Source organism: Siphateles boraxobius, unplaced genomic scaffold (genome assembly GCF_051911475.1).
Source record: "Siphateles boraxobius isolate OS27281-9 unplaced genomic scaffold, OSU_SipBor_1 56, whole genome shotgun sequence".
Taxonomy (NCBI): Eukaryota; Metazoa; Chordata; class Actinopteri; order Cypriniformes; family Leuciscidae; genus Siphateles; species Siphateles boraxobius.
The window spans coordinates 1535759-1607847 of NW_027509182.1; the positions used below are offsets into that span (position 1 = coordinate 1535759).

A 72089-nucleotide genomic window follows, 5' to 3' on the forward strand; every position below is an offset into this window, starting at 1 on the left:
AGTACACTTAAACAAATACTTTTATGTACTAAAAGTGGGCCAATTTAGTCCCAAACAGTATTGAAAAAGTAAACTTAAAAGTTTACTACAAGTACACATTGATATTAGTATACTTAATACATTATACTTGATCATTACTTAAGTATACTTCATAAAATTTACTTGAAGTATACTTTCGGAAGGGCAGCCATTATAAAAACAGTTATCAAGATAGAGTATCTGTTTTAACACTAATTCTCAAATCTGTAGATATTGTCATCAAGATATTATTGGAGTTATTCAAACATTTAATCCAAATATTATTAAAACATTCCTATTTTTAATTAAAATTATTGTTTACAAAATGACATTGGATAGCCCAACCTTACCACCATTCCCGAAAAACATTTAATTTGCTTGGCAAGGCTGTTATTCATACTTAGGGCTAGGCATTTGAACAAACCTTGTCCAACACTATTTGTGGTAGAGACATGAATGATACCTGAAATCATGAGGCTTGTTGAGAAGAGGTGTGCTGTTGTGATATACTCACACTTTATCTCTGGTAAATGATAAAATAAAAATAAATAGTTTAAGGAAGAGCATGAGCCATATCTGAGGACAAGTAAGGTGGACTCTATTGACTTTTGTCAGTAAGCAATCTCACAGAACACCTACATGCTAGGTTAAGCTGTGTCTAGGTTAAACTAGCTAAGCGACACACATCTACTTAAAAATATCTTTTTTAGGATTATTATTGTTTTCTAAATGCTGACATCATTGTGTGCCTTGCTGGACTAAGGTACACTGGTTATAATTTTCACTTTGTGGCACATAACAAAAAGCTGATGATGAGTAAATAATCATTACTTTTTTATAATCATTACTTTAACAGCATGACTGAAGTGCTGATACTTGGCACACATAATTATTTTTTATTATTATTTATTTTTTTACTCTTCCTTTAACACTTGATGATGAATATGACACAGTCATATTTTTTGATTTTTGACTTTTGACTTTTTTAGAGACTTTAGCTTTAGCTTTTGAGATTTTTACTGAAGTCTCCTGCTATTTAATCTCCTGCTCCTCCACTGGCTCAAGAGGTGCACTAGCGAAAGACCTTTGAGGCTGTGGTCTTACCATCTTTGTTAGCATGCCCACCTCCCACGTGGGAGACCCCTGTTCGAATCCCGCTTGGAGCGGTCGGATAGGACCGGTTATATTTGGTGCCTTGACGTGGATGGGAGTGAAGCTTAGGGGGGTGAGTGTAATGTAGGCCAGTAAGAGCTGTGCGTGTAAACCTCACTCCTCTGGCCTCAAGAGGTGTGCTAACAAGGACGCTAAAGACCGCAGCCGCCAGCGTGCCTCTTGAGGCCAGGCCGCCTCCCATGCCAGAGACCCCAGTTTGAATGTAACCGGTCCTACTCGACTCGACTCGCTCCAAGCGGGGTCTCTTTGGCGTGGGAAGTAGGCATGCTAAAAAGGACACTAAAGACCGCAGCTTTAATGTCAGTCGCTAGCTCATCTCTTGAGGCCAGAGGAGTGACCGGTACCACATGTAACCGGTGGCTTGCAACGCCAAGATAGGCGCCAAAGTTTAGGGGAGTTCAGAGGAGTATTTTGAAAGATTGAGTTTGAGCACTAGTAATATGGCTTGTGCCTTCTTTTGAAAACAGCATGTTTTTTTAAACAGTTATCTGGTTTGATCTCTGCAAGACTGGTACACTGCAACATGTTTACCTAGCCAGAGAAAGCAAACATAGTTGACTATCATGTGTTCTGTGTTGTTCTAAGCAGGAGAAATGTGTTGATACAGTTGCTCTGTCTAGCAGCCTCCAGCCTTCAAAGGCCTTGCCTGTTCCTTGAACAGTTTGTTCCAAGTGGCCAAAAGTCAATCAAGAAGCAGAGCAGAGCAGTGGGAAAAAGGGGGTAAAGGAGGAAGAAAAACTTAATTACTACATTTTCAACCCTTGCCTGCTTCTTTTCCTCCTTTAAGTTTCCGTCTTGGCTCTGAAAGCCACAGCTCTTGCCAAATACAGCTAATGTGTATGAAGCATGAATGGTCACACACTGTGCAGAGAGTCTTACAGGACACTTAATATAGCAGTTCTGCCTAAAAGCAACTCATTTCCTCTGAAAAAACTCTAGTGTGCTTTGCCTTTCTGTTCCCTCTAAATGCATTCTGAACGCTGAGTGACTCGGTGATGTCATTGCTACTCCACCCAGTGCCCCTTTGCTTGCATTTCTGGCAGGAGAAACTGGTTTTTCTGCAATCTTATATAATTCTGTGGTCACATCATTCAAGAAAGCACAAAAAGGGCTGACCGGAGATATGAACTCTAATGTTGGCATAGCATTCAACAGCCTCTGAATACATCTTGCATTTAATAGCAAAGATTTAGTCTGAACTTTTAGTCTGAAGAATAAAAGCTGCTGCACATTTGAAAAAACATAACAAGATTTTTTTAACAAGGATTAGGTTCTCCATTCCTTGTATTATAATCTATAGAATACGTTTTAACTTTAAGATTGTGCCTCATGGTGGCCTCGCGTACTTGTTTGACACGTGGCTCTCTTGAGAGGGGTTTGAAACCATGTTTTGCACCATACTGCCATCTAGTGGTTGTGTTTTGAAAATTGTCACATAAGCCCATTTTGAGGAGACTGATTTTAAAATAAATAAATAAAATAATAATTTTAAATGTTCTTTTGATAATTTACAGACTACCACAAATCTGCCTGCTATTAGAAAAATCAAGGCCTATATGCAATATGCAATACTAGCATTAAGATATTGAAAGAAATGGAAAGAAAACAGACAGTTCTAATCACCCCTGATCCAACTGTAACAATGAATCATGTTATTCCACTGTATCTCAAATAAAAGTGCACTGTGGAACAATAATCTTAAGTCTTTTTCAGTGTATAAAGTGTATTTACATGCACTGCACCGCAAAGTTATTTAAGATATTAAGAAAATAGCACGTCTCTAAACTGTACCATGGCCTCAAGCCAAACTCTAAAAGGCTACTGCTCATGTCAAATAGAATCAGGTGACAATTGCAGACATTAAAGGTATACAGTCTATTTAATTTCTGCTGAGCACATTATGAAGATATATGAGCGGGACAGCAGCAATGAGAAAGGCTGCTGAGATATTGCACTTTACCCAATATCTTTCTGACGTCATGGCCTCCATCTGTGGCCTATTCTACATCAGTAACACACATAATTCACCTTGTAGCAATACAAATTAATGTGTTAAAGGTACACTATGTAACTTTTTTTTTTTGTTCAAAATGTACAAAATTTTATAAGGATATTGTCACGCACAGAAGAGAGACACAGAAGAATGACAGGTGAGAAGTTTTATTTAATAAGCAGATGGTGGAAGTTCACAAGCCTGAGGTAGATATTGATGATAATCAGGATCTTTCAGGAGTGACAGGGAGTCTAACATTCTCTGACGAGACCAGACAATAAATGAAGGGACGTGAGGGTATTTAAGTGTTGGAAGTGATGAGCGGGTGCAGGTGTAGTGAATTAGTATTCAGGAGATAATGAGCGAATGAGTGGATTTGGGTTATTAGAGTCTGATGGTGTGGCAGGTGTTACAGATGACTCTGTGACAGTACCCCCTCCTCCATGGGCGGCTCCTGACGCCCCAATGACTCGTCGACGGGGTCGGCCTCGACCCCTAGGGGCTGGGCGGTTGGGATGAGCCTCGTGGAACTGGGTGAGGAGGGATGGATCCAGAATGTCCTCCCTTGCGACCCATGTGCGTTCTTCAGGTCCGTATCCCTCCCAGTCCACGAGATACTCCAGGAGGCGACCTCGTCGACGGGAGTTTAGGATGTCTCGGACGCGGTAGATGGAATCTTCTTCCGCGACATCAGGAGGAGGAGGTATGTCCAGGACATCAGACCCTGGGGAAGAGGAAGTTAGAGGGTCAGTGAAAGGTTTTAGAAGGGAGACATGAAATGACGGTGCAATGCGGTAGCTTGGGGGACGGCGAAGCCGGTAGGTGACTTCGTTGATTTGTCTTTCAATGGGGAAGGGACCTATATGTCGAGGACTCAGCTTCTTGCTGGGTAAGCGAAGACGGATGTCTCTGGTGGATAGCCAGACCTTTTGACCTGGTTGATACACAGGGGTAGTACCTCTCCTAGAGTTAGCTTGATTCTGATGACGTCGTACCGCTCTCTGCAAGTGGACGTGCGCAGAGTTCCATACCCTTTCACTCGTCTCAAACCAGGTGTTGACTGTTGGGACCTCCGACGGCTCCCCCGACCATGGGAACAAAGGGGGTTGGTATCCGAGTATGCATTGAAATGGTGTGAGACCGGTGGTATACTGGCGTAGCGAGTTTTGAGCATACTCGGCCCATGGGAGGAAGCGACTCCAGCTGTTTTGATTCTGATTGCAGTAAGTTCGCAGATATCTCCCAATTTCCTGTATTTTCCGTTCCGTTTGGCCGTTGGATTGAGGGTGGTAGCCTGAGGATAGGCTGACTGAAACACCGAGCAACCTGAAGAAAGCGTGCCAGACGCGGGAGACGAATTGGGGACCTCTATCAGATACTATGTCTTCTGGAAGACCAAAATGGCGGAAAACGTTTTCAAACAGTTTGTTGGCGGTTTCGAAGGCCGTGGGGAGACCCTTCAAAGGGATCAGTTTACAGGCTTTGGAGAAGCGGTCTACTACAACTAGAATGCAGGTCTGTGAGTCGGAAGGAGGGAGGTCGGTCATGAAATCTATACCCAGATGGGACCATGGTCGACGAGGTATAGGTAGGGGTTTGAGCTTACCCTCCGGGAGCCGACGTGGGATATTGGTGGTGGCACAAATCGAGCATCCTCGAACATAGCGGGAGACATCCTGTGCGATGGTGGGCCACCAGAACCGGTTACTGAGGAGTGAGAGGGTTCGGTGGCAACCAGGGTGTCCAGAGCCTAGGGACGTGTGGACCGAGTCTAGGAGGGGTAGGCGTAGTGAAGATGGAACATATGTCCTGCCTTCAGGACCTCCTGGTGGAGCCGGTTCAGCACGGGTTGCCCTTTGGATCTGATTGTCTAGGGTCCATTCAATTGGACTGACGACTACGGTAGGAGGGAGAATGGGCTCCGGAGGTGACACTGTTGATTCTGGCGCCTGAAGGCGGGAAAGTGCGTCAGCCTTCTGATTCTTATCTCCGGGACGATAGGTCACACGAAAGTTGAAACGGGTGAAGAAGAGCGCCCATCGAGCTTGGCGAGTGTTCAGACGTTTGGCTTCACGAAGGAACTCGAGGTTTCGATGATCCGTTATGACCTCGACTTGATGGTGTGCTCCCTCCAACCAGTGTCTCCATTCTTCGAATGCCAGTTTGATGGCCAACAGTTCACGGTTTCCGATGTCATAATTTAGTTCAGCCGGGGACAGTTTCTTTGAATAGAAAGCACATGGATGGAGTACTGGCTGTTCTCCTTGGTACTGGGATAGAACGGCTCCCACCCCGGTTGATGAGGCGTCCACTTCCACCACGAAGGGAAGATCTGGATTGGGATGGATCAGGATGGGAGCAGAACAGAAGGCTTCTTTGAGTTGTTGGAAGGCTTGAACCGCCGCTTGGCTCCAAGACAAAGATTTGGGTCGGCCCTTGAGGAGAGAAGTCAGCAAGGAGCTGATGGAACTGTATTGGTGGATGAAACGGCGGTAAAAGTTTGCGAAACCCAGGAACCGTTGAAGTTCCTTTGTGGTGGTGGGCTGAGGCCAGTTCCTGATGGTATCCACCTTCCTCAGGTCCATTTGGACTCCCAGAGGACTGATTACATAGCCTAGGAAGTGGACGGTGGTACGGTGGAACTCACATTTTTCCAGTTTTAGGAAGAGTTGATGCTCTCTAAGTTTTTGTAGAACTTGGCGGACGTGATGATGGTGTTCGGTTAGATTCTTGGAGAAGATCAGGATGTCGTCAATGTACACTATTACAAACCGTTGTAAGAACTCTCGGAATACTTCATTCATGAAGGATTGGAAAACGGATGGAGAGTTGGACAATCCATAAGGCATAACGAGGTATTCGTAGTGCCCCGAAGGAGTGATGAACGCTGTTTTCCATTCGTCGCCACTTCTAATGCGTACGAGGTTGTAGGCACTTCTGAGATCCAGTTTGCTAAAGATTTGGGCACCACGTAACTGTTCCAGGGTAGCTGGGACAAGAGGAAGGGGGTAGCGGAACTTGACTGTTCGCTCGTTGAGCGCACGATAATCAATACACGGCCGTAAGCCTCCATCCTTCTTCCCCACGAAAAAGAAACTAGATGCTGCAGGAGAGGTGGATGGCCGAATGAAGCGTTGTTTCAGGGCTTCCTTTATGTACTCATCCAATGCTTTCTGCTCTGGTATGGACAGCGGATAAATTCGGCCCTTTGGAGGGATGGTACCGGGCAACAGGTCTATGGTGCAATCCCACGGCCGGGGAGGTGGCAATTGGGTGGCACGTTGTTTACTGAATACATCTTGGAACATCTGATACTCAGGAGGAATCTCTGGCTGGTAAGACGTTTCAGGACTTTCGATCGAAGTGGAGTTGATATGAAGTTTAGAAGGATCGTGAAGTTTATCAGGTGGAGGTTTCAGAAGACCGGTCTTGATGACTGGCTGTATGCATGATGAGAAACAGGAATGCCTCCACTGGATGACCTCACCCGTTGTCCAGTCCACTTGTGGAGCATGGACTGACATCCATGGACGACCCAGGATGATGTCCACTGTAGACCCATCCAGCACCAGAAAAGAAATTTCTTCCTGATGTAGAATTCCAATGCGGAGTGTAACAGTGGGAGATTGGTAACAAACTTGACCTCGGCCCAGTCGCTTACCTAGTATGGTTTGAATTTCTAACTTCTTTGGGGACCTTCGCCTCGGGAGGTGGAGTCTCTTGAGGAGCTGGACGGAAATGAAGTTGCCCGAGGAGCCAGTGTCAATGAGGGCGTACGCTGGAACAGAGCGAGAACCAGTTATGACCATCACTGGAGTGCGTGTTAGCGGATAAATCATGGGAGGAATACAAATGGAACTCACCGCAGCGCGTGGTGGTCTAGTTGGACATTGGCTGATGAGATGTTCACCCGAACCACAGTACAGACAGAGGGCGTGGTTAATGCGTCGCTGACGCTCTGAAGCGGTGAGATGGAAAGAATCCACTTCCATGGGTTCTGGTGCCGGAAGGGATAGAGATGATGTAATACGTCGGGAGGGTCCTGCAGACTGATCCAGAGAACAAGCTGATAAACGTTGGGAAATTCTAATGGTGCGTTGGATGATCGCTTCTAGACCCATGACATCATCATGGACAGCGATCTGCTGACGAATGCGGGGATTCAGTCCTTGACGGAAACAGGTGATAAGCGCAGTCTCATTCCACCCACTGTTGGCCGCTAGAGTGCGGAACTGAAGCGCGTACTCACTCACCGAGGCATTTCCCTGACGATGGTGGTAGAGCTGATCATGGATGGAGAGAGCGGAAGTGTTAAGGCCGAAAACCTCCTTAAAATGCGCGATGAATGCTTCCCATGAGCGAGTGAGAGCGCTGTTTGAGTCCCAGATGTTTTGGGCCCACTGGAGAGCGCGACCTGAGAGGAGGGAGATCAGGCAGACAATCTTGGTACGATCAGTGGGAAAAACCTGTGGTTGCGCCTCCATATAGAGCGAGCACTGAAGTAGGAAACCGTTGCAGCCCTCCGCTTCTCCGGAGTACGTAGTTGGACGGGCGATAGGACTGTAGATCGTCGGCGGTGCATGTGGGTCAGGAGCGGGAGGAACTGCCTGGTTGCCGGGAGGTGTTTGTTCACCGCGAGGGACCCGTGGCTGGCCTTCTCCAGTACCTGTGGCTCCTTGCATATTGATGGTCTGGTCTTCTGTCACGCACAGAAGAGAGACACAGAAGAATGACAGGTGAGAAGTTTTATTTAATAAGCAGATGGTGGAAGTTCACAAGCCTGAGGTAGATATTGATGATAATCAGGATCTTTCAGGAGTGACAGGGAGTCTAACATTCTCTGACGAGACCAGACAATAAATGAAGGGACGTGAGGGTATTTAAGTGTTGGAAGTGATGAGCGGGTGCAGGTGTAGTGAATTAGTATTCAGGAGATAATGAGCGAATGAGTGGATTTGGGTTATTAGAGTCTGATGGTGTGGCAGGTGTTACAGATGACTCTGTGACAGATATCATGAATCTTCCGAACCGTGTTTTTGTCTTATCCTGAATCACTACCGGATATTTAAACTATTTTAAAGTATTAACTATTTAAAATTCTAAAACTATTTTACTAGGAGCCCTAGTACCTGCGTGACTCCTCATGTAAACAGAGAGAAATAGCTACAATGTTCTTCCGCAAGACGCATGCAGTTCTGTTTATTGACCGCGTTACGTAGGCCGATCGGTGTCTGACATCAAAGTACCACGAGAGCAATTCAAAAGTATACAGAGCCGTCTGCTCTCTAATCGCTCTTGCGGTTCTTTAATGTCATACACTGATCGGTCTGCAGTAAAACCTCAAGTCGAACACATCTCATTATTTCAAGATGACAACATGTTATTCTACTTGGAGCTTTTCCAGCTCCACCTCTGTTGATGAGTGGAGTTTGACCTAAGCCCTATTCGCACGGGATAAGTATTACCTGGTGACCTCTAGTCATTTGTAATAATTGCGGAGTTTGTCTGAGATCTCAATCCTGTGCGAATCGGCCATTTCTGTAATTTGTAAAGTAAAAATTCCCCCGCAAATTCCCCACTATATTTCGCCGAACACCGAGGTCCTGTGATAATATTAGTCCCGTGCGAATCGGCATCTCTGTGATTTGGCCGGATCGTATATAATTTTTTCAAATTTGTGCGCATGTGCACAAACATGTGCGCCTTGTTATACATCTTTCGCGAAGAATGGAGGCTGTGTTGGAGTGTTTTGATAGTATTTTGAGTGCTGGGTCATATCGCTATACACAACTACACAATTTGCAGAATGTGAAAGCTGAAAATTATCAGAAGAGCAAAAACAAAAAGAATGATTAGATGGAGAAGAATGACATGTATAGCAGCATGCGGTAAGGAACTTTATTCTGTTTTTGTCATAATATATCATACAGCTAGTCCTATAACGAAAAGACATTTCCAAGCAATAGCCTATTGACGTCATATCTGGGAGATAAGTCAGTAAATTTGAGTAAAATCACAGGCTTCGGTTATCCCATGCGAATGCGCCACGTGAAATTCAGATATGGGGGGGTAATTTCTAAATCACACGAGGTCACCAGATAATACTAATCCCGTGCGAATAGGGCTCTAATCGGGTTTCAATCCAGCCAGTGGAGGGCCGTTGTCCTGTAGAGTTTAGCTCCAACCTCAATTATACACACCTGAACCAGCTAATCAAGGTTTTACTAGCCCTCTGGTCCTCTTCACGTGTCGGTCAAAAATCACAGAATTTTGTTTTTTCATTTCAATGAAATTAATGTAGGCCTACTATATTTTACTTCGATAATGTTTTTTATTTAATATTTTGTATTTTTAGGGGATTTTATGGTACTAAATTAAATTTCCGCTGTATTTATAATCCATTTATTAACTTTTTGAGTGAATTTCCAACTTTCCAAATTTCCAACTGTCGTAAATCTAGAGCACAAACTTAATTTTGATCTCTTTTCAAAGATGACACTTGGCAGATTATTGGCCATTTAACCTGTTCAAATCATGTCCATGATTTGTTTTTGTGTGTGTGTGTGTGTGTTCACACAGCAAGTGCCAAAACCTTTACCAAGTTTCATATCATTCCGATGAAGAAAGAAAATTCTAAAAAATACAAATTAAAATATTTTCGGTCAAAAGTGACAGAAGACCACCAGAGGCTAGGCATAGAAACTTCCAGGTAGGTTTGTTGTGGCGAGTTGGAGCTAAATTCTACTTGACAGTAGCCCTCCAAGGACCAAGTTTGGGCACACCTGTGTTATGGGTATAGGGTTAGGGTTTGGCTGAACCTTCAAGCTGCATTCAATAGATCCAGAAAGGGAGAGCTGGACATCCAGCTCCACCCACTGGCTCTACAAACAGCTAGAGAGCAACCCCTCGAATTATGCTTTTTTTTCGGCAACACTATCCGCAGCTGTCAGGTTGGAGCTCTCGGAAAATTCCCAGTTTACAAGTTGTAATTATGAGTTTTATGAGGATGAGAACTTTTACGAGACTTAAAAGTTGCAGTCTTCTAATAACAGCAATTATGACATGACCTGAATGTCCCTTCATATTGACGTTGATAGTGTTGCTATAGAAACACATAATTACGAGTCCGAGGACATGGACAGCTCAGAGTAGAATGTCACGTGTTACAGTCATTCCTGGTATCCGGTGCCTTTTGGCCATCATAAAATGTAGAAAATCAAACTCAGTTTTTAAAAGAATTTTTTTTTTGTAGTCATGATTGGGGAATGTAAAACATTTGAAAATTGATTTAGGTCAAGCTTGAGTTAATACATTTAACCATTTATTAAACAAAATAAATGAAATGGAAGATCAAAAAATGCATACCCTAGTGACATTCTAGGGTTATTCTAATAAATGGGTACTGTGTACATCATCTTTGTGAAACTCATGTACCTTTGTCCCTTTAAAAGCATTTCAGTTAATACATTTTCAGAAAATATGAATATTGTGTATGAATTGTACTTACTTTCTCGCAAACACATTATTTTACAATCACTATCACTCTCAGTGAATGCATTGTCTTTAAAATTGTATTGTTAAAACTATGATTTTTCTACTTTTTAAATTTTCCCCTTGGATTTGTACTGTACCAGGCTGACCACATCAAATTTGAAAGCTGTGGTAAAAATAGACAATTTAAATAAGTTTCAAACGTTGTTTTCCGTCCAAAGAAGTGACAGCTTTATGATATGATGTTATTTAATTTTCCCAACTTTCATTTAAAGGGAAAGTGGTTAAAATAACAGGGTGGATATTCAATTAAGGGACAAGCTAAAAACCTTGATTATAATTGCTAAAATAAATGTAATATTTGAAAAAAATACATACATTAGAGAATTACACGGGAAAAAATCCCCAATGGTAAGTTGTATTAATTGTGAAATTGGGATGGGAACATAGGAAAAATGGTGATAGGCCTACATGTCAAGCATTTAAAATGCTGTAAAATGTCTCAACATTTTTTTTAATGAACTTTTAATTAACTCAAATGGTGTTGCTTATGACTAAGACCAGTTTAAAACATTGCCCAGCATTTTAAGGCAGTAAGATCACGAGCTTCACTGTGGAAGAGGCATTGAATCCCATGAATGACCTGTTTTGACCATTTTTACACATGGATCATGACGTTACATCCGAATTTCAAAGTTGAACGGTCAAAGTAAAATGTTTAAATCAAAGGACTTATAATTATCTGTTTAAGGTTTCCTTTGGATATATCACAATTAGCAATAAAATTGTAACTTTTGTATTCAGAAATAACATAATTAGCAGGATTTTGTCTCGGGAATACATGACTTTTATTTTGAAAGGCTTCATCGATTGTAGCCACATGTAAGGAAATGGTCACGTCACACTACCACATCAGTTCCATAATGTAGCTTCTAGCTAGTGAAAATAGATGTATCATTCAGTATGTATTTCGATAATCAACGGTTTTTATTTCAGAGGTCACTGTTGTGGATTACCACTACATGAGCGAGTTCAGCACCAAAGGGTCCTGAATTGCGCTGTTATTTTCGGTTTCAGTTGTCTTAACCTAAACAGGCTAACGCAGTTAGACACATAACAGCTTTTGTTTATCAAAGATGAGCTCTTAGATAAACAGTGAACGATCTAAGATCATAAACACAGCTGCAGAAGTATGGAGGAAAAATACAGCAGTAATGTCATCTCCAGTGGGAAGCTGGGGCGAGTTGAGGTTCCAAATGCCAGGTAAAACAAGAGTGTCCAAATATTACACTAAAATAACAATCTTACTGTAACATTACTATGGCAGTACCACGTTACATTGATGTTATGAGGTGGTGACGCTGGTTTTATCACGGTAGCATGTTTAAAGATAAACATACCTATTTGTAAGTGCTGCTAACGTATTGTAGTGGACCGTCTTGAATGACTTACATAAAAGTACCTTATTATTCTTGTTGGAAATGAAATACCAATAAATACTATTGTATGTTGTAGTAGTACCATACTTGTACCATACATATAAGTACCATAATATTTCTATGTGATGCATCGTGACACTCTACCATAGTATCACTACAGTACTCTTTGTATGGTATCTGCTTTTTTGTTCACCACATTCAGAGAATACTTTGGTATTACCATGATAGTGTCCAAAACCTATAGCATTGCAATGTTTTCCATGGCATTTTATGGTAATACCATTATAAGAATAGCTCAGCTTTATTTAACTACTTTTCTACTTTACTGAATGTTATTTTTTTTTTTTTTCAGACTGACCCGGTACATAGTATTACTCTACTTTACAAAGCTGCTGAAGGCTTTTGGGATATTTGAGTCATATGATCTCCTCAAAGTTGTGCATATTGTACAGTTTCTCTTTGTTTTAAAAATGGGGTAAGGAGTGACATCACACATGTACCCATTAAAGAATACAAGTGTCATGATTGTTTGTTTCCATTATTTCTGATCATATAAAGACCATCTCTCTTCTGCATAGGTGTGCGATGATATTGGTTTTCTTTCAAAAGCCATTCTCATCTGGAAAAATGATCCCCAAGAGACAGGTACAAAGTGCTTCTAATTCTAGTTTAACTGTTCAGTTCATCAGTTTTAAAACTCTTACCACTTAAAGGGTTAGTTTAACAAAAAAACTTGCCAAACCCCTTTGTTCATCTTTGAAACGCGTGACATATTTAAAAATTGTCTTCCTTTTAGTCCATCCTTTGAAAGTCCATGGAACCAGAACATTCCACACATTAAACACATTCAAATATTGTTAAAGTGATCCATATAGGTGGTTTAATCCAAATCTTCTGAAGATTCAGTTTAGGCTTTTATTCACTTAAAAATGAAACCGTTAGGCACTTGCCAAATTTAATACTGGTTAATTTTGATGCATTAAAAGTTACAGCAATAATAGCATGCTAATTCTGTATATGTTTTGGAAGTAAAATGGATTGCAAATGCCATTTCATGTGGACGTATTTTTAACATGGCAGCCCGGATTTCATCTGTTTAACTTCTGATTTCAGTGGATAAAAATACTCAAGCATGCTGTCATGAGCTGCGTCATTTCCCTGTTGGGTTTCTTTGGGTTGACACTCTGTGGGCCTCTCAGGTATGTCTTTGGGCTGAATCTAAAATAAACTTGTTTCATTATTTTTTGTTCTGTTATTTATCAAGCATTTGGCCTAAACTTCAGTGATTTCTTTCAGGACCCTTTTGCTGTTTGAGCACAGTGATGTGGTGGTTATTTCTCTCCTCAGCGTTCTCTTTACCAGCTCTGGAGGGGGACCTTCTAAGGTCAGAAATGAAGAGAAATCATAATCGTATCTCAGAATGAACCATAGTTACCAGCTGACACATTTCCATGTGCTCTTTTTTTATATAGACAAGGGGTGCTGCTTTATTCATAATTGCTGTGATCTGTCTTTTGCTCTTTGATAATGATGATCTCATGGCAAAGATGGCAGAGCACCGTATCCTTACAACTCTAGCAGAAATGTGTACACTTATTACATCAAGGTAAAATCTGTAATTTCTGCCTCTTTAATGACTTGCAGGCAAAATGGCAAAAATAACAACTGTTTTCCAACTAAAGGGAAAGTTATTTCAGACTCAGAGGTGGATAAACATTTTATTCTTTGGAATGACATTTACAGATTAATAATTCACAATATCATCATGAATGTGTATTTGGAAATGTTTACTTTTTGGTTTTATCTACAACTGTATAATCCTTAACACTGTCTTATAGCTGAGGGGCACCATGACAGTGCTCTCACCCATGCGTTGTACACAGGGATTGCCTTTTTGGGTGTGGCGGACCACAAGGTGTGTTTTTGATCATTTAAAAATAAAAATATTTAAGAGTGTTTGTTTACTACAATACTGACTCCAATGAAGGATCAGTGATATCATGGTGATTAACTCTCATTTTCTGAGCAGGGTGGAGTGGTTCTGCTGGTTCTAGCTCTGTGCCTGAAGGTGGCTTTCAACACAGCATCTAGAAAATTATCAGTGGAGATTGGGGGCGCAAAACGCCTCTATGCTTTATCTAACCTCGTGTCTGCTGTAGTTCTGCTGCCCTGGGTCGTAGTGCTGTCTGCAACCACTGAGGTAACGACCAGCAGAAGCTTTTTTTTCTGTTTAACCAGGGGTCCAGGCCCAGTAGAGGGGCTCAGCAAACTTTCAAAGGTGGCCTCAAAATTACTTAAAATAATTTTAAATATGCTAAAATATTTCTTATTTTAGTTAATCCATTCAAAGACAGTTTGTTTCCTTTAAACGATCAGGGTTCCATCGGAAAACCTGAATATATGAGGTAGCCGAACTTTAAAAGTGTGATTTCTAGACTTAAAGTCATGTAAATGTATAAAATCTTAAAACGTTTTGGGTGTTTTTGTCCATGAGACATTATTTTGGTCCCTTTCCCCTGACGTGAAAGACTACAGATTTGAAATGTGTTTTCATAAGTTAAGTTTATTTTGTCAGTGTCATTGGGAATCAGTTAGCATTGAGAGTACAGTCAGTGTAAAATTATTCAAACAAAAACAGTGCACCATCTTCAGATGCATTAGCTTTATCATAAACACTTAAAACAATACAGACACTCATGAAACCTCCTTTTTTAAAATGGAAATCCGCAGAATAAGGTGGAATCCTGGTCTGGCCTCATCTTGCCATTTGCCATGATCATCTTCTCTGTGATGATTCTGGACTTTTACGTGGAGTCTATCTGCACCGCAAAGCTGGAAACCTCACGCTGTGCTCGATATGGCTCCATCTTCCTGTTCCTCAGTGGCCTGGTGCTGGCAAACTTCTGGACCCACCCACTAACCGACCAGCTCAGAGTGATAAGTAAGCCAGGAAACAACCGGCAGAGTAGCACTGAGCATGTGCTGTCTGGTGGAGTGCTGGTCAGTGCCTGCTTCTTCATCTTGGGTAAGTTAATATCTCTGATAGAAGATCTAATGCAAAGAATGTATTTGAAAGATTTATATATTCCCCTATCACCGAACCAGTCTGATATATAAATGTCAAGTGTATGATAGGGTGTAGATCTCATAAAAAAAGTAGAAGTAAAAATGATCATCATAGTGTTGTAAATGTTAAAACAGTTTGTTAAACCACCTCAACAAAAAGGTGTAGACGTAAAACTCATTGAAAGTACCACATTTTACTTATTCCTAATTAAATGTACCATTTGATGTTTTCAGCTGATAGCATACTGTCAGCCCCTTCCTCAAAAGGTCAGAAGGGAACACTGGTGGGTTATTCCCCTGAAGGAACTCCTCTTTATAACTTCATGGGTGACGCGCTTCAGCACACGTCCCAGTCTCTGCCTCGCTTCATCAAAGATTCACTCAAACAGATCCTGGAGGAATATGACTCACGGCAGATCTTCTACTTCCTCTGTCTCAATCTGGTACATTAGCTTCTGTAGGATGGCCAATTCAACTCGTGTGTTTACTATATTTTTGTCATGAAGTGTAGAAGATGCTCAGTTTAAGTCCTGTCTGATAAAAGTTGCCTATACTTTAAACAATGACCTACCTAGTTCAACAGTATATTGATAAGTGTTGTGTTGATCTTTGTTCAGGCCTTCACATTTGTGGAGCTCTTCTATGGTGTGTGGACCAACAGTCTGGGGCTGATCTCTGATGGCTTCCACATGCTGTTTGACTGCTCTGCTTTGGTCCTGGGGTTGTTTGCTGCCCTCATGACCAGATGGAAAGCAACAAGGATATATTCCTATGGGTAAGGTAGTGCTGCTTGATAATTTTAGGATAACTTATTTGTGAAATTTATTAACATTATACATTTGTAAGCGAGTAGATTGATTTGGCTTATGAAATATATTTGACGATAAAATACTCACAAAAAAATGTTTTTTTCTTATTTGCATTTACACTCACAGTTAAGACACTTTGTGATTGCATGTTCATTAAATGTCCCGCAATGAATGTCGCAAAATTCCATGTGGAATTGAAAATGCATTCCGAGCCGATTCCGATCCCGCCCTGTCAATCATTGCGTGTCTTGAAGCGCTGCAACAAGGAAAAAAACTAAACAACTGAGGATGACAGTACCAGACTTTCAAGTTGTTCCAAACACAACCATGTCACTCAGAAACATGCGCTTCATTGGTAGGAGACACATAAAAACTAAAAACAAGATTTGTTTTAAAATTGGCTCAAAATATCTAACATGTCTGATATCCTCAAACTAGATGAAATCGTAGTCTGAAGCTAAATAAATCTGTGTCTAAGTCTGTGCTCATAATACACTGATTTTGGATTAAATCGTTTACCTCTGACTGCGCAACATCTGCAGACTCGCTATGACTCTCGGAAACTACTGTAGAATCGTGTAGTGTATTCCAGCATTGTGAAGTGTATTCCAGCTTTTAAGCCTGGGACACAACAAGGCTTTTATCCAAGCACCCGCAAACTACCACTTCCTCTCGGGGGAATTCCCATCGTCATTTTGATGTGTATTCCACTTGTGAAGTGGACGCAGGAAGTTTATATGGACAGACCCTCGTCCTCTCAAATTTAACGAGGGAGCAAAGCTATGCCGATGTACACTTCAAGCAGCTCAATATCCCACAATTCAACTTGATTGTGACCATGGCTTTTTACATTGCGCTTAAAGGGATAGTTCACCCAAAAATGAAATTCTGTCAGTATTTACTCACCCTCATGTTGTTCCGACCTCGTATGACCTTCGTTCATCTTCGGAACACAAATTATGATATTTTTGATTAAATCTTAGAGCTGGATCACTCCTCCATAGGCTTTTTAAGGGATTGAAGCTTGCCAGCCCCTAAAAGTTATTAAAGGAATCGTTAAAATAGTCCAAGTGACTCAATCTTAAGTTTATCAAATGACGAGAATACTTTTTGTGCGCAAAAAATAAATTTCCTTCTCTGTAGGCCTCGAGTCAGTTCACTAGTGATATAGTGCAGTTCTTCTGTTGTGGTACGTCACACACATGACCAGCGTCGGCCAATAGTGAGCCTACGTGTGACGTAGCTCTATGCTATAACACTAAGTTAATTGACTAGAGGCCCACAGAAATGGAAATGAATAGTTGAAATAAAGTCGTTATTTTTGTTTTTTTTGTGCACAAAAAGTATTCTCGTCGCTTGATAAACTTAAGAATGAGCCACTATAGTCACTTGGACTATTTTAACGATATCTTTAATAACTTTTCGGGGCTGGCAAGTTTCAATCCCTTAAGAAGCCTATGGAGGAGTGATCTAGCTCTCAGATTTCATGAAAAATATCTTAATTCGTGTTCCGAAGATGAACGAAGGTCTTACGAGGTTGGAACAACATGAGGGTGAGGAAATACTGACATAATTTTCATTTTTGGGTGAACTAACCCTCTAACTGTAGTGTATGATATATTAATTATTTTGAGAATTTTTCGCATAATAGTGTACAATATATTAGTTATGTTGAGATTTAATCTCATAATACTTGAAGCAACCTTATGTTCACAATAAAAATGTATACTTTTTATTTTTTTTGTTTGTGTAATTTTATTTATTAAACAGCTCATATACCTATAGGATTTTATATATTTCCTCCAACAACAACTTATATGCATATAGAATGGTGCATAACACAAATTCATAAGTTAAAAAGGGGTTTAAATAATACATCAGCTCCATAGTGAATTTCGGAAATAGAAATTAAAGGGTTAGTTCACCCAAAAATTTTGTTCTGTCAGTAATTACTCACCCTCATGTTGTTCCAACCCCGTAAGACTTCCGTTCATCTTCAGAACACAAATTAAGATATATTTGATTAAATCTGAGAGCTGAATCAATCCTCCATATGCTTCTATGGGATCGAAACTTGCCGGCCCAGAAAGTTAGTAAAGACAATCTTTAAAATAGTCCAAGTGACTATAGTGGCTCAACCATAAGTTTATCAAGCGACGAGAATACTTTTTGTGTGCAAAACCCCCCCAAAATAACGACTTTATTCAAAACTCAGGCCTGAGTGAGTTCACGTAGCGCAGCGCTTCTGGGTTTTATGTCAGAACTAGGGTTGGGTATCGGTTGGGTTTTATCCGATACCACCAGTACCTACTCTGTATTTTTTAAACGGTTCCGGTGCTTAAACGGCTCTTGAACCGGTACTTAAGAAAACGAAACTGCAGACACTTTGTCAAAAAAAATACCCTTTTATTTACAGAGCCAAACTGGACACAATATTAACTTAAATCTTTAAACAATATAAATACAAGTAACATATGGTAATAATAAATAAACCAATATAAAATAAAAATTCACATTTACATAATATCCAAATAAAACAATATTGTATCAAACAATGTAATAATACTGGAGATTGATAGAGATTACTACCAGGGTAATCTAATCTCGACATGGCTCCAGGTTCCCATGTTTTGTCTGCTTGAACCAGTCATGTAAGTTATCTGGTCGTTGTACTAATTACGGCAGCGCTTAGCTTGGAGAGTTTGGTATTTCATTCCCACTGCGTCTTAGCTCTGCAGCGTTGAGTGAACCTATGAAAGAGAGCGTCTCTGGTTACAGGTGTAACCTATGTTCTCTGAATAGGGAACGAGACGCTGCGTTCGCTGCCAAGCTCCTCGCGCTGCCGACAAGCTTCCTTTTTTGGCAGAGAAATCTGAGGAGCAGATGGCGCGTTCGCCAATATAATATGACTACGTAAGAGCGTCGAGGCGGCGCCCGCACCATCAGCCAATGATTTGGCGTGATTCTATATGGGCTTCAGACAATCGGCAATTCTGACACGTAATTTTACACGTGAAATGCAGCCAAACTTTGGAGCGTTTGTCTTCGGCATCTTAATTAATCCCCTCGCTATCAGCAGACATCCTAAGTCTCCCGGAAGTTCCGGGAGTCTCCCGCATATTGATAGCGGCTCCCTGATACCCAGCAAATTAGTTAAAATCTCCCGGAATCTAGAGCGAGGGAGCAAGAGTGCGCATGCGAGACAGAAGAGACTGTGCTCCAAACCGTACAGCACGCACAGGGCGGAGAGAGCGAGAGACCTTGTGTGTGTGCCTCATGAAGCGCATGTAAGACAGAGAGTCAGGTACCGAACATTTCGTTCTTATTCGGTCTCGTTACTGCCGTTTACGTCGGAACTGGTTCCCTATTGGTACGGTGTTTCAGTACTCAACCCTAGTCAGAACCTAGGCTCACTATTGGCCAGCATCACACGCATCACACACATGACCAGCGTCGGCCAATAGTGAGCCTAGGTTCTTATGTACAGAATTTTCATTTTTGGGTGAACTAACCCTTTAAGATCTTTTTGATGAAATCTGAGAGCTTTCTGTCCCTCCATAGACAGCTACGCAAATAACACTTTGACGCTTCAAAAAGTGCATAAAGCGATCGTTAAACTATTCCACATGAATTGAGCAGTTTAGTCCAAAATTTTCTGAAGAGACATTTATAAGATGAACAGATTGAATTTCACATATAAACATTCATTAACTCACACATCAGTCATGGTAAACGGAAGCTCAAGCATGTTCACTTTACGTGTGTGTAGCAAATTAGCTGTAAAGAAATATTAATAATCAATCATAACTTGTTATAATTGATTATGAATATTTGCATCAGTTAATAGAATTAACTTAATGTAGTAAAATTAATATTTCATTTCCAGGGAAGGGAAATGTCTTTCTTAGTGTACAGTACTACTAAGAGCCTGTAGTCAAAATCTAAATCGTAAAATAAACTTTGTTGCAAGCAGAGAATCAGAACCAAATACATATTGTGCACAAGTTTTATTAACTAAATCACAAACACATAACTAACGTACAACAATTACAAATACGTGGGTGGATGTAAATGACAGAATGAAACCGGAAATGAAGCTAGGGAAAAGATTCATTGAACATGAAAAGAACCATCAGCTTATTATTTTCAGAGCACCTCATTAAATGTATACTTGCATGGCCTTTGCAGTGGAAGCATTTCTTGAAGTTTCTGAAAAATGGTATTGATGGTTCCGTGAGTGTCAAACGTTGAAGTTGCAATCGTTTTCTTCTCCGTTGGATGAAGAAGATATGATGAACTTGCATGGTTAGTTCGACTCTGTTCTGGTTGAAAGTTCTCTCTCTCCATGAGCACATGGCTGGTTGTGGGTCAAGGCCTGCTGCCCTGGGGCCTGCTGAGGTCACGCAGGACAGCACAGGACCCCGAACGCACCGAGAAGGCCAAGAGAGGGAAGGACTTGTGTAGAGGCCATTTAAAGCTTGAGAAAGGTCCCACCTTTCAGGTTTGGCTCAACCAATAAGAAAGTGGGGAATTTCTAAGCAGGAGATTCCTCTGTTGGGAGGATTTATGACGCTATCTCAAGTGTGGTTAAACATATGCCTTACCATTTGTGTCCATTTATACTCAGATAAATATAACAAACACACACTGCATTCTAAGAGAAGGTGATGTACACTAAAGTGTGAGTCATTAAATGAGGATTAATTAGATAGGAGACACGATACAGGTGGGGTTACATTGACCGTTAGTTGTATAATAAAATACATACTGTAGTATTAAAGACATAATAGTACACAAGACAGTAAATCATTCACACAGTGTCCTGGGTTGAATGTTCATTTATAGAGCAGTTTGTCCATAAATTGATTCAAAATCTGATGCAAAAGGCTTTGGGTCTTTTCGATGGCCTCTGCTTTTTCCACGTGACCTCATTTTTAACAACAATAAAACTAACTTATCCGATCATAGTCATGGTAACCAAGACCTAAATTCAATGTTCATCATATAAAGCAGTTGAGTCTCTTAAGAAAATTTGGAATAAACCGCTCAATTCAAATGGATTTGTTTTACATGTCAAAGTGGTAGTTGCGTAACTGTCTATGGATGGACCGAAAGCTCTCAAATTTAATCAAAATATCTTCATTTGTGTTCTGAAGATGAACGAAAGTTTTAAGGCTTTGGAACGACATGAGGGTAATTAATGACAGTATTTTCATTTTTGCTTAAGTCGAATTATTCCTTTAAATTAACCCCTTTCCACTAGAAAGTTTGGTCCTATATCATAAATTGTGTTTCTACTATCACTTATGGAGTTATCGCTGTGTTTAACCTGTAAACATTGTGTGGTGTTGTTTTGATTCTGTTCTTTACAATGAGTTGATCAAACTGGTTCACAAAACATATCCGATTTATTCATTAACAAATCATTCTGAATCAAAAGTTATTTTTTAAAAATGATTGATGGAAAATACATGGAAACTCATTGGTGTGGGAAGTCTGGGAACCCTGATTACTGGACATAACGGAATTGTGTTTTGTCATTTTCGGTGCTGTTAACAGTGTGACTTTTCTCATTTCAGGTACGGTCGTGTAGAGATCCTCTCTGGATTTATCAATGGCCTGTTTCTCATGGTCATAGCTTTTTTTGTGTTTGTGGAGTCAGTCACCAGAGTTATCGATCCACCAAACATCAACACAGATATGCTAACGGTATGTACAGCTAACCTTCAAGACATTGTTGTCAGGATTGACAAAGCTATTGCCAAGTTGGTGTCTTGAATTGGTTTTGCTAGTTGAACAAATAAAGGTTATGCAAAGTTTCACAAATGAATCCTGTCACCTCATGCTCATGCTTGTCCTTGATCCATTTGTTCCTTAAAGCCAGTTTCGGTTGGTGGACTCCTTGTTAATCTGGTGGGCATCTGTGCCTTCAGTCATGCACACTCCCATGGGGCCTCCAAAAGTAGCTGCTCTGGGCATGAGCACGGTCACTCGCACCATGGGCACGGCAATGCAGAACACAGCCATGGAGGACACAGTCACTCTCACAGCCATGGACATTCCCATGGGTCTGCTGGAGGGGGAATGAATGCTAATATGCGAGGTGGGTCTGTACTCTGTAATGAGTATGATTTGTTTTTATTATAGACATGGCAAGATTAGTTAATCCAGAAATTAAAAGTCTATTATCATTTATCATCCCTGATGCTTTTCAAACTTTTGAAGATGACATTTCCTTATCCTGTTTGCAGGAGTGTTTCTGCATGTGCTTGCTGACACGCTGGGCAGTGTCGGTGTGATTATATCCACCCTTCTCATTAAACAGTTTGGATGGCTGATCGCAGATCCCATTTGTTCACTCTTCATTGCCACACTGATTTTTCTCAGTGTTATTCCTTTGTTAAAAGACGCATGTGAGGTTCTTCTCCTGAGAACGCCACCTGAAAATGACAAGGAGCTTAACTTTGCACTTGAGAAGGTATGAATAGAAAAAATATATATACATTGCCGGTCAAAGGTTTGGAATAGTAATGGCTGCTGAAAATTAAGCTTTACCATCACATGAATATAGTACATTTTCAAATATATTAAAATAGTAATATTGTGAAATAGTTTTCTGTTTTCACTGTATTTTTGATCAAATAAAGGCAAACTTGGTGAGCATAAGATACTTCTTCCCAAAGTATCTTTCAAAAATCGTAATTCTTTTGGCTGGTTAGTGTAGCTTAACATTTTTGGATTACCAAATTGAATGCTTTACATTGCATATAATTTAATGCTTCCTTTTTGTCTAAGATTCAGAAAATAGAAGGTGTTTTATCCTACCGTGATCCACACTTCTGGAGACATTCTGCCAGTGTCATTGCTGGAACCATCCATCTCCAACTCATGTCTGATGTAGTAGAGCAGCGAGTTATTCAACAGGTATGAATGCTACATCTTTAACATGGCTGGTTTACAAATTTACAGCAATTTGTTTGGGCTTTCCAAGGCTTGTATTAACATTTTGCCTAAGGATTAGACATTTAAGCTGTGTCCCAATACAGAGGCTGCATCTTTTGGAGGACGTGGACTTCAAGGTTAGACCAATCGTGGTTAAATGGGACGTCTAGCCTACGGAAGCAACTTTGACAGCTGCTGTTGTTGAGCAGCAGTAACATTTTTACTGGACTTTTCTGAAAGTTATATTCAACTTTCTGAAAACAAAACAAGGTTCACAACCTTTTAAAATATGTTCACCCTGATTCCTTTATGTATATAACAAAGAGTATAAACCAGGGGTGTCCAATACAGCTCCTAGAGGGCCACTGTCCTGCAGAGTTTAGCTCTAACTCCAATTAAAAACACCTGAACCAGCTAATCTAGGTCTTACAAGGCAGCATAATAGAAACAAAGATTGTATTGTTATAGAGGGTCTGTGGCTCTTACCATTGGAAAAAGCATAACGGCTAACATGGATCACGTGAGGCACCTCAGCCTATCATATATAAAGGCAGAGATGTCAGTGGCCAGCGTTTTGTTACAGTTTACGTTTCACACGGTTTGTTGTGGTTGAGCGTGTTCGAATAATGTTCTATATTTGGTATTATATCACTAGTAAACGTACACTAGGATTGCAATGTTTGTGGAATGTGCTTTGAGCGGTAAAAAAGCACGAACTGCTCTATTAGCTGATCACTACAGTGCGCATTAAACCACATTTAAGATTATATTTAAATGTTCATTTAAAAACAGCTTTATTGTGCATACATAGCAGTGATACTACTCACTAATTGTATTTGTAATTTAATTGTTGAAATCTGGAAGCCATAGAAAGAATACATTTATTTATTAAAATCTTTATATTTTGTTTACCTCCATTCATTAAGAAGCGTTATATCATTATTAGACATACACAGCAGTCATAAATCATTACAATGCAAGTCTAATTTATTTTTTTGGAACCTGGAAGCCATAGAGAGAACACATTATTTTCTTTATTTTTTTCATGTTGAAGATTAGCGAAAAGGCTATTGATTCATTAAATTATAAGCTATTTACTCACAAAAGCTTTTTATTCTGCATAGTGAAGCATCTCCTCCATTGATATCCAAAAAAAAAAAACTGGCTCTTGTCTCCTTCACAGCGTACCGCCAAACCTGGAGCATGAGCTTTAGCCATTACACTTTTTTGGCTAAATGTTGCAGGCTTGCCTTCTAGTGGCTTTGCTAGAAACTTCCAGGCAGGTGTGTTGAGGCAAGTTGGAGCTAAACTCTGCAGTGCAGTGGCCCTCCATGAGCAGGATAACCTTCATCACCTAGTATAAACTATATAAAATTGCATCTTAGTAAGATGTCAACATTATAACTGCTTTAAAGTTTTTTATTTTTATTTTTTTATTTTTTTTTACATTTGTATCATTATATATTCCAGTAAGTTAAAATTCAGTACTTACATTTAAAAGTACAATCCAGCAATTTCTCTCTCTCTATCTCTCAAAAAAAAAAAAAAATCTTGTCATCACCAGCACTTAATGAATTCTGAGGTAGGCAAAGATCCATCTATTTTATCCTTCATTGCCCGGGAAATGAAGGACACATTTCAGGGGCGCATTTGAAGGAGCCTTTGAATTGGGACAGTCTGTGTCGCACCGCTGTGCAATCGGCATTTGATTGTGGCCGAGGATGTAGCCACTGAATTGGGACGCAGCTTTAGTTAGATATTTTTATTTATTTATTACTTAAACTTCATTTCTGATGTGAGATCTTGTGTATAATATCCTACAATTTTGTTGTTGTTGTTGATTCATGTATTGGTTTTATTGTTTTGGCCAAAAACAAAGTAACTTACTGACCAATTTGTATTGTTTATACTGAATTTTTTTCTCAGGTGTCTGCCGTGTTGAAGGATGCCGGTGTTAATAACCTGACTATTCAGTTGGAAAAAGAGGCTTACTTCCAGCACATGTCTGGCCTAAGCACTGGATTCCACGAGGTTTTAGCCATGACACAACAGATGGAATCCATGAAATATTATAAAGACGGCACGTGTATCATGTAAACTCTTGTTTTAACACATTTAAATATTAAGAAATAAAGGGATCTAAGGTATAATTATAATCTCCTATTTTTTTTTGTTATTAAAAAATGGTTTTAATAAAAATGAATTTTGTGATGGCTGTCACAAACTCTGTATGGTTCCTAACAGTTAGAAACAATAAAATATTATTTTATTTTATGAACACAAATGTTTTTTGTTTGTTTGTTTTTTTCAATCAGTTGTTTTTTTCAACCATACATGCATATAAAATTGAATTATTTATTCACTGTAATACGGTGACAGAAATAAGTGATCACACAAAAGCCATATTTTAATAATACCTATTTTATTTCATTAATTAATAATGTAGTATTTACAGGCAAGTTCTTTGTAAGCAAGGCATTAGTCCTGATTTGTGGGTTGGCAGGGCATACGAAATCACACAATTATTTAGTCTTTCTAATAACGAAGTATGGGATCAAATAATGATTATCAAACCACTTATACAAATGATAATAAATAAAAATAGGTTGTGGCAAGTTAATTGGTCATCAAATTTTTTTTTTCATTGTGGTACTGGGGGAAAGTCTTTTTAAAGTCTAGATTTATCTGTATAATGTGCAACACAGCAACAGCAGTAGGCCTACTTATGTCAATGAGAGGTTGATCATTGAAAGAAGGAAATTGTAGTTGATAATACAGATAGAATAACTTATACATTTAGAAAAGTCTATAAAAACATTAGTGTAGTATTTGCAATTGTTTAGGTGTGTGCACATTATATTATTAAATTGAATTAGTAGCACTAGTAGTAAATAGTTGTATAATTTATGTATATAATAATTATACTCTTAATAATATTCAAGCGTTAGTAATAAGTGTCATCTTGTTAGAAACAGAGGAACATAAGTTGGGTTTTCTCAATGTGAGCAATGTTGTTGACAAAGTTTGTGAAAATGTGTTTTCACGTACGCAGTTTCTGTGGTAACGCAGTTGCAGACACACGCTCCGCAGCAAAAGGTGGCAGTGGAAAGCACGCAAACTCTAGTACACACTACTCAAGAACACGTTCGACTGGTACGCCCCTGGGCGTCACGTGGTCATACGTTGTCCTAGTAACGCATTGAAATCAGGTGCGACTGGGCCAATCGGAGCTCAATGATTTTCGAACCCAGCGAATCACGTTCGAAGGAGCGACAATTTAAACCACAGAGGAAATACAATGCTACGTCGAGCTCGCTTGAGTAGAATCAACCAGTTTGTTCATCGAGTCACAGCAACAATCCTCCTTAAATAATGGCTCTCCGTGTCACAAGGGTAAGTGGTTTTTAAATGCCTTTATCGTTTTTGTTACATCAAAGTTTATGTGTCTTATATTAAAGAACAAATTGTTTGTCCTTTAAGTTGATAACGTTATGGGAAAACCGTGAAGCATGTCCTTATCTTGCACGTTAACGTTGCTATGTTAGAGTGTGGAGTTTTACCCTCGTTTTTAGTGTAACGTTAGAAAGTTATGTTCTATCAAAAAGCTTTGTGCAAGGTCTGCATAATAGTAGCACGTATAAACTAAATGCATTTCAGATACTAACTTTAGTTCACATTAGTGCTGTTAACTGGTTTGTACTAGTGTGCTTTCGGTCCTCGTGACGTTTTTAAACGCGTTTCCTAGAATTTATACGATATTTCTACAGATGTATCATTTTTAATATCTCACATAACCAATTGCCCTACTCGTTATGCAAAACGTACCCATGACCCATTTGTCTTGAATAGAACACCCGCCTTGCCAGCAGCGAGAATCAGAACGCTCTGCCCGGAAAAGCAGCTGTAGCGACCAAGCCCGGACTCCGACCTCGGGCCGCGCTGGGGGAGATTGGCAACAATCCGCAGGCACGACATGCTTTGAGGAAGAAGGTAAGTGCCGTCTCCTCTCCGGGCAATAGCCATTCCAGCTGCCTCTGTCTCAATCATGACAACCTTTTGAAACAGGAGGTGAAGGCTGCACCCAACGCGGAGGTTGTGGCTGAGAAAGCGCCTGTCGTTCAACAGCTCAAAAAGGAGTCTCCTAAAGTGAAGCACGATGTTCAGGTGAGCAGTAAATGCGCGGCTTTTAAAGGGTCAGTTCACCACAATATAACGTCAGCACTATGGAAGCTGCTGTCTCAAGTGGGTTAGCTTCTGCCAAGTATCCTAGCATTGGGTGGAGTTAATGAACTTTTTGTTTCAAATTAACTTGTGGGTTAGGGTTGCACGATTAATCACATCGTTAAACGCGATGTCAAGCCTATGCCATTATATGACACGAAATGCTGCGATTCTATGAAATAAATGCATGTGTGGACATGACAACGATGAAATTCTCTCCAAGATGATACAATGTTACTATTATTATACTTGATCTGTAGATAAAGCTCTATGGTTTCGCATAAAATTACTATCTTGCTGGACTGTACTGTAACGTTACCTTAATCATGTTCCTTTCTGCCGGGTGTCTGTTAGATCACAACACTGGAGAGCACTATGATTGTTCTTCACGCGCACAGTAACTGAAATTTAAAACCGTTAAAAGAAAAGGCTCAATAAACGATTGCATAGATACTGTATAATACACTATGCATAGATATGTCTTTCCTTTGCGCTTTGAACTTTTCAATGGGGACGCGCTGCCCGCTGTGGGACATTCTAAAACGCTTAACGTGAAAAAGGCTTAACGTGGCTTACTGTACTAAGACGGTAATATTAAAGACCAAACTCAGTAAACCTCTTATTAATAAGCTATACTATATGCAAACAATAAATGAACCCAGAATATAAACGCAACGCGTTAAATGGTAGACTGAGTACAGTTGAGACTTTTTGCGTTTTGTTTTTCACACCAAAATAGATACTGAAAAGTGAATTTCTACATGACATTTTCATTAGCTTGTAGACTAAGATATTATCAATCAATAATACCCATAAGTTTATATTTTCCAAAATTAGCTCATAAAAATAAACGCGTTGCGTTCATACTCTGGGCTCATTTATTTTTTTGCACATAGTATAGCTTATGATTTTTACTGAGTTTGGTCTTTTAATATCATTGTCTTAGTCACAGCGCGGGGACATTCTAAAACGCTTAACGTGGCTTACTGTACTGTGTTGCTTCAAGTGCACCATTCTGCGCTCGGGATGCGCATAAGCGCTTTGTACCGCACTGTATTGCAGCCTTTCATAATCGTATCATAATACTTTTGCGCAATGAAAGATTATTAATAGCTTTTTTGTTCTGTTCTGTCCTATGTTGCTGCCTCATTTTTATTTTATAGTAGACTATATATATATATAAAATTGATCTTTCTGATTTTTATCTTATTTTTTATCATGAATGTATTTTACAACAATACAAAGAGCAATGTGTAATGTTTTACCAGATTTAGTGCTACACTTATGGTCTCTTTGTTCCCCACTAAATGTTTTTTTTTTTTTTTTTTTTTTCACTAAATGTTCAGGTTTTATACAATTGTATTTCTGGACTAAATTTTACTGCGTTATCCACTAATCTAGTTTATATAATTTGTCATAGGTTATGATCATTCTTTTTTTTATAATGAAGTTGTCTGTATTAAGTAGATTGTGTTTAACACAAAAAAGAGTGATTATCAGTTCAACAGAGTAGAATTTCTATAAGTTGATTTATAAAAAAAAAAACTGCGCTCGGATCGGTTTCGGTCGATAGTCCGAATTTTTGGTATCAGATTGGATCGGTTCAGAAAAAATGGTGCCGGCCATCCCTAATATTTTCTGGTAGGCTATATTTAAGTTACCCAGGAGCTCTTTTGACATAGGCTTAGCTTGATGAATTGAGTCGTTGAACACAGCAGGAGAGAACGCAACGTTAGCCAGCTAGCTAAAGCTCCGGTTGAAAATTATTAGCTAACGCTACGGAGGCCATAATATTTTTGACTCATGGCTGAAGTTAAGTTTCTCCAGCTCTCTGCAGGTTGGCAAAAAATGCATCTCAAAATGCATCAGATTGATGCTTTAAAATATGGAATATTTAATTTTCTGGGGGAATATCCTTCTCACCTTTTACACCCCGTCCCGTTTTCATGCCTGCAACCTCGTAAGACCTTCGTTCATCTTCGGAACACAGATTATGACATTTTTGATTAAATCTGAGAGCTGGATCACTCCTCCATAGGCTTAAGGGATTGAAGCTTGCCAACCCCTAAAAGTTATTAAAGAGATCATTAAAATAGTCCAAGTGACTCAAATTTACGTTTAACAAATGACGAGAATACTTTGTGCGCAAAAATAAATGCCTATTTCAACTATTCGTTTCCTTCTCTGTAGGCCTCGAGTCATTTCACTAGTGATATAGCGCAGTTCTTTTGTTGTACATCACACACATGACCAGCGTCGGCCAATAGTGATCCTACGTGTGACGTAGCTCTGTGCTATCACACTAATTTAACTGACTAGAGGCCCACAGAGAAGGAAATGAGTAGTTGAAAAAGTTGTTATTTTTATTTGCGCACAAAGTATTCTCATCGCTTGATAAACTTAAGATTGAGTCACTTGGGCTATTTTAACGATATCTTTAACTTTTCGGGGCTGACAAGTTTCAATCCCTTAAGAAGCCTATGGAAGAGTGATCCAGCTCTCAGATTTCAAAGATCTTAATTCGTGTTCCGAAGATGACTGAAGGTCTGACGGGGTTGGAACAACATGAGGGTGAGTAAATACTGACAGAATTTTCATTTTTGGGTGAACTATCCCTTAAGTCATTCAACGCGAGACTCACGCAATTTACCTATGGCTAAGCCACGCCCCAAACGTGATGAGCCAATCACAATGCGCATAGCTCCCAATACACTCGCACATTCTCTGCTTCCATGTCCATTGAAATGCATTGCAGTTAGTCAGTTTTCATTTGTTTTTTTCTTGTCATTTTAATTTTTAAATGGTGTGTGCATGGAGTACATGCAACTCCAACACTAGGTATCCTGAGAGGCCTGGCGACGGTATGCTTTTTTTTTTTTTTTTTTTTTTTACCCTTTACAAATTAAGCCACATCTCAACCGCGATAAGTGTCTGCTCTGGATTAAGTATTGCGGTAGACCACAACACCAACTAAATGTGGATAAATTAAACTAGGATGTCTACATCTGTTCTAAGTTAACGTTAAGTCAACGTATTTGGAGGTTATTTTTAGCAACGCTAATGTAAGCTTCTAACTTGACTGTTGTACATGTCACTTAGCTTCATCAATGTATCTTTAAATAACCAAGATAACAAATGTTAATAATGTTGTGCTGAATGATGTAAATACTATAGTACCAAACTAACGGAGAGGTACTCTTTGTAAAAAGGTTTGTCCTGGAAACTTTTGCAACTTAGACCTGTACATATTTAATTTGATCATGAACCATTAATTGCATATTAAAGCACAACATTTTAGACCACTTTCTACCAAAACAACTGGGGAACTTTGGGGTTTTAAGCAAAACATGTAGCCTTTGCACTCTTAAAAATTAACTAAATATAGCACCCGTCACCAAATGTTGACTTTGTCCAAATGAGTGGAGGGGGTGTGGCTTAGCGATAGGTCAATTGACACTTTTCACACTCGTGCCACAATCCATTTTCTCAGAATTTTTTTTTTTTAGAGAAATCGCAAAGAGGATGCTGACACCGACAGACTAGACAGAGCAGGTTACTTTTGATAGGACACAAATTCTCAGATTCATTACAAAATTCAAACAATGGCGATTTGGCGCTGTGACAGATCGAGGTTGTGAACCTAACATCCCTTAAGGTATGATACACAGGGCAACGTTTTGAGCAATGTTGCCGTCAAAGGGCAACCAGATGTGAGACAGGGCCCACGACCGATCTAAATTATCCAGATTAGGGCTGCAACTAACGATTATTTTGATAATCGATTAATCGGACGATTATTTTTTCGATTAATCGATTAATCGGATAGAAATTAAATTAGATTTTTTTTTATTATAACTAAATAAAACCGTAAATCAGGGTATTTATGTGTAAAAGTGTACTTTAAAAAGTGCAAAAGCCACACATTGAGTTTTACTAATATCAATATTTGCATTGTTTTTAATGATAATTGCTGATGGCAAGTTGACAAACATGATTATTGTTAAAAAAATGATATCCAACATATTATGTTTTAACACAATTTTTGTTAAAACAAATTTACACAGACATGTTGTTCAGATGTGAATATCTGAACTAAAAACAAACTAAAAACATCTAAAATATCTAATTCATTTAATTTTTATTTAAAATTAATTATATATAAGGAATATAAGGATAAAGAATATAATATATATTATATATAATATATAAAAGAATAATATAAGGATAAATTGATTAAATAAATATAGAAAGACTGAAAACAATTGTGTGAACGTAGAGCCGCAGTAGATCGCGTTTGAAAAACAATTAAAACTTAGTAGACAAATGCTATAAAAAGAGAACGGAATGGAGGTAACGTTACCAGGCTTGAGTAAAGGACAGGAGAAATTATGCATTAGTGCACAAGCATTCGCTGAAAACCACTGAGTACAGTGACTAAAAAACAATATTTTACTGCTGCTGTTATTAACTGCCTTTATATTTAGTGCTTCGCTTTGTAAAGACCGTTTTAATTTAACCTATTTCTGCGGTAGCGCTATTTTAATCCATCACTTACGTTGCGAGCGAACTGATTGCGCAACCTGATGCTCGAGACAAAATACAGACATCCCAAGATCCCGGAAGTCCCGGGAGTCTCCCGCATATTGATTGCGGCTCCCTGATGCCCGCGAATTAGTTCAAACTCCCGAAATCGCGCAAGCGAGACAGAAGAGACTGCTCCAAACCGTGTAGCGCGCGCGCTCGGCAGAGCGCCTGAGGGAGAGAGACCTTGCGTGTGTGTGCGTACCAGTAAACGCTCCCCGTGACGTAAGCAGACCAACTAATCGATAATGACATTCGTTGACAACGATTTTCATAATCGATTATAATCGATTTTATCGATTAGTTGTTGCAGCCCTAATCCAGATAGAAATGTATTGCCCACTTTCAATGGGAAAGTGCCCAAGCAACAATCGCTCGGCAAGTTTGCCCAGCAACATTGCTCAAAGTTGCCCTGTGTATCATCACCTTCACTCTTTACTAGTTAATAGTAAATAACAAATGGACAGTAGGTGTTGAAATATAGTACAACTTACCGAAATCTTATGCCTCATACATAAAATCGGTGTTTTTCAACCGCGGAAAGGGGTTAATAAAACAGCTGGAGCATGTCATAACGTTACATTTTTACATCAGGAAAGCCATTTTATGATAGCAGGTTGGGTAGACAAATTATAGAGTAGTATGTTGCTAAATGTGCACTTATTTTTATTTATTAAAATATTGTGTTAGCCTAGTGAACACTATTTATTTTGAGTTCGTTTTAAGGTTTAGCTAATAATACCAGCTGGCAGGGCTCGTTTACAGCATCGTTTTGTTTCTTGAGAAATTAACAGGTATCTACTGTACATAATTTTATCCAAATGAATCTGACTCAAGATCAGAATCAAATCACATTTGAATTAAAATCGTGAAAGTTGTCAAGCAATAGTACAATGACTGGTATGCTACCATTTTTATTATGTAAACATTAAGGCTGGATGATTTTGGCTAAAATCATAATCGCGATTAATCGAACAAGTTACCTCGATTACGATTGAACGATTATTCAAAAAATTCTTTCTCATGTGTCACTGGCAAGGCTTATACTGTAAATATGTTCACGGTTATTTTTTTTTTAATGAAAGAATGCATAATCCTATCTTTGTTCTAAAATAAGGAAACGCACAGATAGCTTTTAATGCTTACTTATTAAATATTTCAAACAATTGAATCAAACAAAGCATACAATATCTGAAATAAAAACGTCTTATAAAAAAGTAATTAAGTTCTAATGTAAAAGAGTTTCCTAAAAATTTAGAAAATAGTTATTTTTGTAAACAAAATAAATTATAAATATTGCCATCTTAAAGTAAAATATAACTTGTATAAAACTAATCCTTTTCATATTGTGTAGCATTTGTAAATGCTTGTTATCGAAACCTGCTTTGTGGAGTGGAGACACGTGTTGCTGGGCGTTTGTCAGTCTCTCTCTGTTTTTGCGTGTTTCTTTGGTACAAGCGGCTCCTGTTGCTGAGTTGACTCAAGTGTTTGAGTTCCCTTTCTCACAGAGATTCCGGAAAATACACGGATAAAGTGGCCTGGGATTTGACCCGGTTTTGTTTGACTTTGGTTCATTCACACTGCCAGTGATTTTCCGGAATCAAGAGTGCGTTCACAGACACACAACCCACAAAGACACATGACATGTCCCAGCGGCGTCTATAGTTTGCTTATGAGCTGCGATTTCTCTCGAGAAACCACGCTTGTGCATTTTTTTTCTCTGATTCGATCAAAAACTAGCGCATTACATACCGTTTCACGCTGGCGAACGATCCCGGCTTAGCGCCATCATTACGACACTGCATTGATTACGGCTTTTGTTCACACAGCGCGCGTTCCGGGACTGAACACGGCAATGTTACTATGTCCCCAACCTAGCATCAATCCCGGGTCGTGTTTGCGTTCACACAAGGTGTTTGTTCTGGCAATTTCCCGGGATCAACGTGCTGTGTGAAAGGAGCTCATGTTGCTTCAATGTCGCAGACTGGACGGGGTGGAGACAGTTACGTGACTACACGCGTGGTAATATGTTTTAAGGGGAAAGTACATTAACACACAGTGGCCGGAAATATGAATTTCGGTTTCGATTATTTTTCGATTAATCATCCAGCACTAGTAAACATTTTAACAAGTTGTCAAACTTAGCAATATTCTTTTACCAAATGTTTTGACAATCAAAATACACCTACACCAAAAATGATCTACAAGACTGTATTTATACAATGCATATGTTGCATTCTTAAACGTTTGTTCCATTTTATACTATTGCAAACAATAACAAGTTTGCAGTAATGCAAAGATGTCATTAACTTAGTAAAAAAATATAATTTTAATTTGAAAATTGAATTTAGTTGTTGCTAGTTTGAGTTGCGAAATACAAATTTCAGCATTATCACTAATCCGTGTGCATTTTCCTTGAAGCAAGCTGATTCATAAAACCATTATTATATCGCAATATTGACCTCAATCGCAATGACTTTCTCCCCGCAAATCGTGCAGTCCTTGTGGGTTTAATCCTGAAAGTGTTACGTCAGCTGCCATATTTGCTGACTTCTGGGAGCTTTAGTCATGTGACTTATCTTTCCAATGCAGACAAGCTTTTTTTGTTTAAGTGTGTGTATATATATGAATAGCAATAACTGTTTCCCTACTGACATTAATGCAAAAAGATTCACTTCAGCTTTCCATTGCAGATCTTGCCTGAGCCTTCGTCTCCTGTTCCCATGGAGACCTCTGGCTGTGCTTCGGATGATCTGTGTCAGGCGTTCTCTGATGTTCTGCTTAATATCAAGGATGTGGATGCAGATGACTATGATAATCCCATGCTTTGCAGTGAATATGTCAAGGACATCTATTTGTATCTCCGTCAGCTTGAGGTTTGCAGAAAATATGCTTCGTTGGTTTGTTATAATGCTGACATGTTTGGAAAGGTGAGCTTTTCTGCTTCTCTTTTAGACTGAGCAAGCTGTTAGGCCGAAATATCTGGAAGGAAAGGAAGTCACAGGAAACATGCGTGCCATTCTTATTGACTGGCTTGTGCAAGTACAAATTAAGTTCAGACTGCTTCAGGAGACCATGTACATGACTGTCGCAATCATTGACCGCTTCCTTCAGGTGGGTCCCTTAAGTTTTGGCTCACTGCATGGTGTTGAAGGTTGTTTTAATAGCCTCCACTTGTCCTTTGACCAGGATAATCCAGTTCCAAAGAAGCAACTCCAGCTTGTTGGTGTAACAGCCATGTTCATAGCCTCAAAGTATGAAGAGATGTACCCACCAGAGATTGCAGACTTTGCCTTTGTGACCGACCGTGCCTATACCACTGGTCAGATCCGGGAGATGGAGATGAAGATACTGAGAGTCCTCAACTTTGGTTTTGGAAGGCCTCTTCCACTTCAGTTCCTCAGGAGAGCCTCAAAAATTGGCGACGTAAGCTGGTTTACCCATATTCTTTCAGTAGTGCTTCTGAGGTGTTATGTTCACATTGTGTTAAAACGAATGGGGTTTGTTTTGCAGGTTACTGCAGAGCATCACACGTTGGCCAAGTACTTCCTGGAGCTTACCATGGTCGACTATGACATGGTCCACATTCCTCCTTCCCAGGTGGCCAGTGCAGCTTATGCCCTCACCCTGAAGGTCTTCAGCTGTGGTGACTGGGTAAGTTTTTAGATGGTCTTGATTGTTCTAGGTTATCTATATCTGACTAGGGGTGTGACGATAACCGCATCACCGCAATACCGCAATATCTCGTGAATGAGATGCCTACCGCGGTGTGAGGTCATCACCGCACTTTTCTTTTTCTGCACTTCTTCGTTACGTTGGGCAACGTTCCTCTCGTTACTTTATTCTAATGCAATACATGTTTATTCCAAGCGCGCTGTACCCTTTTTTTATGGGCAGGAGCGACGCGCTGTACCCTTTTTTTTTATGGGCAGGAGCGATGCTCTATTCACAAATGAATCACTCTTTTGAGTTGATTCTATTTAAAGACTTAATCAAACAAGTTGGCTGATCGGTCTAAATCGGTTCGAATCAGTTTGAATGATCTGTTCAGTTTCCTACACGCACTGAATCACTGAAGCGCTTTCAATTCACTCTCGGTTCGGGAGTCGTAACCGGAAGATTTAAAAACATCAAGAGCGTTGGATGAAGTGGCCTTGGACTTACAGTCTAGTGAAAGCAAATGCATCATATTTTTGCCAACGATGAAGATCTTATTAGTTGAACATCTTCGTAAGCTGTCTGTGAATGAATGATTCCACAGGACGAGACAATCGATTTCATTTCATTGATTCAGGTAATACATTTTACTACCAAACAGATTATTACGCGACGATAGCGCTACTACAAAGTATAATATTATCCGTTTTTTTGACATATGCAGTAATTTATAGGCTACGTTAAGTAAGCTTGTCCAGTTTATGAAATGAACCCCACCCCGAGGTAATGTGTGTGTATTTTGCGCAGTGGCGTGCGAACTCTACTTGAAAAATGCCTTTGCCTGCCTTAGACACTGTCAGTTAACCAGTTTAAACATGCTTGCAGAAATATACTTCTGATTACATTTTGAAGAACAGACGGAAGATCTATCGACGTGCATTTGATCGTTGTTTGTGTTCAGTAGCGGTCATGAGCGCGAGCACACATGAAGAGTTAACTCTTTCTTCTGTGTCAATGGTTCCCTTTACATGCCTTTGAATGCAAAACTCTGCAGAGTCACTTTATTTCGACATTGTCTAATAATCCGAATGTAGTTGTGGTTTTCTAGTTTTCCTCTCACGAAACCTGAAGACCGAAAAATAAAGCACAAGGACTTGACGATTCACTTTAGAGGCCCAACAGCCGAACACTTGTTCAGACTATTGCCCTTTTATTTTGCACTTTTTAAAAAAGGTTGTTTGTTTAGCCTAATTAATAGTTAATTATTATTAACAGCAAATTAACATTTATATTAAATTGTTAATAAAATAAAGAGAACTGCTTTATAATGATTAAGTTTTGCATAATTCATGTTTCATTATTAATATTTACAATTTAATACAAATGTTAATTTGTTTATTTGTTAATAAAGAATACTGCTTTATAATTCATTTCCATTGTCATTTACAAGCTACATGCGTTCTTGATCGCGTCTGCAGTGTGTGACACGGTGCGGGTGACATTTTTTTTTGGTGGGGGGATGGGTCGGTTAACCGCCAAACTGCGAGATTTGTTGCTTCACCGTGGTAAGAAAAAAATCCCAAACCGTCACAGCCCTATATCTGACCATTCCATTTGGCTTTCTACAGACCCCTACTCTTCAGCATTATATGGGCTACACAGAAGAGATGCTAGTTCCTGTGATGCAGCATATTGCCAAAAATGTTGTGAGGGTCAATGAGGGGCTTTCAAAGCACATGGTGAGTGGTTTCAGTCTGATAAGTTGGCCTACTTTGTCTTGAGTAGCTTGTAATTGCCTAGATGTTAATGTGACCCACTGAAGAGTTTGCCTTCTCCTACAGGCTGTGAAGAATAAGTATTCCAGTCAGAAACAGATGAGAATTGCCTCACTTTCTCAGCTTAAGTCCTCCTTGATCAAGGACCTGGCCAAGCAAATCTCATAGTGTGTGTGTGTGGGCTTATGATCACGAGACTTAAGCACTGTGTGCTGCCTTGTAAAAATTGTAACTTATGCATGCTATTACTATTGCAACTTTTATCATTGAGGTTTTTACAGGTAATTTTTTTTTTTTATCTTCACTGCCATGTCCTAGTAAAGGTGACCTTTAATGTTGATGAATGATTCAAAGTTTATGCAACCTTGTACATTTGAATTCAAATAAACGTTTTAACATTTTACACTTAAATGGTGTTTCAAGACTGAAGGTTTTGCTTAATGTTCTGGGTTTGTGAAATGGCTCACTATCTACTATTTTTAATAATTCAAAGTAGGAGAGTCAAATCTTTGTTAGCATTTTGTTCCTTGAACTTGGGTAATTGTGTGCTAACTGAGCTGAAGCTGTGCTGACAGTGAATGCTAGTGCTTTCTAAATGACAACATGGTGTAGGCAATGAAAAATGAGGGGCTTTGTGTGTAAGAGTTTTGCAGTGAACAAATCTGACTCAGTCAAAACAGGGGAATAGTGTTTTTAGTTTAGGTAAATGGGTGTGCCTTTTGATAAATGGTGTTATGGTTTTGAAATTTTAGTTCAAAAGCCTGGTTAGTGTTGAAGCGATCACAAACTGTAATTAGTATGTACTAACATTTAATCACTTGATACAATGAACTTGTTTACATGATGCTCATATTTTGAAAAATGCATATCTGCATGTAATTAAAGCTGTAGGTAATTTGTAATTACATTTATAATTACACTGACTTGAACTTTAAACCTCAACTATACTCATATCCCACCTCAATAGTGTTTTGCGGTACAATAGGAACATGTACACAGCCTTTTTTATGCAAAAACATTAGTAAAGGAGATCTAAAGTGTGACTAACTATTTATTGAAGTTGTTACACTTTATTGCCAGGGTTTTTGACTAGTTTAAAATGTTACTGATGCTATAACGGTTTATGCCAAAAGATGCAGTTTCTTGCTCAAGCACATTTGCATTTTATTAATTTAGACTTGCAAATGTGGAATGCAACCAAATTTGAAAACTGAAGTACAATTAATAGAAAATGTCAAAGATCATTTTAAGTATAGGCTTCAGTTTTATTTTACGTTAGCAATAAAAGGTTTCTACTTTTTTTTTCTTTTTCTTTTTTTTTTACAGAAACATCGGTTTCTTAAATGTCATGGTACTTGTCAAGAAAAAATGATTTTTACAGCGTAAAATTATAAATAAACAAGAATCGGCACAATTACTTCTGCTCCCGAGGATTAAAATGAACATTTCGACCCAGTGTCTTCGTCAGGCAACAATCATAGAAAGGTAGTACAATTTGAATCAGTGTGAACCATCACACCTGTCCTCATTAGTGAACTACCCAATCATCCAATGTAATAACGAACCAATCAAACACATGTAATCAAAGCATTTTTCAAAAAAAAATCTAAATCTATAGATTTGTTTTCTACGAAACGATTTCACTAACATTAGTCCTAGTATTGATTGTTTAAATGAGCTGAAATAATTGGTGTTGACAAAATACTTTATGTAGGCTATAGAAATTAATGTTTTACAGATTATTGTAACTGCTTAAGTGCCCCTAATTATGCGAATTTATATGTTTTGAACATTAATGTGTATTTTTAACCCTATTGGGCTAATCCGGTTTTACCTAATAGCCTACATGGCGTCGGTACATCGATAATAGCTATAATATAGTGCGGCTCGGAGAGTGAATTAGGCTAGCCTACTTGAGTTTCAACAATTAAATTCCCCATTGATTATGATGAGTCTCAAGTCAGTTCAATGATACATTAGTGACAGATTTATATAGAAAACCCACTGATAGAAACACAATTGTACATGGTAAGAGTTTTCGTCCTACTCGTTTAAAGAAAAGTCTTCCTGAATTAGTCAGTTTAAAAGAATTCGTAGGATTTGCACATATAATGAATTGTATGAAGCACAATGTAAAGGCGAGAGATGATTGGATTGGAGAGGCTGCAGCGCGATATGAAAATATTGATCAGCAAGAATGCCTTGCTAGAACACATTCTAAGTCTACTGATAATAGGTTTGTAGGCTATTATTCAATATTGTGCGTTAAGTAAGGAGTTTGCACGTAGTGCGTAAACACTTGCCTATTTTAAGTTCAGATCTCACAATTAGTCATTTTTGTAAAGATCCTCCTCGATTTGTGGCTAATATCGTCCAAGCAATCCCTTTTCAGTCCCTGATAATAAATTATGTGGACATTTATGTGCACAATGTAATTTCACAAATAAATGTCACACTTTTAGCCATCCTCATTCTGGGAAACAGTTAAAAATTAAGGGAATAATTTCGTGTAACACCAACAACGTAATGAAAAACCTATGATAAATGCCTTTTTACGAGGTGTACGAGGGATTTTACGAGGTGGCTAATTCGTACGAATTCATACGACCTCGCTCATACGAATTAGTAAGATTTTTGTTAAATCCTACATATTTTACGAGTTGCCCAATTCGTATGAATTTGTACGAATGACCTACCCCTGACCCCGCCCCTAAACCTACCCATCACGTGGGTTTAGACAAATTCGTAGTGAGGTCGTACGAATTCATACGAATTAGCCACTTTTTAATCACTCGTACAAATTCGTATGAATTGGTCGTGAGATAGCGTTAAAATGCAGCGTTGTTTGAAAACGCGCATTGCAGAACATAGTAGGCTAATAAACGTTTGAATGACCAAAAGAACCCCATTGCTGTTAATTTCAATGTTTTTAAACACAATTTGTCGACTCTTCGCTACTTCGGTTAAGAGTAGGATACCCAGAAGGGGTGGTGACATCAATAAGATCCACTAGGGAAGCCATATTAATACTCTCTCTCCAAAAGGTTTGAATATGGAGTTTGACTTGAAACTTTTCTTGTGAAATTTATATATATATATATGCTTTAGTGATTAAATTTGTGTTTGATAAGATCGTTATTGCATTGGATGATTGGGTAATTAGTTCACTTATGAGGTCAGGTGTGAGGGTTCACACTGATATAAATTGTACCTTTCTATGATTGTTGCTTCCCTGTTGTTCGTTTTAATAAATCCTTGGGAGCAGTTGTGGCAGCTAGTGTGCAGATTCTTGTTTATTTAGAATTTGTTGCTTCATGAATTTGTTGCTTGATCGAGCACCTGTCAAAAGTTTTTTGGATGTGTGCACAATTTCTTCTTTTTTGAATTCATACAATTTTAACAGCAGGTTTTGTTTTAACAGCAAAAGGATAGCCTACTCTAGAGTGAAATATAGTGGTGGCCAGTAAGTGGCGTTCTTTCACTATTAATCATGTGAGATACGCTTTGCAAAAGTAAACAAAGCAGATTTTTTTAATTTTATATTTGATTCTGCAAACATGTTTTATTGTTGTTGTTTTTAATGTAGCGAACGTTTATTGTCTATTGGTCTTTCTTATGCTTAGGTCTCATTTCTACTGTTTATTGTTTTAATGGCATTTATTTACAACCCACACAATGGGACAACGTCTGTCGGTCAATCCCACTGTTTTAGGTGGAGTGCTGAATGGGCAATGAGACGTACTACCACACTACCTTCAGTCATCTGCGTCAGCCTGAATGGACAGACTACAATGACACATAGGCCTTTATCATTCTTTCCATGATCAAGTCATTTTCTGGAACCCTTATTCTACACTAGATCATTTAATACATCATTTTTTAATACTACATAAAAAATATAATTTTCCTGTAATCTCTGTAAAGCTGCTTTGAAGCAATCTGTATTGAAAGCACTACATAAATGTGACTTAATTTATGCTATGGATTAATTTCATGCAATAGCTAGCCTACTTTAAAATAACATCACAGATATCATTAATTTGTGACTGGCTTAAATGACTCTTCTGCATGGGGTAGCTGCATTTCCAACAGCTCAACCACAATTTACAGTTTTTCTTAATATACATAGGCCTACAACACATATGTCAGAGACATTGCTACAAATATAGGCTACATGGTGTTTGTCTTTTTGTGGACTAGTACTGACTTTCCCCAGTAAACCTTTACTGTTGAAATATAAAACAATTTGTGAAATACATAGCATGCCAAACTGATATTCTTGAATAGCAGAGTAAGTGTCAACATAAAATAGAACAAAAGACATCTAAAATATTTGACCATTGCTCAGTCTGACAAAAAATATTTTCAATTTGGTGGCATTGGCCAATTTACTGATACAAGACCTCATTTAAAAGATATTCAGATCTTAACACAAACAAATCAACAGCTATTGGGGAGACTGGGGCTAGTTGTCACGTTTTAACACAAAAAAATTATCATGTTAACAGTATATATGGATTGACACAATACAAACCATTTAAACTAAAACCATTATGCAACTGCAAAAATGTAAAAGATGACAAAATAAATCAAACCATTAATTTGGCCAAGAGATATTGTAATTAAGCAGTTGATTTAAAGCATTACATTTAAAATAGAAAAACTTGCTCTGTCCAAACATTTATGAAAAATACTCTTGTTCTGTTTAATCTTTCAGTTAAGATCTGCTCAAAACTACATGGTCACTGAGATGACCCTTGTGACAACATCCCCATATGATCATATGTCATAATCTCCCCAATTCGAGCACTAGGATGTGCACAGAGCTGCTGCTTCTTATGGACTATGAAGGCTTCGTTCTTTAAGAGGGAAGGACTTACCTCCTTTGCTCCACCCTTAGCGGTTATGATCCTCAGGGACTGGTGATAATGAGTCTCAGTTTCTCTGGCAGGCTGTGCTGGTAAATGCAGGTCTGGGCTGAAAACTCATACTTGCACGCTGAGGTCATGACTGGCCAGGGAGATCAGTTTACAAGACAGATTCCACGTGAAAAGAAGAGCCATAGGGCTGCTGTTAAAAAAAATCAGCTCCAGCACTAAAATGGATTTCATTGTACACCATTGATTGTCTGCATCACACTATCACAACGTTCCCAAAGCAAAACAACTATAATATAAAGGAAATTCAGTCAAGCACTCACACACACAAATTGATTTGGCCCTGAAATCTGTTCCTTATAAATGCTAACATCTAACTTCTTTTTATATAACAATAATTGGTTATTTGCCAAGTAAGACACGTTTCTTTTTTTTTTTTTTTAGTCCTGGATCAACATGCCAAGAAACATAGCCTATAGCTCTAACAGTATCCTTCACCCTTACCATGGCAAAACAGGGATAGCTAACTAATAACTAGTGCATAAAATTGATATTCTTTGTTCAGACATGGCCTGGCAGTTAGTGTGCCAGTGCCAACATGTAAAATGTTATTTATGATCTGATGACCCGTGTTTGAGTCTGGCTCAGGTAGTATCTGACCCTTTGACCTAGTGATTTAAACTATAGCCTATATGTATACATTATTGGTAACACTTTAAAATACGGTTCCTTCGTCAATGAATAACTATACAAGAACAAATGAGTAACACAATATTAACAATCTAGTAGCTACTAACTAACTAGAAATTCTGATTAACGAATCAGTAAGTAATAGCACACAGAGGAAAGTGGTAGTTCACTATTAACTAATCAATAACTACTTTTTTTTTTAATGCTTCCCAGAGAACTACTTTAAGAATCATGGTAACTAACTAGTAATGACTCAAGTGTTACTACATACTTCTAAAGGAATTACTAATTATTTGGATCCGTATTCTAAAGTGAAGATCATGGTAGCTAACTGGTAATGACTCAAGTGTTACTACATACTTCTTAAGGAATTACTAATTATTTTAAGCTTTTGAGGTTTTTGGAGAAGTTTTAAATAGTAATTCCCATAGAAGTATGTAGTAACACTTGATTCATTACTAGTTAGTTACCATGATTCTTACAGTAGTTACTAATGAAAAGCTAATCCTAAAGTGCAGAATCTTCTAATCCTTTACAAGATATTTGCACACACATATATGAGCTAGGAGACATACATAAAAACGTGTTTTTTGTGAGGTAGGTTAAATAGTAAAATCACTGTATATGGTATTTGGATGGCTGATAACTCAATATGTTCCATTCGTCACCGTAACTCTAGCGATTCAATGCCAGTCCAGAGGAATGCCCGGAAATTGGCCACAGGACAAATAAGGTCCAGACTACTGCATTTAAAAAATCAATTTCTTTAAAATTACTCAGTTGATAAATAGTTATCTAGGAGAGAGCATAGGCTAATTAGTTCACAAATCATAAGTCTGCTATGCTATTACATATTGATAAACAATGTGTATTAGTTTACAGTAGCAGTTAAAATGTTAATGCAGTGCTAGTCATTTGTCCTGCATTAGTTATTGATTAGTTTTGAAAAAAAAAAGTAGTAATTCATTATATATATATATATATATATATATATATATATATATATATATATATATTAAGTTTATTGAATAGGATAAACCCTTTGAGATGAACCATCTCGTTTTCGAGGGGGCAATATACAATACAATACAAAACAAACACATTACAATAATAAGACATAAACAATACCACAATCAACACACTGCCACACAGACGACAAAAAAACAAACATCAAAAGATAAGTATTTAGGTAAATACAACCACTAGTTAGCCACACAGAGGCTGTGATCAAATACTTGCCAGCAAAAACATAAAGAATAAAGTGACTTGTAAATTATATATAAGTATCATCTGAAACATGAACAATTTAGTTCAAAATAAGAAGACAAACTATTTTTAAATATGTGAAATGATGTTAAAGATCGTATATCTGAAGGTAAGTTATTCCAGTCTGAAGGAGCATTAAACATAAATGCTCTCTGTCCTATTGCTTTTTTGACTAGGTGTGAAAAATAAGTATTGTGTAGTTCACTATTGATTAGTTAATAGTGAACTACCATTTTCATCTGTGTGCTATTACTTACTAATTTGTTAATCAGAATTTCTTGTTAGTTAATAGTAGTTACTAGATTGTTAATATTGTGTTACTCATTTGTTCCTGTGTAGTTATTCATTAACGAAGGAACCGTATTCTAAAGTGTTACCATATTATTAAATGTTAACTATTCACACGTGGGACTCCTAAATAAACGTTGCAATGTTTAATATGAAAATAAATTTGAGATTTGATTATATTTTGTTTCTTCTCAACTGTTATGTGACGTATAGTTACGAATCTGATGATTACATTTTATACGACCAACAGGATAGAAAGCACACCTGAGGTGAATTGAGCTGAGCCTCAGCTTCTTTTTACTGTGTTAATTTTAGCCACACTTCATATACCACTGGCATGGTGCACAATGAGATTAAATGGAATGACTGTCCATTTTGCTGTGAACTGATCAAAGTGAACATACTGTATAAGTATCTGACACTTTGGAATCTCACTTAAAATGACCTATGATTACCTATGAAATCCACTTCGCAATAGACTTATTAGACTATTATAACTAATAGCTTTTTTTTTTTTGCAAAGAGTGTGCATTGCTAATGTAAACCATCATTTGATATTTACATTACAAAAGTTACATGTCCCCTCCTTGAACTGCCACCTTAACGTGGTGGAGGGGTTTGAGTACCCGAATGACCCTAGGAGCTATGTTGTCTGGGGCTATATGCCCCTGGTAGGGTCTCCCAAGGCAAACAGGTCCTAGGCGACGAGTCTGACTAAGAGCGGTTCAAACCCCCTTATGATGGACAAACATTCAAGGACCGTGACGTCGCCCGGTATGGCGCAGCCGGGGCCCCACCCTGGAGCCAGGCCCGGGGTTGGGGCTCGTATGCGAGCGCCTGGTGGCCGGGCCTCTCCCCATGGGGTCCGGCCGGGCTCACCCCGAAGGAGTGACGTGGGACCGCCTTCCCGTGGGCTCACCACCTGCAGGAAGAGACGTAAGGGGCCGGTGCAGAGAGGATCGGGTGGCAGTCGAAGGCAGGGACCACGACGACCCGATCCCTGGACACGGAAACTAGCCTTAGGGACGTTGAGCATCACCTCGCTGGCGGGGAAGGAGCCTGAGATGGTGCGTGAGGTTGAGAGGTTCCGACTAGAGATAGTCGGGATCACCTCTACGCATGGCTTGGGCTCTGGAACCACACTCCTTGGTGTGGGTTTGCTTATAGCCCCCCAGCTCAGCCGCCATGTGTTGGAGTTTACCCCGGTGAACGAGAGGGTCGTTTCCCTGCGCCTACGGGTCGGGGATAGGTCTCTCACTGTCGTGTGTGCTTACGGGCCAAACGGCAGTGCAGAGTACCCGGCCTTCTTGGGGTCTCTGGGAGGAGTGCTGGAAAGTGCTCCGACTGGGGACTCCGTCGTTCTACTGGGGGACTTCAACGCTCACGTGGGCAGCGACAGTGGCACCTGGAGGGGCGTGATTGGGAGGAACGGCCCCCCCGACCTGAACCCGAGCGGTGTTCAGTTATTGGACTTCTGTGCTAGTTACAGTTTGTCCATAACGAACACCATGTTCAAGCATAAGCACGTGGCACCAGGACACCCTAGGTCGCAGGTCGATGATCGACTTTGTGGTCGTTTCATCTGACCTGCGGCCGTATGTCTTGGACACTCGGGTGAAGAGAGGAGCGGAGCTGTCAACTGATCACCACCTGGTGGTGAGTTGGATACGATGGCGGGGGAGGAGGCTGGACAGACTCGGCAGACCCAAGCGTACTGTAAGGGTTTGCTGGGAACGTTTGACCGAGTCTCCTGTCAGAGAGATCTTCAACTCCCACCTCCGGCAGAGCCACGACCGGATCCCGAGGGAGGCTGGAGATATTGAGTCTGAGTGGACCATGTTCTCCACCTCCATTGTCGAAGCGGCTGCTCGGAGCTGTGGCCGTAAGGTCTCCGGTGCCTGTCGAGGCGGCAATCCCCGAACCCGGTGGTGGACACCGGAAGTAAAGGATGCCGTCAAGCTGAAGAAGGAGTCCTATCGGGCCTGGTTGGCTTGTGGGACTCCTGAGGCAGCTGACAGGTACCGGCAGGCCAAGCGGACTGCAACCAGGGTGGTTGTGGAGGCAAAAACTCGGGCCTGGGAGGAGTTCGGTGAGGCCATGGAGAAGGACTATAGGCTGGCCTCGAAGAGATTCTGGCAAACTGTCCGGCGCCTCAGGAGAGGGAAACAATGCCCTACCAACGCTGTTTACAGTGGAGGTGGGCAGCTGTTGACCTCAACTGGGGATGTCGTCGGACGGTGGAAGGAATACTTCGAGGATCTCCTCAATCCCGCCGTCACGCCTTCTATTGAGGAAGCAGAGGCTGAGGGCTCAGAGGTGGACTTGTCCATCACCCTAGCTGAGGTCACCGAGGTAGTCAAGAAACTCCTCGGTGGCAAGGCACCGGGGGTGGATGAGATCCGCCCTGAGTACCTCAAGTCTCTGGATGTTGTGGGGCTGTCTTGGCTGACACGCCTCTGCAGCATCGCGTGGCGGTCGGGGACAGTGCCTCTGGGATGGCAGACCGGGGTGGTGGTCCCTCTTTTTAAGAAGGGGGACCGGAGGGTGTGTTCCAACTACAGGGGGAACACACTTCTCAGCCTCCCTGGGAAAGTCTATGCCAGGGTACTGGAGAGGAGAATACGGCAGATAGTGGAACCTCGGATTCAGGAGGAACAGTGCGGTTTTCGTCCAGGCCGTGGAACACTGGACCAGCTCTATACTCTCTACAGGGTGCTGGAGGGTTCATGGGAGTTTGCCCAACCAGTCCACATGTGCTTTGTGGATTTGGAGAAGGCATTCGACTGTGTCCCTCGCGGCGGCCTGTGGAGGGTGCTCCGGGAGTATGGGGTCCGGGTCCTTTGCTAAGGGCTGTCCGGTCCCTGTATGACCGAAGCAGGAGCTTGGTTCGCATTGCCGGTAGTAAGTCAGACTTCTTCCCGGTGCATGTTGGACTCCGGCAGGGCTGCCCTTTGTCGCCGGTTCTGTTCATAGTTTTTATGGACAGAATTTCTAGGCGCAGCCAGGGGCCGGAGGGTGTCAGGTTTGGGGACCACACGATTTTGTCTCTGCTTTTTGCGGATGATGTTGTCGTGTTGGCCCCTTCACACCAGGACCTTCAGCATGCACTGGGACGGTTTGCAGCCGAGTGTGAAGCGGCTGGGATAAAAATCAGCACCTCCAAATCCGAGGCCATGGTCCTCAGTCGGAAAAGGGTGGCTTGCTCACTTCAGGTTGGTGGAGAGATCCTTCCTCAAGTGGAGGAGTTTAAGTATCTTGGGGTTTTGTTCACGAGTGAGGGAAGGATGGAACGGGAGATTGACAGACGGATCGGTGCAGCTTCTGCAGTAATGCGGTACCACTTTTCTGTTGTGGTGAAGAAGGAGCTGAGCCGTAAGGCAAAGCTCTCGATTTACCGGTCAATCTACGTTCCTACTCTCACCTATGGTCATGAGCTTTGGGTCATGACCGAAAGGACAAGATCCCGGATACAGGCGGCCGAAATGAGCTTTCTCCGCAGGGTGGCTGGCCGATCCCTTAGAGATAGGGTGAGAAGCTCGGTCACTCGGGAGGAGCTCAGAGTAGAGCCGCTGCTCCTCCACATCGAGAGGGGTCAGCTGAGGTGGCTCGGGCATCTGTTCCGGATGCCTCCTGGACGCCTTCCCGAGGAGGATGTTCCGGGCACGTCCCACTGGGAGGAGACCCCGGGGAAGACCTAGGACACGTTGGAGAGACTATGTCTCCCGGCTGGCCTGGGAACACCTCGGTGTCCCCCCGGAAGAGCTGGAGGAAGTGTCCAGGGAGAGGGAAGTCTGGGCTTCTCTGCTCAGACTGCTGCCCCCGCGACCCGGCCCCGGATAAGCGGAGGAAGATGGATGGATGGATGGATAGTTACATGTACAATAGTAATTTTTAGTCATTTAGCAAATGTTTTTTTATATATCCAAAGTGACTAACAAAGTAGGAACATTGTAAACTATTTTTCATGAGTTGTAGAGTTACGGGCCATTTACACGGCACTGTTTTCAACTAAAAAACGGGGAAAATATTTTTGGTGGCCTGAAAATGCAAACATTTTAAAATCAAGTCAAGTCACCTTTATTTATATAGTGCTTTTTACAATACAGATTTTTTCATAGCAGCTTTACAGTGATAACAGGAAAATAATGTAACAAAGTTTGTTTCTGCTGTACAGCAGATCTAGAGGAAAATAGTGTCATAGTCCAGCCTAAGTAAGTTCAGTGATTGTCCATTTCTGTTGTAAAAATTTTATTGATTTAGTTAATTTATCAATTACAGCCGCTCTGGAGTAAACAGTGATGTCATCGTCCAGCTCAGTTCAGTTCTCATATAAGGGTGTAAATGCCGGCAGATCGTCTCGGTTACGTATGTAACCCTCGTTTTCCCCCCTCGAAATGGGGGTTTCGCTTAGAAGCCTATCACCTTCGAGTTTTAGAAAACGAGCCAATGGCATGAAAATTCCTTGGGTCTGCGGAATTTGCATGCCGCAACTCCACCCCACCGCGTGTATAAAAGTAGGAGCGCTGGCAATCTTGCATTATGTTTTCCTGCTGAGCAGCTGAGACTGAACTCCAGGCTGTTCCAGCGGTACAGCGGTTGCGGCAGGACGCAATGCCTCCGTTCCCTCCTCAGGGAACGAGAGTTAAATACGTAACCGAGACATTCCCTTTTGTTCAGTCACTGCGAGTTACGTCAGTGAATGACGAAATGGGGGTCCCAATCTAATCACACCACATCGGCTGTCTTCCAGTGCCCTGCGCAAGTCTGAGCTCCCTGGTCTGAGACTAGCACGGAGGAAGGACTCCTACTTAACACAGGAATACCAAGGTACACTGGGAAGCATATCTCAGTGGAAATATGCCACACAATGGCTGCCCGAATGGAGGAGTTACAGAATACACATATGACCCGAGTACGGGATAAATATGGAAACTCAGTGGTATCCAGGCCGCCGGGTGGAATGTTTCAACCTCGAGAGAGAGGGAAAGACACAAGCTCGATGGAGACTTACTGTGGAAATACACATGTGGGGGTCACCCAACAGGGAACCATACATATGGAACACCTAGCCAATCACGAGGGCTAGTGCACTCTGTTGACGGCATCTTCAGTGTAAGAAGAACTCATATGAGTGAAATATCGCACGTATCCAGTCCGAGGAGGGGAATGGCGAATGTAATGTCGCCCAGCCTGCAGCTCTGCAGATGTCTGCCCAAGAGGAAGCCACACTCCGGGTTGAGTGTGCCTTCACACCAAGGGGACATACACTTTGAGGGTGGAGGGAGACAGCCTTTTCTCCAACCTATCTTGCAGGAAGGAAAGCACGACGCTGATCGGGCATTTTCTGGGGTCTTCTCGGCGAGAAACACAAGGTGACGAAGAAGTTCCACTTCAACGCATAGGCGTGTCGAGTAGACAGGGCCCTAACGGAAGTGATGGTAGCCACCACCCGAGGTGGTAAGGTACTCAAACCTGCCGCGTCCTGTCCAGGAGCCATACATGCAGGTTCCATAGATCGGGACGTGGGTGCCAGAGGGTGCCCCATCTCTGAGAAAGGAGGTCCTACCTCAGAGGAATTGGCCAGGGAACCAAGTTCGGGTGGGCCAATGAGACGCAACCAAGAGGACCTGCTCCTCATCCTCCCTGATCTTGCACAGTGTCTGTGTAAGAAGGCTCACTGGGGGAAATGCATACTTGCGGAGGCCCCACTGTGCGCTAGTGCATCCGTGCCGAGTGTCCACTCGGTCAGGGATAAAAACATGAGGCAATGGGAAGAGTCGTGGGAGGCAAACAGATCTACCTGTGCATCGCCGAACTGTTCCCACATCAGCTGAACCGACTGGGGATGGAGTCTCCATTCCCCCGGAAGTGGCTGAAACCATGAGAGCTCGTCAGTTGCACAATTCAGTTCTCCCGGGAAGTGAATGGTTCAAAGCAACCTCAGATGCTTCTGACCCCATAGGAGGAGATGACAGGCGAGTTGCGACATACGGCGGGAACGTAGACCACCTAGTCGGTTGGTGTACGCTATTGAGGCCATGTTGTTTGAATGGACTAGTACGTGTTGGTCCTAGAGCAACATCCGGAGGCGGTGCAGAGCCAAGCGTACTGCCAGCAACTCGAGGCAATTGACATGCTAAAGGCGCTGGAGTCCAGTCCAGGAGCCCGCGGGAGCATGTCACTTGCACATGGCACCCCAGCCCATGGTAGAGTCATCTGTTGAGACAACAACATGCCTGGAATCTCGTTCTAAGGGTACTTGGGCCCGTTCGACCACAGGTTGAAGGTCTGATGGCAGGCCCGAGTATCGGGTACTCGGAGCGTGCCTGGTTGCCATGCCCATCTCGGGACTCGATCGCAAAGCCAGTGCTGAAGCAGACTCATATGAAGCAGTCCGAGCGGGGTTGCCGCTGCGGACATCCTATGCCCCAGGAGCCTCTGAAAAAACTTCAGTGGAACCGCACTCTTGCTCTGGAATTGACTCAGGCAAGTGAGCAGTGACTGCGACCGAGTCGACCATACTGAGAAAAGAGATCCTCTGCACAGGGGAGAGTTTGCTCTTTTCCCAGTTGACCCGAAGGCCCAAACAGGCGAGGTGCCGGAGCACCAGATCCCTGTGTTCGCAAACCTGGTCTCGAGAGTGAGCTAGGAGCAGCCAGTCATCGAGATAGTTCAGGATGCGAACCCCGTGTTGCCGGGGTGGCACATAGGTGTCATAGGTGAAGATGCGAGGGGACAGGGCTACCCCGAATGGGAGAACAGTGTCCTGGTATGCCTGCACCTCGAAATCAAACCGAAGAAACGGTCTGTGTCGAGTAAGAATGAAGACATGAGAGTACCCGTCCTTCAGGTCGATCGCTGCAAGCCAATCCAACAGACGAACACATTCAAAAATGCGTTAGGCTGTCAACATGTTGAACGGAAGCCTCTAAAGAGTTCAGTAGAAGATGCGCAGGTCCAGGATTGGCCGTAACCCACCGCTCTTCTCGGGTACAATGAAGTAGGGGCTGAAGAAGCCGGACTTCATTTCGGCTGGAGGGGCGGTCTCGATCGTACCTTTCGCCAGTAGGGGGGCGACCTCCACATGCATGACAGGGGCATTGCCACACACCACGGTATAGTGGATTCCCCGTAAGCGGGGAGGAGACCGTGCAAACTGAATCGCGTAGCCGAGCCTGATGGTTCTAGCGAGCCAGTGGGACAGATTGGGAATCTCCAAAAACTGAACCAGTGGGGTCATGTGAACCTCAGATGTACCCACGATGGGACAGCGAGGCGGAATGACAGGCCCGGATGTGGCAGGCGGAGCATCGCGGTGCGGGGGCACGGCCATAACCCGCGTCCTGACAGAGGAGACCAGGGAAGGACGTGTGTTCCACTGGGGCCTGCTTTGACAGGGTTCTGGCGACAGAGGGGGACGAGAGTGGCGAGGCTCGTAAACGGCTCCATCCACGGCCTCTGAGGGCTCAGAGATGGGAATGTCAGTTCTTTGGAAGAAGACGTTCTTCCCATGCAACCACTTCTTGGAAAGAACTGCAACCCATCTTTGAGCTGCCTGTGACGGGAGCACTGCATCGCCTGATGTTTGGCAGGCTGCAGGCATGGTACGGGCTGGGGCGCCTTCCTGCGATTACCACCACGGCGCGGTCTGGATTAAGGCTGCTGCTGGGGCCGGGCAGGAGGGGCGGAAGTGCAAGAGGGCGCCCTCGGCGACGAGCGGACTAAGGCATCTGAGCCGGATCCTGGGTGGCAGCAGCTGGCTGCGGGGTCAGAACATGTTTGATCGCCTCAGTCTGCTTCTGGGCGGCTGAGAACTGTTGGGCAGAGTCCTTGACCGCACCGCGAAGTTGAGGAAGCGGGTTCGCTCAGCCTCGTGCATATCAACCAGGTTAAGTCAGAGGTGTCTTTCCTGGACCACGCATCTGGACATCACCTGACCTTGCTCCCCAAAAACCAATCATCCAGCCGTGAACGTTCGGGACAGGGTGGAGGATTCCATTCCACTCCAATGCTCGCGGCTGCCTGGGAAAGCATGGCTGTCAATTCTGGATCAGACTCGAGCAATGCTGGCATACCCGAAGGCGGCAGCACAGCCGAGTCTTCATCTCCGGAAGACTCCAGCCCACCTAGTGATGCGGCGATCGACATTGTCTCCTCATCTGGAGCACTGCACTAAAGACTGCAATCTCATCCTGTACGCTCGCGGGTTGCAGTCATAGACTGTAAAAAAAGATGGACGACGCCCAATTGCACTCTTCCATTGGCGAGAAGTTAAGCCGCCAGTGTCCCGATATGGCCCTGACATCTTGGTCCTTAAGTCTGCGCAGTAGCGATCTCGGGACCAGACCTATGCAGTAGTGAGCAGGAAGTAAAGTCGGGAAATCAAGGCCCCGCCCTCACTCTCGCTGAATCAATCGCAAAAAGCACATGCCCCTGCACTTTTTTTAAGTTGCCTCTGTCTGCTCCGTTCCTCCGTTCTGCTCCAATTTTGGTGTCTGCTGATTGCAGTACCTCATTAAAATAAGGTAAATACAACTACTAACCACATAGTCATATTTAAAAAGTAACACATTAAAGTAACACCAGGTAACTTTTGCTCTCGGGGTCCCCCTACAGTTGGGAAACAGTATTGTCCTCTACTACTGTCGTAAACTCTGTCATTGTGCATTTGTTGACAACCATGATAGCCCTGAACACTGTAGGAGGAGGTCACATGCAGATGTTCTGCTTGCGTCGCGTGTGAAATGTCTTCATCCCAGGTACAGTGGCATATATTTCAGCATGTCATATGAATATAATTTCATGGGTTTTATTTTTTTTCTAACAACAAATGATCGCGATGATCACGTTTACAAGCCAGTGTCATTATAGTAGCCTAGTCTATTGGTTACCGTTTTACTGAATCTATATGATACTTCAATGCAATGTTTGAGTGGTAGATAATAACCATATATCGTCAATATTATAACAAGCTACCATAAATAAATCTCCAAATTTTACAAATCGATTTGCATTATAGCTTGAGGCAAGACAAATAATCATTACCTGATTCATGAAGATAAACGGAGGATAAGATAGCTTCCTTAACATAGTCAGGCAGACAAAAAAACACCCCATACTACGGGGTGTCATTGGTTGTTGCGTTAAATGTTACCCAGATACAATAGTGCTATTTTCTGATTGGCTGACAACACCAGACGAACAACACCAGAGGAGACGCGCTTGAATTCATGCCTGTTCCACAGTGAGAGCGGCGCGGCCAGAGTTTTGGGCGCTGCGGCATATTAAATATATTACAAATAGTTGCGTAATACAGTGTACAGAAATACAGAAATACAATGTGTTGCGGGGGAGCGTGACAAAAGACCGAAATGAGTGACTGTCACGCTCAATGCGTGACACTTGACAGCCCTGCGATTTTAAGGAAGTGAGGATGGTGGTGGAAGTGACGTATATGCCGTAAAGCAGTCGAGTTTTGTAGTTCTCTTTGTTCGCCGGTTACTACCCGAAACCCGAAGTTTAAAAGTACGATTAAAAACGCTACAGACCCCGTCAGGCTATGTCAGACGTGTCATTCAACCTATTGTAAGTCGATGTACCATCACAAGAGACTTGGAAATATATTATGAAGGTTGAAAAGTTACCTGGTGTTACTTTAATATATCCTATACTGTAAAATATGAGCACTCATATTACTACAATTAAACAAATATCACAATTTGGTGGACAGCTAAATTAACTTCATATTTAGCTCATGCAGTCTGTTTTAGCTAGGTTAGCATCCTATAATTTATTGTTAACATGCATTCAATATTTTAGCAACTAGTTATTTATGCAACGAAAAAAAGTCCTTTGGTGCTTCAGTGACTACTTCGCTCAGAGAACCTGTCAATTACAGCTATCAATCATGACGTCACAGCATCGAGATCGAGACGCTTTAGCTTCACTTTTCAGGGCTTGTGTGGCCCGCTTGGTTGCAGTGCACAAGAGGGGGGTGTGGCCCAAGGAGGAATCGTCGGAGAATCATCGTTCTGTTCCACACCGTAACCCTCAGGTCACCCTGACCACCAGCAAAGGTTTCGCTTCTCGCGGAGGCAGCGAATGTGCCCATCAGATGACAAAACAAAACGACTGCACCCATAAGTGCACGTGCGAGACATCTTTAAAAAGACGTGCCACGCGCAAGCTCTTTTGTGAGAGGAAAAAGCTCAGCAGAGTGATGAAGCGCCCAGGGAGAAGCACACACACTGATGGCAGATCACTGCACAGACCAGCAGCAGGCAATGTGATCTCGCTGGACTCGGAGCGTGGACTCTGGACTCGTTCGTTACACCAACACACTGGAGAGTCGCTCGTCTCGTAGTATCGAAGATCTCAGATACAGGCTTGCAGAGGAGCGAAATGATGCTCTTGGCTCTGAAGCATAAACAGAATGCGAGACTGACAGCGCTCCTCCCTTTATACCCACGCAGTGGGGCGGAAATTCAAATTCATGCAAATTCCGCAGAACCAAGGCAGTTTCATGCCATTGGCTCGTTTTCTAAAACTCGAAGGCTTCTAAGTGAAACCCCCATTTCGTCATTCACTGACGTAACTCGCAGTGACTGAACGAAAGGGAACAATAATTTTGTTGAATATTAAGTGTCCCCAAGCAAGCCAAATGACAAAAGCGACAGTGACAAGGAACCAAAACTCATCAGGTAGCAGAATGGAGGAAAAAACCTTGGGGGAAACAAGGCTCAGTCGGGGGCCCAGTTCTCCTCCGGCCAACGAACGAACAGTGTATGATTATAATTCAGGCAGCATTACAGGTCAGAAATCAGATTGGATGGGAAAATTCAAAATATTTATACAGTTCAATCTGGTTGAAGATCGGAGTTATCACACCGGTATGGAGATGAGTTGGTGAGGATCAGTGCCAGTGACTGTCATGTGTCATGACACAATGTCAGCTGACACTTGAGGGATGCGTTGTGGTCGTGTTTAGGCGCAGGTCTAGGCGCAGGTTTAGGCGCAGGTTTAGGCGCAGGTCTGACTACAGTAAACCTCAGGATAAACAGAGAGACTAATATTAGCGTAGATGCCACTCTTCTTATGATATAACGAATACATTGGGTGTTATAGGAAGTGTTCTCAGTTCCTGCGGACCTAGTTAAGGCAGCCTAAGAATCATTTAACTGATTTCAATAATATAAATGTATAATGTTCTATGTGAATGCCAGGTTAAAGAGATGTGTTTTTATTCTAGATTTAAACTGACAGAGTGTGTCTGCTTCTTGAACAATGTTAGGGAGACTGTTCCAAAGTTTAGGTGCTAAATAGGAAAAGGATGTACCGCCGGCAGTTGATTTTGATATTCTAGGTATAATCAACTGCCCGGAATTTTGAGATCGCAATAGACGTGAAGGACTATAATGCGCTATGAGCTCGCTCAAGTACTGGGCAGGGAAACCATGTAATGCTTTGTAAAAGTTTTATGAAATAATATAAGATCACATTTATACGATGTTTAAGGAATAGTTCACTTCAAAATGAAAATTCCGTCATCATTTACTTACCCTCAAGTTTTTTCAAACCTGTATAATTTCTTTCTTTTACTGAACACAAATTTTATTTTGAAGAATGTCGGTAACCAGACAGTTGATGGACGAGTAAATGATGACATCATTTTAAATTTGAAGTGAAATAATCCTTTAACAGCGAGCCAATTCATTGTTGACAGAACTGGGCTAATATGGTCATACTTCCTGGTTCTAGTAAGAACTCTGGCGGCTGCGTTTTGGACCAGCTGAAGTGTGTTTATTAAGAGTGCATGGCAACCACCCAGTAGAACATTACAATAATCTAGCCTTGAAGTCATGAACGCATGAACTAACTGTTCCGCATTTGGCATTGAGAGCATAGCCTATGTCGTAATTAGGGTTGGATACCGAAACACGGTGCCAATAGGGAACAGGTTCCGACGTAAACGGTAGTAACCAGACCGAATTAGTAGGAAAATTTCGGTGCCTGATTTCGGTGCCTGACTCTCTGTGTCATAAGGCGCACACACGCAAGGTCTCTCCCTCTCCTCCGTGCGCGCACTATATGGTTTGGAGCACAGTCTCTTCTGTCTCGCATGTGCGCTCTTGCTCGCTCGCTCTAGATTCCGGAAGATATTAACTAATTTGCGGGCATCAGGGAGCCGTTATCAATATGCGGGAGACTCCCGGAATGTCTGCTGATGTAAACACATGTAAAATTACGCATCAGAACGCCCTCTGGGTGTGCCGATTGTCTGAAGCCCATATAGAATCACGCCAATCCATTGGCTCCTCAGATTTCTCTGCCGAAAAAGGAAGCTTGTCGGCAGCATGAGGATCTTGACAGCGAACGCAGCGTCTCCTTCCCTATTCAGAGAACATAGGTTACACCTGTAACCAGAGACGTTCTCTTTCATAGGTTCACTCAACGCTGCGTAGCTAAGACGCAGTGGGAACGAAATACCAAACTCTCCAAGCTAAGCGCTGCCGTAACTAGTAAAACGACCAGATAACTTAAATAACTTGTTCAAGCAGACAAAACATGGGAACCTGTAGCCATGTCGAGATTAGATGAACCTGCTAGTAATCTATATTAATCTCCAGTAGCCTATTATTACATTGTTTGATACAATATTGTTTTATTTGATATTATGTAGCTAAATGTGAATTTTTATTTTATATTGGTTTATTTATTATTACCATATGTTACTTGTATTTATATTGTTTAAAGATTTAAGTTAATATTGTGTCCAGTTTGGCCCTGTAAATAAAAGGGTATTATTTTTTGACAAAGTGGGTGCGGTTTCGTTTTCTTAAGTATGCTACCGCCTCAGAGAACCGTTTAAGCACTGGAACCGTTTAAAAAATATCGAGTAGGTACTGGTATCGGATAAAACCCTACCGATACCCAACCCTATTCGTAATTTAGATATATTTTTGAGATGGAAGAATGTGGTTTTACAGATGCTTGAAACGTGGCTTTCAGATGAAAGATTGGTATCAAAGAGCATACCCAGGTTCCTAACTGACGACAAAGACTTGACAGAGCAGCCATCAATTGTTAGACAGTATTTTAAGGTTGATACGTGCAGAGGTTTTTTGTCCAATAATTAGAAACTCTGTTTTTTTCTGAATTAAGTAGTAAGAAATTACTAGTCATCCAGTTTTTAATATCAGCTATGCATTCCATTAATTTTGTGAATTTTTGTGAACAGTGTTTTTTTTTTTTAAATAGCTGAAGATGATAAAATGTAAAAAAGTTTATTTTTAAATAAAATCAATTCAAGATGTGTGAAAATTAAGTTTTAATATCTTATCATTTTGCTTCTTAAATCTACCTTGGTTATTATTTCTTGCTATTATGAATTTATATCTCACAATCCGGCTTTATATCATAAAATGACAGCTTCTTCAAGTAATGAAAGTTTTTCAATACTACGACTTTATTTCACATAATTGTTACTTTTTAAAGGATGCTTAAAGGTTTTTTACTGGGAAAAAATGCTGATTAAGAATTGCATTTTTGCAGTGGAGAGATTGATCTGCCGATTGATTACTCGACCCGTGTCTCTCCTCTCAATTTATAAACAGACTTCGGGAACCCATTTGAATGAGGTGCTGACACAACCATGTGGACGGAGAGACACTAATAAGAGCACAGATGGCAACTGGGTTGCAGTCTCTCAGAGCCTGGAACCCCTTGCATAAATAAACACAGAGGCATTCATTTTCACAATTTATAGATTTTCAAGTAAAAGCCCAATTTGCTTCCTGAACTTTACAGACTTCTGCTGTTCTATGGCACATTAAGGGAAGAAAGTGTTCTTTTGTGCCTAAGTCTCAGTGTTTGGATTCATTCAGGTGTGACCAGACATTAAGACATCCCCCTGGCAAATGGTTTTCGATTTTGAAAAAATATTTTTTTTTTATTGAAATATCAAAGCTTTTCCATGCAAACAAGCATGATGATGAACAGTTGTCAATTAAATTTTATAAAATCATGCTAAGGCAGATTAAAATTTAATTTGGTTTTGGTTTAATTCATTTGTTGAAAAGAGTTTTTTCCTTCCTGTGGTAATGTCTTATCTTGCCTATAGGTGAACTAGTGTGACGGCACTGCCAAGACTGAAACCCAAACAAATGCATGATGCCTTTGGTTGTGTCAAGTTATTTAAGTAGCAGAACTTTCATCAATTAAAAGGCTAAATATGCCTTTTCTGTCTGACTGGCACACTTCTACTCCTACAGTCAGTCCCAGACTCTGCTTATTGAGTTTGAGCAGTTTCAAAGAGAATAGAACCACCACTAATTTCTAAATTAATCACCCTATTTGCAGTCTCAGTCTCACAGGATTAGTTTTACGATATATGTATGTAAATTAATTGTTACTTCAGATGTTATCTGTAATGTTACTGGTCTTTTCGGAGAGGATAAGCCATATATTGAAATCGTTAATGAGGGTATGTCTACTGCACACATAAAGGAATATTACATGTAAAAAAAAAACAATCTATCATACATTTTATTTTTTTTGCTGAAAACTCATGAACAAACAGGTCTCATTGCATCCGCTTGTCAGAGAAAGTGTTAACGGCAAACTGACGGCAATATCTATGGACTCTTGAGGTAAATCCCCTGAGCTAGTTCTGTTTATTGTTGCCGTTCTATTTGATTTTAATATCTAAATTAGTGAGAAAAAGAAAGATTAAAAACCTTTATAAATCAATCTGCATATGCGATGGACATCGGTTTTGCTCATCTTTGCTCACATCTTTAAAGGTATTTTGATTAAAACGGCTTTATATTTAACAAAGCACATACAAAAGACCTGAAGCAATGTGACCAATGAATATATGTACCAGTGTATGCAAACTGTTTTACCTAATACGGAAGTTAGTTGTGCATAATCCCCATAATAATAATTTTAACTAGTCTGAAAAAAAAGAATGTACGAATAAAAATGTATTTACAATGAAACTATAGTCTATTTTACTCCATTGTATACTTGTCAGACATTTGTGTTCGGTATAGATGTTATGTATTTTCTGTGGTAACTGACAGTGTCTATTGCACAGAGTTTAATACAAATTATTAAACAAATATTCATACAGTAAATAGTTGTTTGATTTGAACAAACACTCAGTATCAAACTTATATTAAACATAGGCAAGTTAATGATGCCTTGTAACTGTAAAGCAGGACAGCTTTGGTCCTGGAGGGCCACTGATCAGTATGGCAAGCCGTTTTGACTTTTGAAATTGGAACTACTAAGAAATCAATTCTTGATATCAACACTTGAATTTGAATGGCTGGCTATGGTGACATTTAACTAGTGAAAATACATTTACAAATATCAAGAATTACAGTTTTTACTATTGTAAATCTAATTTCTGATATCAATCATTAGCATTTTAACTAGAGAAAATTGATTGTAATTGTTGATATCAAGATATCATATCCTTCAAGGCAATTCTTTTTGTGTTGACCTTAAAAATTTAAATGGTATTTTTCTGGGTATTTTATTTTACTATTGCATTCGTTATATTGTGAATTATTTCCTTCGGGACTTTTATTTTGAAATAGCGATCTGATAGCACAATTGCGGATATGTTATGACATGTTCAGAATGCAACAGAGAAAGGAAAGCATCGCAGCACAGCTTAGAAATGCGATCTTCTAACAGTTTAGCCTTGGGAAACATTTGACTGTAAGTAATTAATAAGTTTATTCTACTATAATTAAGTTATGATTCTTGAATGTAACAAGTGATTGAATTGATAACAACATTGAAACGAACTTTGTAGAGAATGGTTTGAACTGAGAGCAATCAGTGACTGTTATCCAACAGTATTATTGTTTTCCTGTAATATATATTTACATATTTTATTTTTTGTATTTCAGTTTTACAGTAAAGAATAATCACCAAGAAATGTTACGCCTTGGGACTTTATTTCAATATGTTCATTATCTGTCTAATGGAGCACAGTCACGTTCTGTGAGGGCAGAATACTTTTTCTATAAAATCATATCATTTCCTAATTCAATCAAACGTGTGTGTCACGGAGTTTCACGGAGGATTCATGTGCGTGAAAGGAATTTATTAAATAAACAAAACAAACTTACAAACAAAACAACCCCCTGGGGGGAAAACAGGAGAGAACTCAGGCAGGCATCAAGAACAACACGAGGGAACATAGACAACGAACCAGCACAGGACTGCAAACACAGGGAGACTAAATAGGGAACAAACAAATGAAGTTCCTAAACGTAAGTTAGGGAGGAGCGAGCCCATCCAATCTTTCAATCAACAAACAGAGTATATAAGCAGCCGCTTACCTCTCCCTAGTATCAGCTGTTCCAGTATCATTACTGCTTCATGGAATAATGTCCGACATCCCGGAAATACAGCTCTTCCCGTCAGACGACGAACTGACGAGCCTTCCCGAGACTCCGACAGCCTCACCCTGTGTAAGATCGGATATCACGGATAATCTCCACGAGCGGTCTGGCCGAGAAATCCAGCGCTCATACAAACCACGTTCCAAAAGACAACGCTCTCCTCCACCTTCAAGACCGCCAGTTTTTACTGTGCCTCGTCCGTCTTCTCAGATTTCATCTCTCCACGCAACAGCCGCTAATACACCGATTCCACCCATTTCGAAATGTTCAGTCAATAGCCTACGTCAAGTCCTTTCCAGTTCCGGAATCCATTTCTCCCACAGATCGTCAAAAGTGCAACTTTACGATCTCTTCATCAGTTCCTTCAGTTCCAGCACCGGGCGTCCTGATCCCACACAATCTCAACGCGCCGATCCAAAGGCTACCGGCAGCGCCGCGGTTCGCACTTCCTCGTCCGCCGGTATTTCCACCCGGCCAAAAACAGCGGCCGCAAAAAATAGTTCCGCTTCTTCTCCAGCTCCAACAAACTTCATCCAGTCATCCCCACTCCCCAGGCAAGAACCAAACTTTCAATCACTTTTCTCAGCACTCCCATCTACTTCTCCAGCTTTTTCTAATCCTCTTCATAATAACCCTTGTGCCAGGCCACCTTCGCACACGGTTACATTTCTATCATCCCCAAACCAACCTACCCAAAGAGCGGATCCTAGCGTGAGGTTGCCTTCGCTAGCTATCCCCCCTCCACCCCCTCCTCTTTCCTTCCACTCCAATTCACCCCATTCCTTTCCTCCCACCTCTATCTTCCAATCGTATCCTAATATTCTTCCCAGTTCACATCCGAGCGTGAGGTTGCCTCCGCAAAGGATTTCTTCTCCTTTCTTTCCCACAAACTTTACCCAGTCCTCTAACTTCAGCCCATGCCAGCCATCCTGGACAACAGCCAGTAATGGGACCCTCCGATCATCATTTATCTACTTTTCCCAACACTAACACCCACTCTCCAGGTACAATCCGCTTGCCAGCCCATTCACTCTCCACAGCAGTCCATCTTCCAGCTCCTCCTAATGCAGTGGCCATGGAACCACCTCCAGTTTCAGCCCATCTCCGGTCCTTAATTCTAGCAGGTGCAGATATCGATCTTCCTTCTCTACTGACTTCCGTCCCCCTCAATGAATCCCACCGCTCGTTTGATTGCGGCCCATTAACCATCAATCTAAAAAATTCTGTACAACCTTTAAAACGAGTTCTCACACTCGCAGAATTCTGCATCACCTTTGCTAGATATACTGAAGTAATTTGCACTTCATTTCCAGCCAGACGCAAGGAATTAAACGACTACCTCTCCATTATAGCAGAGCTCAGTCTCTCTTTCGGAGGTAGTCATTTTTATACATATCATAAGCTTTTTTCAGCTAAATGTGCTGCCCGTGTCACCCACTGGAACCAGTGTCCTTATTGGGGAGCTCTGGACCTCGAACTTTACAACAGAGTCTTCTTAGGCGTTCGGAGCCTTTCTTGCGCCATCTGCAGGTCCATTATTCATTCTACTTCAGAATGTCCCCAAACCAACCCAGATCATCCAACCCATCCAGCCCCTTTCCAAGAAAAATCCACCGCCTACGTCCCCCAACCAAGGAACGACCGCAGTCAGATATTCACCTCAGTTTCAGGTAGACAAGTGTGCAACAGCTTTAATTCCTCAGGTTGCAACAGACAACGATGCCGCTTCCTTCATGTCTGCAATTTCTGCAGCAGAGCTCATGCCCGTTCCATTTGCCCCGTGCGCCGCTCCTCTGCTAACCTCAATAAAAAATTTCAAAAGTACCTCTCTAGTCCAATCATCATTTCATCACTAGCTAGAGAACTACACAACCATCCAGACAAAAACTTCACCCAGTTTCTTCTTTCAGGCCTGCAAGAAGGTTTTGACCCCGGCTTGGTAAGCATACCTGATTCCAGCCTGATTTGCAACAACCTTCAATCCGCGACAGCCGAACCCGATATAGTGGAAACCCTAATCAAAAAAGAACTAAATTCAGAATTCATGATCGGCCCTTTTGATTCTCCACCTTTCAAATTATTCCGTATAAGTCCTATCGGAGTAGCCACTAGGAAATTTTCAGGCAAAAAACGAATCATCATAGATCTCTCAGCTCCCCATGGAAATTCCCCACCCAGTATCAACAGCCTAATTCCTCTAGACGAATTTTCACTGCACTACCACGACATAGACCAAGCAATATCTCTCATAAAAAACACCGGTTTCGGAGCCTGGCTAGCAAAGGTCGACATTACATCGGCCTTTAAAGTCATGCCAATTCATCCAGATTTCTGGCACCTTTTCGGCATTCATTGGCACGAAAAATACTACTTCGCAGTGCGGCCACCTAAACTACGCAATGCGCATAATTCCCCAAGGCCGGCCTTTCATTTCCCATCTGCTAACTCTCGCCACCTCAGCATCTGGTTTAGAAGACATAATTTCACTAAGCCAACCATGTAGGGCAGACCTGAAATTATGGATCTCATTCCTCAAACAATGGAACGGGATTACCTTCTTCTACAACGACTTCGTGTCACGACCTTGCGACATCACCCTGTTCACTGACGCTGCCCCCTCCAAAGGCTTTGGAGGTTTCTACAGAGGACGTTGGTTTGCCTCAACCTGGCCTCCTGAGCTAACCAATACACCTCAAACCGCTGATTCGACCGCCCTGTTCGAGCTATATCCCATAGTAGTAGCAGCCTATCTATGGGGATCCGAATGGTCAACAAAAAACATCCTGTTCCACTGCGATAATTCCGCCACCGTTTACTGTATCAACAAAAAACGTTCCAATGCTCCAAAAATCATGCCCTTTCTAAGGCGCCTCATTTGGATCTCTGCCTGTCATCAATTCATCATCAAAGCTGAACATATTCCAGGTCACAAAAATGAAATAGCTGATGTTTTATCCCGTTTTCTTTTCCAGAAATTCAGAACATTGGCTCCGGAAGCAGACTCCAATCCAACTCCAGTTCCACCTTATTCAGAACTCATATTCATCTAGACCATCCCCTCAGTCATCTCCATACCCTATCCATGAATACCATCCTACAAGCAGTTTCTCCCAGAACGTTTCAAACATACTGGACAGCTTGGGGTTCTTTCAAAAAATTCCACAGAGCTCACAACATGGTCTTTCCAGAATTTTCCCTCCTCTCAATTTCCTCCTTCGTCACATACCTCCATCACACCACCTCAATTAAACCAGGATCAATCAAAGTCTACCTCAGCGGAATTCATTTCTTTTTTAAGCTACTCCATGGCCAACAGTGCCCCAACATTTCAAATCCCCAGATTTCTCTCCTCATCAAAGGTTTACAAAAAACCAATCCCCCTTGTCCAGACTCTAGACAACCTTTAACCATCGACATTCTCAGCATCTGCCTAACCACTCTCCGCTCAGGTCTTTTTTCTCCCATCAAAGAAAGAACCCTAGATGCCATATTCAATTTGGCTTTCTTTGGTTTCCTCAGAGTCTCATAATTTACCATCAACTCAAACTTCAACCCATCCATCCATCCCACGTTCTCCGACCTCCAAATAATCAACTCCGACACCATACGTTTCAACATCAAACAAAGCAAAACCGATCAATTGAAACATGGTCATTCGATTTTCATCTTCAATTTGCCAACCCCTATCCAACCATACCAGTCCTTAAACTTTTTTCTCCACCAGAGGAAATCCCAAATCACCTCTTCTCTCGATCCTCTCTTCATCAATGATGATAACCTCCCGGCCTCCAGACATTGGTTTCAAAGGAACCTCAAATCCATCCTCAACAGCTCCGGCATCCCAACCAAACAGTTTTCTTCACATTCCTTCCGAATAGGTGCAGCCACCACAGCAGCACAAAGGGGCCTTTCCGATCACCAAATCAAAATGCTAGGCCGATGGTCATCCCACGCCTTCGAAACATACGTTCGTTCAGATCTACATAACATTAGACAAGGACAACAACCACTAGCATCCTTCTGAGTCTGGACCGCCTCTCCCTACTATTCGCATCTCCCAGCTTACCTAGCCCCGCAGGGCGTGTTTCCATCTGGATGCAGTGAGAGCTCTCCCTTTTCGGATGTGCGTGACCTACCACTCCTGGAGTGGGGTCTCCCATCCGAATCGTCGTGTAGGCTCCCCCGTTCAGATGCATCATAGGCTCTCCCGTTCGACTTGCCGTGTGGGCTCTCCCGTTTTGATCGGCGAGTGAACTCCCTATTTATACATATGGGGGGGGGCTCTCTCCTTCGAAACGCAGCGGGAGCTCTCCCAGTCGAATCGCAGTGGGGACTTTCCATTCGGGCGCTGTGGGGGCTCTCCCTTTCCGAATCGCTGTGTGATCCTTCATGTTTTTAACCATGGAGGCTCTCCCGTTCGGATCGCAGTGTGTGCCCTCCCATCCGAAAAGATCAGGACTGGAGGTACCAAGGATCGTACGTCCCTCAAACGCGACGGGCCATTATGTCTTTATGTTATCTCCGCCCCCTGCGTCAGAAGGATGGTAGTTCTGCATTTCCTATGTATACCGTAGGCTCCCTCCTGCTGCGTAGGGAGTTTTGCTTCAGATACTGGTGGCCCGTTTGCCTTTAGGGACGAGGACCTTCTTCCCCGTTTGTGATATCTGGAAGCCCCATGTTCTCTAACTCCATGGAGCTCCATGTCATGGATGTGGCAGGGCGTTCTCCAACCTCGTACTCAAACCTCCAGTCCCAAGATACTCCCGCAGGAGTAATTTCTGAAAGTCACTGCCGCAGCAGTGCAGCGGTGAGATGTACCCCAGTCAAATTTCCACAAGCCCATGTCGTTTCACTCCACAACGAACGCAGGCACACTCTTTAAAACACAGCTCCCGCCGGAGCTCCACTCATAGCCCCACATGTTGGGCATAGTAGGGAGACGCAGTTCCAGCCAGGAGCCCCATTAAACATATCACTGCCGCAGCAGCGTCCATCCATGCTCCATACAGCTTTAAATTTCCAATCTTTTTGGGGGGTAACATGCTTTACGTAATTCTAACTTGCTGTCCCAAATATTTATTCAACACTTTTGGGGGGTATATCAGAGCTCGAGTCGAAGCTGCTTCATCGAGCCCCTCTCCAGCGGACAGCAAGCCAAATAAGTTTAACCTAATATCTTAAAGATTTTATGGGCAAACGAACTCGTTAAATGAAGTTCCTAAACGTAAGTTAGGGAGGAGCGAGCCCATCCAATCTTTCAATCAACAAACAGAGTATATAAGCAGCCGCTTACCTCTCCCTAGTATCAGCTGTTCCAGTTTCCCTCCACCTCCCCAAACTCCACCTTCATCTTAGGTACCTTGCCTTTTAATTAAAAGGTCCTACATTTAGCCACTGGGGGGTATATCAGAGCTCGAGTCGAAGCTGCTTCATCGAGCCCCTCTCCAGCGGACAGCAAGCCAAATAAGTTTAACCTAATATCTTAAAGATTTTATGGGCAAACGAACTCGTTAAATGAAGGTAACGAGGCAGGCAGGTAAGGGACATTAAACAATAACGAGATAACAAGATGGGCGGGGTTTGACAATCGACAGGAGAGCACATGGCACAAGGAAATAACATTACAGCCATGTGACCACGACAGACCAGACCAACACAAACACATGACAAACCGGGAGTGTCACAGCTCTGTCACTAAACCAAGGGAAAACCCAGACAAGGTTGACAGAACTGTGACAGTGTGATCTTACTAGAGAATAATATGGCGGCGTGGTGGCTTCACTTTTTATGATGTATGAGCAATCCAGTTCTCTATGTAGATCGGTGACTTTCATTCAGAATTTAGCTCCAACCCTGATATAAAACAAACAAGCCTGTAGCTTTATAGTAATCCTGAAGACATTGATTAGCTTGTCCAGCCGTGTTTGATTAGGGTTTGAGCTAAACTCTGCAGGACAGTAGCCTTCAAGTTCCAGGACCAAATTTGCCCATCCCTGCTGTAAATTATACCTTAAATTGTGCAGACTACTGGGATGCTATTATTTTGTTATGCTATCAGACTCTTTTACTTGGGAGATAATAAAAGAGAGAGAAGGGTGGGCTCTTTTGATTTGAACCGGTAAGTAATCGCCTAGCAACCACCCAGAACCAACTGCATAGCAACACACTCAGAACACATTATCAACCGCATAGCAACATCCTGGAATCATGCACAAGTGGATACCACTCCAGGTTACATGCCATGGTTAACCAAGGTGTCTTTGTAAAAGTATATAAAATTGTACCAAAATGTAACTAGTGAGACAGCAGTTTCAAATCATTCACTTGGGGAAATGGCAGTAAAGTTTATTGATCTAAATGGGTGGCATCGTATTGACTCTGCAGTGACCCCATAATGAGTCATGCAATCATGGTTGTATTCTTGAATCGTGGCTTGAATCATTAAGCTGCAATCCCTATATAAACACCGATGTTTGGCACTCTTCCTCAATATGAGTTGATGTGGCAAATCATATTTCTAGTTCAAACTTTACATGTTCCCATCTTTTAAGTTGCCTTAGTCATAAAGAAAGATATGTTAATGGTAAGATAAGGAGATATGATGTCATATCATATTTCTTGCACATTATACATTAAAAAATCTCACATTGGACCTTAAATGACTAGAATAGATGATGAACCAATGAAAATGGTTATCATAGCAAAGTGAGAAAAATAGAATAAAGAAATAAATCCTGGAAGCATGAACAGTACTATATTTATTACATAGTTCTCTGAAATTCTTGATGCTGATTGATCAGTCACGTCATTGACTATTTTTCCAGTCTATCAAGTCAAGTCACCTTTATTTATATAGCGCTTTTCACAATACAGATTGGTTCAAAGCAGCTTTACAGAGATAACAGGAAAATAATGTTATAATAATATTGTTAAAATATAACATTAAATGTCCCCAACTAACCAAACCAAAAGCCAATGGTCTATAAGTATGAAAATAAAATAATTTAACCTCAAATCAATATTTCATGTGATATGAATATTTCAATATTTCAAAAGCTATGACAGGATGTCTTCTAATAGCACTTTGTCGAGTTTTCCTTCGGGTGAACAGGTTTGTTATTTCAAACAAACTGCAACTTGACATAATGAACAAACGAATGTTACAGTATGAATTACTGACTGTCTTGCTGGGGCAGTGAAAAGCGCCTCTCACTGCTCTGCTCCTCCGTTTCGGCTGCTTTCAGTTACGCTGGCTCTGAACGAAAACGCGTTGTGGAAACGCGTTGGCATAGTACTTTTTGACCCTCTCTGCTATTATTGTTTTTCAAGATGGCGGAACTACATGGAAGCTTATGTGGACCTACCCGTCACATGTATATAAAGATAATAAATTCTTTGTTTACGAGGATAAGTCAGATAATTGGCAGAGGTATTTTTACACAATTGAGGACATATCTATGAATAAAAATATTGATTTTAGATAATAAAATACCTAAAAAACTACACATTGTCCCTTTAAATACTTACACAGTCTTATAAACTTACTTAAGCAATAAACTTTTATTATTTACATAATTTGAAAAATGATTTATAAAGAAAACAGATATATTTCTAATTCTGAGTACCTGAATGTTTGTGTTAGGCTAGTCTACTGATAGTGTACATAGGAATTGACTTCAAATCTATTTTACTCTTTCCCTGCCATTGACTGCATTTTCGAGAAGGGTCCGTCCAAGTTCTGCAGTACTACAAACCATGCCCCTGCAAATTACGCCTACTAATTATACTACTACTAAATACCTATTTTTTGTTTTTTTGTCACTTTTTGGTGAGCAATTGCTCCCTGTTACATCTGTGTCTTGGGAGTTCTTATTGGATCATATTGGATAATATTAGATTGTCGTACGTGCTTTGGACTTATTCATTGGATCAGATACCCACTGGTTTTCCAGGGGTTTATTGGAATCGATTACTACTAGCAGTGCTGAGCAGAGTGTTTTCACGTAAACTCAGTGGTTCACATAAACTCAGTAAACTCAACTGTGTTCCTTTCTTGAAGTGCTTACAAATTCAAAAAACATATACGCAGACACTTAAAAATACTTAAAAAAACTTAAAAATACGCTTTTCTAAAAAGATAAGTTTTCAGTTCTTTTTTAAAAACATCCGTAGTCTTGGGAGCTCTGATTTGTTCTGGAAGGGCATTCCACAGACGAGGAGCAGATGCTTTAAAAGCCCTGTCGCCCATAGTCTTGAGCCGTGTCCTAGGTATAACCAGGAGATGCCGTTTTCCTGCTATGGTCCGGGTGGAGGTGTTTCGGGAAAGGAGATCAGTGAGGTATGTGGGGGCCGCACCATGCAGACAGCAGTGAGTGTGCAAGAGGATCTTATATTCTATGCGGAAGTGAACAGGGAGCCAGTAAAGGGATTTTAGGATAGGAGTAATGTGCTCATGATTCCGCACCCTCATTAGGACCCTGGCAGCACTATTCTGCACAAACTGGAGCTTTTGGAGACTCTTACCAGGGATTCCCCACAGCAGTGCGTTGCAGTAATCCAGCCTGGAGGAGACAAAGGCATGGACGAGCTTCTCTGCAGCTGAAAAGGAAATAGAGAGGAACGCAGTTTGGAAATATTACGGAGGTGAAAAAACTAGGTTTTACAGATTGAGGTGACATGATTGTCAAAAGAAAGGTATGGGTCAAACTTGACCCCAAGGTTAGTAACGGAGGAAGAGAGATTGAAATACTATTGCCAAGAAAAGAAACAAGTGTGAAAGGAGAAGAACGTAATTGGTGAGGCGTTCCGATTTGGATGGCTTCTGTTTTAGAGCCATTCAGCTGCAAAATTTTTGATTCATCCATGCCCCGATCTCCTCCAGGCACGAGGTAAGGCGGGAAATGATGGCAGAGGGGGAACCGGAGGGAGTGATATGAAGATAAAGTTGTGTGTCGTCAGCATAGCAGTGGTAGTGAATTCCATGCCTGCTGACGACACGACCATGAGGAAGCGCCCTGCGCCACGGAGCCCTGGGGGACCCCACAGGTAACAATGTGAGGTGAGGATTTTTACACAATAACCTATAATACTGTCTAACACTTGATGGCTGCTCTGTCAAGTCAGGTCAGTTAGGAACCTGGGTGTGCTCTTTGATACCAATCTCTCATTTGAAAGTCACGTGTCTAGTACCTGTAAAAGCGCATTTTTCCATCTTAAAAATATATCTAAATTACGTCATATGCTCTCATTGACAAATGCAGAACAATTAGTTCATGCGTTCATGACCTCAAGGCTAGATTATTGTAATGCTCTACTGGGTGGTTGCCCTGCACGCTTAATAAACAAACTACAGCTGGTCCAAAACGCAGCCGCTAGAGTTCTTACCAAAACCAGGAACTATGACCATATTAGCCCGGTTCTGTCAACACTGCGTTGGCTCCCTATTAAACATCGTATACATTTTAAAATATTGCTGATTACTTACAAAGCACTAAATGGTTTAGCTCTGCAGTACTTGAGCGAGCTCTTAACCCATTATAGTCATTCACGTCTATTGCGATCTCAAAATTCTGGCCAGTTGATAATACCTAGAATTTCAAAAACAACTGCTGGCGGTAGATCCTTTTCCTACTTGGCACCAAAACTTTGGAACAATCTTCCTAACATTGTCCGGGAAGCAGACACAGTCTGCTGTGTCTGGTATATAAAAGCGTTATATAAAAGCGCTATATAAATAAAGGTGACTTGGTCAACCAGGGTTCTTTCAGATTGCGTGCAGTATTGTTTGCTGTCTTCAGATGACTACATTATATGAGTGCTCATTGGTAAAATAGAGCGACTGGAGCACTCATTTGACTGGGGTTACAGTAGCAACTGTAACACATTATTTATTCAATACTGACATTTTCTCTGCCTCTAATTTTGTATTATTATCCCATTGGTTGACCAAGGAGTTTTCAATTACTTGTGTAGGAAGTTATGGCAGCTTCATGATCTTTCTGTTTGGGTCTAATGGATCTTATGGATGCTCATATTCAATGTCCCATTTGTTTAGGCATTGATCATCTAAGAGAGGCTTTAATAGATCCATGTCCTGAGTGTAGTTTAATGTCCTTGGAGGTGAGACATCATCGACTGGCAAAATTGGATGCTGAATTTCAAAATTCTGCTAGACCAGCTGGGACAGCATTGAATGTGGGAAGCAAGCGTTCAGCCAGTAGAGCTGAAAAGCCTTCAAAGAAGCAGTGAACCCCCTCAGAATCAGGTACGTTGGCCCATGCAGTAGCTGAGCTTGCAAACACAGTTCAGAGTATTCAAGCCTTAATGTCAATGCCCCCTACTCATCATTTGAACGAGGGTACAAGGGTATGTGTGTCGGAATCTCCCTTGCCCAGGGGTGAGCTGGCACCCAATTTTTCCAGACAGGAACAAGACACCTTGTCTCTTGTGGCCTCTGACTCATTAGATAAGGATGAGCATGACTATTATGCACCCTTGGATGAGTGATTGTGTGGCCCGTATGCTAGCGGTGATGGTTGAAGGCCAGGAAAAAGGCCTTGGTAACATGCCTCCAGTAGAGCCGTGCATTTCTTCACTTGTGGTATTACCCGGTGAAGCCCATTGCCAGGATCTTCGCTGTTCTATCCAGAAGTGTAGACACACAGATGATCTGTTGGTCAGGATTTATAACACTGTCTCAGGCTTAAGTTGTGTTGGAAATTCCATAGCTCATCTATTGATAGCGCTTCATTCTACTATGAATGTTAACCTACCGGACAATACCACATCAGAATTTCTTGACACTTCCTTGCAGGCCTTGGGTTCAATTGCTTTCTCCAGTGGAAAGGATCTTGGGCTTGTTACACAAGCTAGGAGACAGGTTTGGCTAGCACAGTCTAAACTCCCAGAGGCTTGCCGTAATAATCTTCGCCAGCTACCGCTGGTACCTGGACAAGTCTTTGGTCCAGATGCTCAAGAAGCTCTTGAGCGGAGAGTTCGTGCAGTGGAGTCTTGTTCCCAACACTTTGAGCGCAGTGTAAATTATTACGAACCATCTACATATTGAATGCCGTTTGTCACACAACTCAGCTCCAATGCAGGCAGGGACAGTCTTACAGGTCTGTACAGCAGACTTCTCGACCTGGTCCTTCCTCGAGAAGGGAGGCATCCTATGGTCGTTTAGACCACCTGCTCGTCCTGTGACGACTCATTATCCGATGTTGGACCCGACAACACCACAGTGGTGTTCTTAATCAGCAACCAAGGGTGCATAATGTCTCTATCTTGCCGTCGACTTTCATGAGTGCTGCTTTTGTGGGCGAACAAGCACTTTCTGTTGATCAGAGCTGCAAACATTCCCGGTCACTGCGACAGCGTGGCAGA

General features: G+C 41.3%; 2 protein-coding genes across 2 annotated transcripts; both read left to right on the top strand.

Annotated features, from left to right (window-relative positions):
• Window positions 1-11540: 11540 nt before the first annotated feature.
• On the top strand, window positions 11541-25215 carry slc30a5 (solute carrier family 30 member 5). The gene is made up of 16 exons (XM_077206344.1): window positions 11541-11938; window positions 12467-12589; window positions 12693-12759; window positions 13228-13313; window positions 13411-13498; window positions 13587-13674; window positions 13953-14029; window positions 14144-14314; window positions 14845-15139; window positions 15415-15623; window positions 15798-15955; window positions 21569-21698; window positions 21870-22092; window positions 22241-22467; window positions 22785-22913; window positions 24858-25215. Exons 1-16 carry the CDS (start codon window positions 11868-11870, stop codon window positions 25026-25028), a joined length of 2313 nt encoding a protein of 770 aa, XP_077062459.1. The 5' UTR covers window positions 11541-11867; the 3' UTR covers window positions 25029-25215.
• Window positions 25216-26197: 982 nt separating this feature from the next.
• On the top strand, window positions 26198-37576 carry ccnb1 (cyclin B1). The gene is made up of 9 exons (XM_077206369.1): window positions 26198-26324; window positions 26781-26921; window positions 26997-27095; window positions 34427-34609; window positions 34689-34847; window positions 34923-35159; window positions 35247-35387; window positions 37019-37129; window positions 37232-37576. The coding sequence occupies exons 1-9, from the start codon at window positions 26304-26306 to the stop codon at window positions 37331-37333; spliced, it is 1194 nt and encodes a 397-aa protein (XP_077062484.1). The 5' UTR covers window positions 26198-26303; the 3' UTR covers window positions 37334-37576.
• The last annotated feature ends 34513 nt before the right edge of the window (window positions 37577-72089 follow it).

Excerpts from the sequence above, each read along its gene's own strand:
- slc30a5 (XM_077206344.1), top strand. The coding sequence starts at position 11,868 with ATGGAGGAAAAATACAGCAGTAATGTCATCTCCAGTGGGAAGCTGGGG. Across the intron at positions 12,590-12,692 it reads CTCTTTGTTTTAAAAATGGG|GTGTGCGATGATATTGGTTT; the intron begins GTAAGGAGTGAC and ends TCTTCTGCATAG. Across the intron at positions 22,468-22,784 it reads TTAACTTTGCACTTGAGAAG|ATTCAGAAAATAGAAGGTGT; the intron begins GTATGAATAGAA and ends TTTTTGTCTAAG.
- ccnb1 (XM_077206369.1), top strand. The coding sequence starts at position 26,304 with ATGGCTCTCCGTGTCACAAGG. Across the intron at positions 26,325-26,780 it reads TGGCTCTCCGTGTCACAAGG|AACACCCGCCTTGCCAGCAG; the intron begins GTAAGTGGTTTT and ends TGTCTTGAATAG. Across the intron at positions 34,610-34,688 it reads TGTATCTCCGTCAGCTTGAG|ACTGAGCAAGCTGTTAGGCC; the intron begins GTTTGCAGAAAA and ends CTTCTCTTTTAG.